At 40.7% G+C, this 62,734-nt stretch overlaps 4 protein-coding genes and 1 long non-coding RNA gene across 6 annotated transcripts; 1 reads left to right on the top strand and 4 right to left on the bottom strand.

The window, feature by feature from the left end:
- Positions 1–12,989: 12,989 nt before the first annotated feature.
- On the bottom strand, positions 12,990–15,375 carry LOC128885596 (uncharacterized). The gene is given in 3 exon segments (XM_054139693.1): positions 12,990–13,393; positions 15,026–15,246; positions 15,344–15,375. Coding segments are annotated over 3 exon segments (657 nt in total).
- Positions 15,376–19,025: 3,650 nt separating this feature from the next.
- Positions 19,026–56,450, bottom strand: LOC128885691 (uncharacterized). Of its 2 annotated transcripts, none has more exons than XM_054139876.1 (7): positions 56,059–56,450; positions 55,488–55,733; positions 22,611–22,673; positions 22,320–22,511; positions 22,142–22,195; positions 21,263–21,380; positions 19,026–19,130 (listed from the first exon to the last, which is right to left on the bottom strand). In XM_054139876.1, exons 3-6 carry the CDS (start codon positions 22,633–22,635, stop codon positions 21,298–21,300), a joined length of 354 nt encoding a protein of 117 aa, XP_053995851.1. In that variant the 5' UTR covers positions 22,636–22,673; positions 55,488–55,733; positions 56,059–56,450; the 3' UTR covers positions 19,026–19,130; positions 21,263–21,297. The 2 variants fall into 2 exon arrangements, with proteins under 2 accessions (XP_053995851.1, XP_053995849.1); XM_054139874.1 differs by lacking the exons at positions 55,488–55,733; positions 56,059–56,450 and adding exons at positions 22,748–22,993; positions 23,319–23,478.
- Positions 34,950–51,968, top strand: LOC128885696 (uncharacterized). The gene is made up of 2 exons (XR_008459644.1): positions 34,950–35,320; positions 50,761–51,968. It is a non-coding gene; the product is annotated as an uncharacterized LOC128885696 (long non-coding RNA).
- LOC128885665 (uncharacterized) lies at positions 36,658–39,789 on the bottom strand. The gene is made up of 2 exons (XM_054139831.1): positions 37,253–39,789; positions 36,658–36,895 (listed from the first exon to the last, which is right to left on the bottom strand). The coding sequence occupies exon 1, from the start codon at positions 38,981–38,983 to the stop codon at positions 37,265–37,267; it is 1,719 nt and encodes a 572-aa protein (XP_053995806.1). The 5' UTR covers positions 38,984–39,789; the 3' UTR covers positions 36,658–36,895; positions 37,253–37,264.
- On the bottom strand, positions 42,542–44,244 carry LOC128885682 (uncharacterized). Its single transcript, XM_054139867.1, has 2 exons — positions 43,732–44,244; positions 42,542–43,444 (listed from the first exon to the last, which is right to left on the bottom strand). The coding sequence occupies exons 1-2, from the start codon at positions 43,769–43,771 to the stop codon at positions 42,855–42,857; spliced, it is 630 nt and encodes a 209-aa protein (XP_053995842.1). The 5' UTR covers positions 43,772–44,244; the 3' UTR covers positions 42,542–42,854.
- Positions 56,451–62,734: the final 6,284 nt, after the last annotated feature.

The raw sequence follows: 62,734 nt of genomic DNA, 5'->3' as shown, positions 1-62,734 counted from the left end.
TGCAGTTACCCTTTATTGGGAGATACCGATTCCTGCTAGCTATCTGACTTCGCGCCAGAGTCGCTGCACTTTTTCCAACAACCTCACAGTTCGAACCTTACCCTACGGTTACCCCTTACTGGGAGATACCGATTCCTGCAGCTATCTGACTTAACGTCCGAGGCGTCTGCATTTGTCTCCAATAACCAACAACCAAACACCCTCACCTACGGTTACCCTTTACTGGGAGCTACCGATTCCTGCAACTATCTGACTTCGCGTCAGAGTCGTCTGCATTACCTATTCTATCCTCGAATCTTCGGCTCCATTGATACATACTAATTAATCGTATCGGTGCAATTCTCGAATCCACCTTACTCGTAGGGCTCACAGGCGTGTCGTTATCGCCCCGGCTCGTAACATTTTATACCAAACACGTCAAATTTCGATTCGTCGGTCCACAACACCTTTTACCAATTTTCAGCAGTGTAATCTTTATGTACTATTGCCTACTGCAGTCTTTTTTTTTTTTATTTTGAGTCCTTAATAGTGGTTTTTTAACTGCAACACATCCGCGAAGTCCTGCTTGCAAAAGACGTCGCTTAACTGTCGTCGTACCAATTGGATCCTCTTGATTTTTGTTGACTTCTGCCGCAATTTCTGGTGCTGTCATTCTCCTGTTTCGTTTGCTTAACGTTTGTATATAGCGGTCTTTATTTTCTGTTGTTTTTTTGGGTCGTCCAGTTCGTTTTTTATATTCAAAAGTATCAGTATTTATTAACTTTTTCACTGTATCATGCACTGTTGATTTCGGAATTTTAGTTTTGATTACAATTTCCCGCACAGAATAATCTTCTTTGGTAAGAGTCATAATACTCGAACGCTTTTGAACTGATAATTCTTTTCTAGAACTGCTCATACTTATCACATGCACTGCTGAACTTGAAATGAAGAAGAAACAGCGACTTCGCCTTCGCAGCTCCATGCTTATCTCTGTTTAGTCTAGAACTTCTCTTAGAGTGTTTATAGATCCTTTACAATGTTCCAAATATAGTCATCTGATGGTTTTGAACGTCCAACGCGAACAATATGTTCCAACATGTACTGAATGAAAATCTTATAAAATGAGTATTTATGCATGCAGTTCCCTTCTTAAACATTTATTTAAATAACTAGTATTCATTTGTATTGTTACATACCGAAATTATCGCAAAAAAACCTAAATATTACAAAATCAACAATAAAATCACGCTAGAGAGTTGTATCCCAGTCTTAATAATAATTTTGCTGAAAACGGATGTGTTCGGTGAATTATGGACGGGAGTATATATACACTGACGGACAAAATTAAAGGGACACTTTCTTAAAACGTCATATCTATGGGAGTTTTCAACCGATTTTGGAGAAACTTTACAAGGAGTAGTTTTGAAGTGTCCTCTAAATGTGCGCAAAGTTGCATTGGCGAGGGTTGACAGGAAGGGGTTAAGTCACCCCCGTAAAGAGGGGCACGTCGAAAAACGCCACTTCTGAAGAGGCCAGGGGTGACGGAAGGGGTTGAAAAAATAAAAAAAACCTTTGTGGCGACCCTCCTCGATATCCTCAACAAAATGCACCCCTCAAAATCCCTGTCGGGCAAAACCACAACACCTCACAACACCCTACCCCCTCCAAAATCCACAATTTTTGGACTTCAGTCCCGAATTTGGGCTCAATGCATTCCCTGGAATCTCCTGATCCAGGAAATGCCAACACCCACGCCGTACGCCCCATAGGCACCCTTTGGAAGGATGGAACAGTTCGCGACTTTTCAATACCCTTCGTAAGGGAGCACTTCCACACCTCGAAGGGCGGTGAAATTCACCATGTTTATTCTCGGTACGTTAAGGATCAATGTCATTTAAAGCTCGTTTCTAAAACTGCCCCTGGAGCTGAACAGGGTGGCCCAGAGTTAGGGGTGGTCCACCCACAGGTGTAGGGGTTGCAACTAAGTTTCGTTGCGTGGAACACATGTGATACGGTCCAAGGCATTGGAGTGACACAGTTTTGATGTCTTTTCCCCGCGTGGATAGCATTAAAATACGAAAATGACGTTTTTTTTTAGAAAACCCACTCGCGAGTTTTGGCCTGTGTACCAGGTGAATGAGTAACCCTACGTCAACGCTGTTCGTGGAATCGGACGTGCGAATGCTTTATTAACAGGTCCCCAAAAATTTAGATATTTTGAATCACGCGTTCATTGTCAAATCGGAGTAGATTTGAAAGAGTATTGAGTGGGCCGGACGGAGCCGGCATGCAGAAGTGGAGCAAGGGCCTGCAGCCGTACGTGGGCAGACCACGTTAAATTGGAATCCGGTCTGGTCTTGCTCCGAATCAGGAGCGCGCGCTCAGAGCATAGGCGTAAGCCAGGACGCTCGAGCCAGCGAACAAGCGGGCCGGTAAAACAGCACGCGTTAATACCAGTGTGAGGTTGTAGCACAAGAAATGTCCGATTTATAATGAAAACTTTAAGCAAATATAACTTTTTCTTTATATTAAACCTTACTGATCAAGGTAGGAGGTATCGAAATCTGTACATTTAATGAAGAAATTACACGTTTCCTACCTTCAAATACGTAATCGTTAAAAAATTTCAATGACAATTTATCATAATAAATTTGAATCTAACTTTAACATGAGAATCGTTAAAATGTACAACTTACATGTATAAGAAAATGGGTGAAAATATGTAAATGTTTGAAAATTAAAATGAAGGAGACTCTAAACTTTGCATTAATGCGTAAAAGATCTGAAGGATAGAAATATTTATCGAGAAAATATGGATAAAAAAATTTGCCAATACAAAATGAGGCATTTCATGTGTTACAACGTAATAATACCGGTAATAAAAATGCCTGAAATTAACCCTTAAATGCCCTAAGTTTCAAATGTGATACCGAACTTTTAAATCGATTTGTACACTTGCAATTGGTTTGTTTTTAATATTTTGGTGTATGTATGTTACCATTGCATAATGTTCTTTTGAGCAAAAGTTGAAAAAATAAACGTCAGCTGTCAAAATTGTTCAAATAATAAATACATTGATATTTTTTAAAATTTCATTTGGAAAATCAGGCTTCTAAGGGTTAACATGTGAAGGCAGAATTAAAATTAGACTCACACATTGATTTGCAAGTTGACCTGTTTTCGTGAATAAGGGCTGCGGCTAGTGGGTCTCATCGCACCGATCCTGCCCTGGTACCTGCTACGCGGCTCAGCTGATGGGACAGCCGGTCACTGAACTCACTGCACTTTACACAGGAGTTTCCACGGCCACTATCACGTTGCACTGAGTCCTTTAAATCCAAGTCCTTTGCACCGAAAGTGGCCGATTTGTGAATTCGGTTCATCTACGTTTCAAGAGCTCGACGTGACCGCCGTTTTCTCTGATACAAATGTTCGCCATTTGACTAATGGAGCCCCTGATGTTCCGGAGGACACTTTGGTCGAGGGTCAACAGCGCGGCGTGGATTCGCGCAACGACTTCCTCGGGCGTGGAAACCGGCTGCCGGTACACTTCATTCTGAAATACGAAATATGTATAAAACGTGAAATAAATTAACAGTTTTACTAAAATTAATTTAATTGTAGCAGTAAATGTACCTTCAGGTACCCCCAAAGGAAGAAATCCAAGGGGTTTCAATCCGGTGACCGCGGGGGCCACGGAACAGCACCATCGCGGCCGATCCACTTGTCTTGAAAGGCTGTATTTAAATAGGCCTTTACACTTGCGGCGTAAGGGAGGCTGCTCCATCGTGTTGGTAAAACATGTTCCTCCAGATCTCCAATGGAATTTCTTCCAGTTGGCCCGGAAAAACATGCTCTAGAAACACCTTGTATGGTGGGTCGTCTAATCTATCGGGTAGGATGTACGGTCCAACAATGAAGTCGCCGCAAATGCTGCCCCATAGATTGATCGACCAGCGGTATTGGGACGCCCGTGGTCAATCGCATACCCTCCTTAGTGAAGAGTGCTTCGTCTCTCCACAACACGGGGTTGCAGAACGCCGGATTCTCGTTGATTTTACCCAACAGCCACCGGGAATACGCCACCCTTTTTTCATAATCCACTGGGAGTAAATTCTGCAACCGTAATACCATTCTGTATTACGATTTCAATTTCGACAAAATGCGATAGGACACGGTTTTACAATGTTTAATTTGGTTCCCCCCCCCCCTCTCTTTTCCGCTTTACGACGATTTTTACAGTGGTGCTGATGAGAACGGCGAAGAATAATATTATCGGAAGAAAATTCAACTTACAATGGATGGCGTGGAGGCGTCCTTTACAATGAACCTGGTAGAGGTACAATCAGGTTGAAAGGCGCGTTCGTCCCCGCGTTTGCAGGCAGCACAGCAGTGGCGAATTTGGATGGAAAATAGTCTTTTTCGGAGTGGCTCGTGTTCGCAAACACACACGCACGCGCACGCAACAGAACACTCGCGGAGAACAGTTTTAAATGTAGCGACCGACAGAAGCTACCCGCGAAATCAATGTCTCATCACTGGAGTGAACATATATCATGAATTACGCGTAAGTCACATAACACATTAATGGAAACGTGAGGAGGGTAATCGTAAAGGTGAGGTGTAATCGGCGAAGGCGTAACGTCGGATAGTAAAATAAAAGACAACGATGTACAGGGGGGAGAAATACAAAGAAACTGTATATTCAAAAGGCGGTTGAATTTACGTTTACTGATTCTACTTGACAGAATACCGGCAGTAAAAACCCCAGTCCCAGTGGGGAAAAGCCTGGTATTCAACAACCCAAAAGTGCTTGTTTGAAACCAAAAAGGGGGAGGAAAACAAATTATAAACTGTTACATGAACAATTACAAATACAATCTCAACCGAAGTGTGTACAATTCCACACTCGAATCATTCGTGCACACTAAACGAATGATCATTCAACAACCCATCGCTCGTAATGCAACAAATCGCTTACCACCTTGCTCGCTGCAAGCAGTCAATCTCACACGCTGCACGCGGTAATCATAACGCTGGCTCGCACGCTGTATGCTGCAAACAGTACGCTGGCTCGCACGCTGTACGCTGCACGGATCCTTCTGCACGCGAATCACTCTTGGACGCACCGCAGAGGACATCTTTAAAGCGCGGAAGATTTTCCACGCACAATCGACTCTTAGACGCACCGCAGAGGACGCTTCCAAAGCGCGGAAGATTCTACGCACACAATCTCTTCTTGAACGCACCGCAGAGGAGGAATAGAAATGATTCTAATGAGAAACGCGATTGACGCGACAAGCACAAGGCGAATAGATCGCCAATCGACCACAAACACGAATTGAAAGATTCGAGGAAAACGCGCGAAAAGCACGAGGCGACCGATCGCCAGACAAGCCCGTTCACGAATGCCCGCGTAACCCACGCGGCTTCTTCGCTTCGGGAAGACGCACGTCAATTGTCAAAAGAGCGCGTCTAACAAAACACGGTTTTTACTCGCGCGGGATTCAAACCCCATATTGATGGGCAATCCCCATTAGAAAGCGCATTTGGCGCGAACAAGTTTGAAAGCCAATTATGCGGTGAGATAACAATTACTAATTATAAAGTAGGAAATTATATCTTAAACTACTCCTAATTATAAGAGGCGAAAGAAAAATATGAACAAAAAGAATTTATAACGCGGCGAACTGAGTCTTTTGGCGGTCAACGTTGCACATTGAAAGTACACTTCAACCGGGAACTCTGGCTAAAAATTATAAAGAAGATAGCTAAAGGTCGCTCACGGGCTTCCGTTACGCTTAACGTGACTTTACAACGAGAAGTGACTTCGACTTTGCTGCTTCGAGTACAGCTCGGTTCGAAGTTCATGAAAATGCTTGCGCTGCGTTCTGCGCTGCTGCGAATCGGAGTGCAGTACTAACGAAAATGAATTTTAATTGGTCAGGTTCCTTAGCTGATTAAGGTTTTCTTGCGCTCCGCCCAAATCCTCAAATCGCGACGCTTGTAGGTACAATCTAACTTATAAGTTTTCCTGCGTGGGTCCCGCACGGCCTGCCAACGGGAGAGAGAGAGATGGACGGTTGAAACGCTCCGCTGGGTTTCGCGGCAGACTGTATAGTGGTGTGAGGCGTTTTCTAGAAAATGCTTAGCTTAAAACATGATTTTTGGAAGTTCGCGCCGGAAGTTTGGTGTACAATTCAGACGGTAAGACGTAATAAGATCTTTATTTTTTGTATTCAGTTTTTAAATTTCGATATATTCCTACCAAACCATCTCGAACACATTCCGGCTGACAAAATCAAGATAAATAAAAAATTAAATTTTCGGCATGTAACAATACACAATTTCGACAACAAACACGAAAACGGTAAAAAGTTAAACTTACCCCGAGTTGCGGCTTACGTCGCGCACACTTTGTGTGGGATCCTCAGTAATCCGATCCAGGACGTGTTCCTCCGTATGAGCGGAACGTAGGCGAGGGCATCCCGAATCGGAATACTTCGGTTGGAGGATCCCATCCGAATAGAGCCGCGATGCCAATAGCCGAACGGTATTGGCAGTCGGCGGCCGCGATCGAGGATATCGGCGTCGAAAACACCGCGCTGCCTCGTTCGCATTGTGGCCACACTCCACGTAAATGCAAAACATTTCGAACCACTCCGGATTTGATCGAATCATTTTCTGCGAGTTGACGTTGCGGCGGTCACTTCAAAACTGAATTCTGTTGAAAAACAGCTCTCTTTCCAGAAAACACTCCCACCCTTGTTCATTACCTGACCCCCATCCCTTAGGAACGTTTCTTTCTTAACGAAATGCAACGTCGCGTTGTCTAAACACATGTTTCACCTGAGGGGATTGCGCAGGTGAGATTGATGAACCACTATGTGTTTTGGTAACAAAAACAATTTATTAACAAACAGTAGTCGGAGCGTGATTCGATGTCGACTCCGGTAGAGCCAAAAACAGACTGTGTGCTAAATAATGCTTGGCTGTCCTTTCCGTGGCGACCATGGGAAAAACCCTATGGAAAATTCCGAGTGGAAAGGGACAAGTGCTTCCTCCTGGCCGTGTCGAATGACCGTCGAGTCAGCGTACCAAAGTCAAGATTTATTTGTTTATGACTCTCTGACTCGACGGTGCGGACGGCCTAAGGTGTCGCCCAGACGCCTACTTTTCACTCGGAGTCCTCCTATGTCGCCACAAGTTAATCATAGGACAAACCCATTGCCGGTCGACTTGGAGGTAGCGGCCGTCGATGTTTGGTTACCTCGTTTTTACAACCACTTCCCCAAGGCATGGTAACTCCGCGACCTTGTCATAAATTTTGCGATAGCCATGCAGCGGCCGACTAACTGCTTTCGAGAACCCTACACGTGACGCACCGTTCTTTTCTATCAATAGGGAAGATATTCCAAGTTTCGGCAGAAAGTAAATGATTTTAATGTTGCTAAAAATCCAAAAATCACAAACTGCGGGCATATAGAGAACTGAAACAATGAAATTAATCTTTCCACCAATTTGTTCCCAAGTTCGTGATTTTTAAAAATCTGACTTTAAAATGCACTGAAACAAATGCGTTATATCCAAATGAAAATTATCATTCCACTCCTTGAAGTTTTCTCTACAATATAGCTAAGTTTCATTCTACTGTTCTTTGGATTAGCGTCGTAATAAAATATTACAGACAGCCGCCTCGAACCGCATCAGGTAGTCCGGCCGTACGGTTCGTTAATATTGTTTTGGCTGACCAGGCAGATATTACTCTACATCTATCAATAAATGAAGTCGACACCTATCAGTCTGTTACGTCCCAACTAGTTTGGGACTTTCTTTAGGGATTCTTGTCTTCGATTAAAGAGCTAAAGCTCACCTTATCTGTATTTAATTGGAAAAGAAAGAATTTTGGTATTCTATAATAATTGTCACTAAGTTTGAGTATTAACAAATATAATTATGAAACAAAACTGAGTTTGGGATTACTTACAAACAAGAATAAAAATTATACAATTGAAAATGGTTTAACAATACCAATCGTTGATCTTATGCTATCGGCGGCGTTGTCAGGTTGTCCCGGGCTCGGCTGTGGCGAGGATCTGGTCTGGTTGTACACTCGCGACACGGGACTCTAATAATTGGCGAATAATAAACGTCGGACTTTCGTAGGTAACTCCGCGATGACTCTATCTTTAGTGCGTATGTTCTCACTTACGCGAACTCTTTACTTTGCTGGAGATACGATACACGATACCTAAATGAGACTAACGCGAGAGATTAACCTGTCCGCGACTACAGAATACACAAAAGAAAAGCCGCCCGTGGTCGTGACCACGGGTTTATATACCCCCTAGATCCTTGCAAGGCACGATCGTAATTTCGAAATCTTAATTTCTACATTTCCGAATCTGGGACATGTCGCAAGTTCGATGGCCGATTCGTATGCAACGGCCTAACATCGCTGACGCCCGTTTGCTGACTCGCGGTTTGCATTATTTCGTTCCCGAGGAACGATTTTCGCATCGTTTACCGAGCGCATTCCTTAAAGTCTATTGATCTTAACTTATTCGCAATGCGAGGTCGATGAAAAGGGACACCGGCAGGGCCGGATGTAACAAGTCGACAAAATTATAAATTCAAATTCTGAATGTTGGAATCAAACACGTTTATTTACGTTTTATTTTAATTTTTTTCGAAAACAGGTCAACTTGTAAGTCAATGGGTGAGTCTAATTTTAATATCAATTTATTTATGATTTGAACAATTTTGACAGCTGTCGTTTATTTTTTCAACTTTTGTTCACAAGAACATCATGCAATGGTAACATACATACAGCCAACTATTAAAAATAAACCAATTAAAAATAATTTACTCCTAGCCAATTCTATGTAAAAGGGTTTAGAATATTTGTGGGTAAGGAACTACTCTAGTCCCATACAGGTCTCATCTATCAAAGTCCCTTTATTTAAGGGGGGAACCTGGTTTAGAACGCTGAAAATAAAGTGGTTTTTAAGAATTTTTTTCAAGAAAAAAGATAAAATAGAACTTCGGTAAACTTTAAGGGTGTATTATTACGTGTTCGAAGAATAAAAAAAATTTGTATTAGTAATTAGTGCTTTTTATTCCTGGCATTTACATAGTCTTTATAAGCTGTGACGGGGCAGAACATTTCTGCCCGTCAAGAAAGCACCCTTGACCCCGGAAGGTCCTCGCTCCCTCCTCGTCGAACACGTCGCGGAGGTGGTCCGCGACCTTATGGAGGGATGTGTGGCCCGCGGCCCAATAGGGACCCCCTTTTTGCACCCCCTCGCGCTCGCGATCAGCGCCGCACCCCCTCGCGCTCGCGATCAGCGCCGCACCCCCTCGCGCTCGCGATCAGCGCCGCGTCCCCTCGCGAGCGCGGCAAGTCGCCGGTCGTGGTGTCCTCCACCCAGGGACACTGGTGTGACCACCCCCCAGAGGTGGTCGCCGGTAAGATTGCGGGGGGGGGGGGGGGGGTTATGGGCCCAGCGTCCCCCCCCCCCCGGGGGGGGGGGGGGGGGGGGGGGGGGGGGGGGGGGGGAGTTCTGGTCCCAGTATCCCTCCGCCCTCTGAGCGGTGGTAGGTCGGGGTTGAGACTGGTGAGAAAGGTCACCATGCCGATCTGCCCACCTGATCACTGGAAAGTGGCTGGGAAGTTCGTGACCTTCGCCACGGTTCCTCTCGGCCGATCTTTCTACTGGAGGGAGGCCGAGGAACTCGCGACCTTGACCACGGTTCCATTCGGCCGCCCTTTCCGCGGAGGGTTGGGTTCGGGATGGATGATAAATCTCACCGTACCGTTCGCCCAACCTTTCCAGTGGGCGTTCCATGCGGCCGTCCTTTCTGCGGGAGGCTGAGTTCGGCACGGGGGCCAAGCGCCACCGTGCCGTTCGCCCAGCATGGTGGTTGGAGGATGACCGAGGAACTCGTGACCTTGGTCACGGTTCCACTCGACCGGCCCTTCCGCGGGGGGTTGGGTTCGGAACGGGGGACAAGTGCTCCCGTACCGTTCAGCCACCCATTGGGGAATATTTGCCTCCCCTCAGGAGAAGTGTGGGGAGGGGAGCTCGCCCTGAAGGGACCGAGACTCCAAAAGAAATTGTACCCGGGGCTCTTGGGCCCTTTCGAATTGCGGGTGGCCGTCGCTGCCCGGTGCTGGGGACAACCGGGGCTGTTGCGATGACCTTTCCTCCTTCTGCCGCCTACTTCTTCCCTCATCAAATGATGGGTGGTAGAAGACCTCGGGGCGAGGGGTAAGTTCCTCGCCACGATAAGGTGGGCGTGGCAGGGGAGGTCAAGCGTAAAGTTCGTACGCGCTTACGCGATCTCCCGTTCGTTGTTGCGTAGCGGCACGACTTACGCTCTCAAGCAAAGCGCTCTCGCTGACGTCATCTTCCGTCGTACAGCTGTGAGCACCGTAGACGGGAGACGTCAGTTCTCGCGAGAGTGGGGGAAACGGTTTGTCGCTTCGCGGCTGCGGAACTCCACTCTGCGCTATCCCTATCCCCGCTGGTCGCGTTCGATCGCCCGATAAAGATCTATTTTCGAGCCTCCTCGGCGGAGGTCCTAGCAACGGCGGAGGGGGGCGGGTAACCGATCCGCCGCGAGAGGAGCAAGATTCCCGAAGGGCGCGTCTCTGCTCGCTCTCGCCCCGAAATTTTCCGTCATTGGGGTTTCGCGGCGCGATTCGACGGCGGTCACCTGCGTTCGCGGAATCGCACCCCATTGACGGTCGGTTATTATTGGGGTGTTCGGGAAACTCATGGGATCCCGCCACCGGCCTGCCGATTGACCGGTGGGTAGCCACGCTGCCGCTTCCGCCAGTAGTCGCGAGGAGTCAGGTTGAGGAGTCCTAAACGAGACTCGTGGTATCTCCACCCTGTCGTGTGGTGATTCCGCGACCGTGTACGTAAACGTGGACACGGTCGTGGTCGGGGTCACCACTACTGTTACTCCCGCGACGGTTTCCACACGAGCAAACTTCTTACTTGTATAAGCATTTATTGACCCTTTGACTGCGTGACGACTTTTGCTCGAAATTCTAAGAGACCTAAGAGGTGTGAATTTAAAGTAAAATATCAGCTGATAGGAGATGATAAGACGGAACTCTTTTATATTTACAGTATATTCATACGACGATTAGTTTCAGAGATAAAAGTTGAAAACTTAGAAGATCTTTTTCTTGAAATTCAATTTTTCGCGGAACGGGGGGCCAATCCCTCGGGAGCCTTCTACCCAATAGAGCTTTATATTCTTCTATGAGGTTCGTATATTGGGGAGTCTCTCGTAATAGGGTTGGTATGGACGCGTGGGGTTCGGACACTTCGTCCTTTTTCGGGTCCCATGCCGCCGCGTGGAGCCCGAGTTTCTGGCTAAGATAATGCCGGACAAATCGGTCGAGCACTTCATCCCAGGCGCAGTCCGTAGTAATCCCCAGGACGTCTAAAATTACCATCAGGTCGCGGGACTTGTGTCGCTGGAAGAAACTTCGCGCCTCCCTACTCACGACCTTCTTTAATTCGCGCGCCTCGCTACGACGCGCTCTTTCCGATTCTTGGTCGGATGTATGCGACATGGTTAGTGTCACAATTTCTGGAGCGAATGTTTCTAGGACGCGAAGGAATTTATCCGCGACGAAGAAATTGTCGTTCGGAAACCTTGCTAGCGTTCGAAATAAACAGACGGTAAGGTGAGCGGTACGACCAAACAAAGCGGGTCGTCGCGTCTTCCTACCTGTTACGGCGGAATATCTAAACACCTGTAACTATGTCTGTTGACGAGGAGCAATAACAGTTCAAATCGACTGTCCTTGAAGCGACGAAGCCTAAACTAACGAGAATTCGTCGTTCGAAATGTAACGATCGTGTCCCTCGATCAGAGTTCTAAAAAGGCGGGCCCGACGTTGGGCGCCAATTTTGTGACGGAACCTGGTGTGGGCTACCGAGAAAGCCGCTATTCGACACGCTAGGTGGCACAAATCCCACAGACGAGATTTATTTATTCCTAAAGGAATCTGGGCGCCAGTGCAAAAGCACGCGTCCGTTATCTTCGCCCTTTCGACTGCTCAAACGGAGAGCGGGCTCAGAGGAGGTCAGGAAGACAAAGAATCCGCGATCTGCGCTCGCACACACACTCCACAAAAGGAAATCCCAACGTGTGGGCCCTATCTGGTTGGAGTGGACCTCGGGGTTCCAAAATCCTTGCGTCCTCTGGATTGACGGGATGGAAAACTCGCACCACACGCACAACAAAACACAGGAGAAAAGAGAAAAACAAAGGCGAAAAGGCGCTCGCTCGCACGGTTCTCCTTCGCGTCGCGTTTCCACCGTTAATCCCCCAAAACTCGCGCTCTTCTCGTCGCCGGTTCGTGGCACTCCCCACCCAGGAGCTTTAAGGGGCTCCTTACGGTGTGCCACCACCATGGCATCTCCAAACGTCGGTGTCGTTCTCTCGTGGCAGCTGCGGGGCGAGGGCAGAGGTTGACCGTCTGTCGGGGGTGAGAAGTCCTCTGGGTGGTGGTCACACCGGTGTCCCTGGGTAGAGGACACCACGACCGGCGACTTGCCGCGCTCGCGAGGGGACGCGGCGCTGATCGCGAGCGTGAGGGGGTGCAAAAAGGGGATCCCTATTGGGCCGCGGGCCACACATCCCTCCATACGGTCGCGGACCACCTCCGCGGCGTGTTCGGTGAGGAGGGAGCGAGGACCCTCCGGGGTCAGGGGTGCTTTCGTGACGGGCAGAAAAGTTCTACAAAATTTCGACTTATCTGTAGAAAAAAAGTTATTTATTTTGAATTTTGTTCAAAGTTCTTAGTTCATAGAGGACAATTATTCATTATCTAACTAAAAATCTATGAGAAAAGCCGATCGATCAACTAGATTTTTCTCTATCGTGTAGACAAACCCCCGAAACATGGTTTCGAAAAAAACGTGTTTGAAATTTTCGATACAGAAAAGTAATAGTTATTGAAAACTTACAGTAATCAGAGGTTAATGTGCTATACCAGGCCCATACACCAAGCCTTCCGCTTCCTCATAGAACTCGTTTTGTTGCATTTGAAGCAGTCTGCAAGCTGTTCGAGTCTCCTTCGTGCTGCTTGATCTGCGGCGCTCCTGCCTTGAGACTCGTTGCGCGTCGTGCAAATCGCCAAAAAATTTGCTCTGTTGTCCAACGTTTATTTATAGTGCGTTCATTATTCGTAGGATGGACGAGTACCCTTCATTAAAAATGCTGGCAGCAATGAAAGCGGCAATTTCGATCATTTTTATGCCTGAATTTAAATGTTACGGTGCTAGGCGCCAGACTGTAGAATTGAAGCTTTCGTTCGTATTTTGGGTATGGCCACCTAAACATCGAATTAGCAGGTCTTCCTTCAAAAGTTCTTTGTAAATTGGTTGTACACTGGATCAAAAAAGTTTCCATACACTTGATTGGAATTTCTTAACTCATTTATTAGTATACTAAAGTCTGTTTTTAAACATTTTCTTTTAACGGAGTATGACTTATAAGGACCGTAAAATAATTTCGGTTAATAAAATGTTAACTTTATTTTATAGTGTTAAAAATAAATAATGCAATTATGCAAAGTTAGGTAACCCAAAACAGTTTCCATACATAATAATATTAACTGAAGACCTTAATAATTAATTACAACTAATATAATATATGTAATTTTTAATAACTAGTATGGCTCCCCTTTGCCGCTATAATCTCCAATAATCTATTTTTCGTCCTCCAACTAGTTTTTTTGTTATTTCTGGACCAATCGAGTTCCACTGTGTTGTAATTGCGTTTTTTAGTTGTTCCTTATTTCTTATGCTGGATTTTCTTATTCTTCTTCCTAGTTCATCCCACAAGTGTTCAATCGGATTCATATCCGGTGGCTGAGGTGGCGTATTTAACTGTTTTGGTGCATTATAGAGCAACCACTCTTTAACACGTTTAGCAGTATGCTTCGGGTCTCTGTCTTGTTGAAAAATAAAGTTTGCAAGATTTAATTTTTCTGCACTGGATTTAAGGTTTTCCTGTAATATGTCCAAATAGATATGTTGATCCATTATAGTCTCGATAAATTTTAATCTTCCTACTACTGATGCACTCATGTATCCCCAAACTAAAACACCGCCTCCTCCATACTTAACTGTGGGACACATGTTTGCAGGCTTTAAATGTTCGTTCTTTTTCCGCCATACCATTATTCTCCCATCAGACTCATGAATATTAAATTTAGATTCGTCACTAAATAATACTGTCTCCCAAAAAGAATTCGGCTTATTAACATGAGCTCTCGCGAATTCCAAGCGTAAAGATTTATTTTTTTTCTAATGTAGGGTTTTCATTGAAGAACCCTACCATGATATCTTTCTCTTCTTAATACATTTCTGATAGTTTCAGATGCAACAGTTATACTATAGTCGTCCTCAATCTCATTGCTCAAAGTTGGTGCACTAATTTTTGGATTTTCGCGAACTGCCTTTAAAATTGCTCTCCGATGAATGGATTACAATTTTTTTGGTTGACCTAATTTGGGTCTATCTTCGAAAGTTTTCAATTCTTTGTATCTATCTACAATATACTGAACAGTTGCGTATGATTTTCCAACGGTTTTCGCTATCTTTCTAAGCGACTGATCTTCATTTCTTAATCGAATAATAAGTTCTCGAATTGCAACTGGTACTTTCATAATTGATAATTACTTTGTCAAATTTGTTAGTCAGACTACTTCGTACTAATCTTATATGATTTGTGAAGTGGGAAACCTATCGCGTTTCCGTGGAAACAGATAAATAAGGCTAAGGAAAGACAGTGTATGGAGACTTTTTTGTCGGTCAGATAGATGGCTTTAATGTCTTCCCTTCCAAATTTTACCAATAGTAGGTAACATGGCAATTGTTTCATTTTGGTAACTCTCTGCATTCGTTGTAAGTAATAATTAATCAAGAAAAGTGTTCCTGGATATATTCTATTACGATGATATATTCTAATTAAGAAATGTTAACCGAGTGTATGGAAACTTTTTTGATCCAGTGTATGTGTTTAGCGGCATCTACGTGAAGTGGAGGTGGATGGTTGAACAATTTTTCTTGACCTGCCGCCTGAGCCTTCCGCCACTCGCACCAGCTGTCGGCTCCGATCGGATAATTGTCATGAATCGGATTTTCATTTGTGGAACACAAATGGTGTAATGTTGCAATGTTGTTATGGCTTTTCTCATATCGGTCACGGAATCTACATTTCGTCTTATCGCTAGTCCATAATACGTGGTTAACTTGTTAACTAATTAAAATGTCTGTTAATTTTCCTTTTCCACCAAGCTTTTCTGGTCATGGCCTGGCCTACGTACACACAAACGCTGACAAATCTGGTTAGGGACATAAAGGTTTTGGAGAAAGTAGGGCTGTCGAGGCCGCTAAGGAAACTGCTATTGACCGCGCGCCCGTATACCTGCGCGATGAGTACCTCTTTCCCGAACTGTATTTACCGAAACACTTTGAATTTTGCTGTATAACTTCAGGAATATATTCTATATCAATACTATTACTAATTGATGCAAAAAAAAGAAAAATCGATAATTTTGAAATTCTAAACTAGGTTCCCCCCTTAAATACTATGAGGAGGCTAAGAACGGAATTGTATTGAAGAAAGGGAAAACAAGTGATAGAAAAATTCTGTTACTAAGATGTCAAAATGTGAATATATTATTATTATAATAGATAGTAATTGAATATACATTCTTAAGCACAAATTATTGACAATAAAAGGATATTCAATTTAGAACAGTTTTCAGTAACACTTCTGACCATACACACACATCCATACAACTCATCAGAACAATATATGAGAATGTCGCTTGAATTTTATGTTTAAAATTTCTAATAAGAGAACTCTCAGAGTCAATTTTATTGACTACTGGAAATTATTTGCCAATGGCATTAAATAACTGAAAGGGTAAAGGAATTGGCTTACTTACAAATTTATCCAATGATTAAACTGATTAGATGATCTCTGATATTGCTGTCGATTTTCTGCTGAAAAGAGAAACACACACACAATAATACCCCCTACGCCATTAATGTAGAACTTTGAATTTAATGAGCTAAGGTAATTAATATATGAAAATAAAATGAAAGAACTATAGCTACCAAGTAATAGAATTAATTAATTAATTAATTAATAATAATAATAATAATAATAAATACATGTATTAATGTCTTTTGCGAGTCTCTTTATTAAATTGTTACTAAAAACAAATTCTAACAAAGCTAGGCTCAACCACTTCGCGGACTTCCCGACACGCATCTCGCGATTATACGTCGAAGAGTGTCGCGACTTTTTAATCTCGAAGGAGACCATAGTGGGCCTAGTCCGAAATTGTTTACGTTGCATTACTATACGCCTGTTACGTCCCAGCTTATCTGTGACTCTTTCTTGGGATCTTCGTCTTCAATTAAAGAGCTAAAGCTCACCTTAACTGTATTCGCTAACGGGAAAGAGCAATTCGGGATTGCAATGATTGTTTTCAAGGTTTAGCATTTAAATATATAAATAAATATGTATTGTTACAAAATAACGAGTTTATATTACAATATCGGTTTTGGGAAATCAAGTATACAATTATGTAGGTACGTTACCGCTTGTCGGTCTTACAGTTTGGTTGTACCAGCTATCTGTTGTGGTCCCAGGGCTGTGCTGTTGCAAGGATCTGTTTGTCGGCAACTATCACTCGCGACACGGGTCTTTACTAATTAACAACGGACTTTCCTCGGTAATGACGCGGCGCGCGTACGATTACTCTATCCGTGACTACAATAATGTAGTATTTGACTACCAAAGTGCGACGCTGAGTGCGTGTTCGATTGACGATAAAGGTTCGATGTGATCTTAACCGATTATACGTCGGACTTTCGTAGGTAATGACAACGCGTGAAGTTAACCTGTCCGCGATTACAAGATTTCGGTAATCACCAAGATGAGAACGTACTGACAGCGGAATAAAAAAAGAGCGCCGTGGGGCGTGTCCACGGGTTTATATATTAGCTGATCCTCGCATGGCACGAGCCGCGTTCGAGAACCTTCGCTTCGGCATCCGTTGAAATCGGGAGGGGTCCCAAGTTCAGCGGATGTACTGGCGTTGAGTGCTTACGCCTATTTCGCTGATTCGCAGGTCGCACGATTCGGTTCCCGAGAAACGGTTTCCGAATCGTATGTCAAGCGCATTCCTAAAAGTATCTGATCTTAACTATTCGCAATGCGAGGTCGATGAAAAGGGGCACCGGCAGGGCCGGATGTAACACGCCTAACGAATTAGGCTGCGAGGTTGATGCGTAATGAACCGTGATTCGTTAACCCTTTGTGCAGTAGGCGTATGTGTGTTTCTCTCCTTGTCTTAATCTATCTTTCTCTCTCTCTGAGCCAAGTACATTCCTTAACTCTTCAGTTACATTTATAATAATGATATTTTACGATAGATTAATAACTATTGCGAAATTATTAAGTCATTAACAATAATGAAACATATTTGGATATTAACTCTAAAATATGGCAATAAAATAAGCAAAAGGTCGCGTATTGAATTTAGCATATCGTTTAGGACTGACTGACATAAAGAAATATTAGAATTTTGAAATACATAAAATCAGAAAATAAAGTCAATAGTAGTCAAACTGAAATTAGGAATATTCCAGAATGCTCGATAGTCGGCATTATCAGACCACACGCGAAAAGACTTCAAGTTACAATCTGAATGTTCTCGGAAGTAAAACTGATCTATATACATCCGAAGTTTGATCGTAGGACCACGTTGATTTCAAAAAAGGAATTTGTTATACTAATAATCTGAGTCGTGTCGCCAAGAAATTAAGTAACTTATAACATCAAAGAGCTTCGGTATACTCGATTAGGGAGTTCCCAGAATGCAAATACATTATCGAAATACATCCGGTCGATGTGGACAAAATGACAAGAGATAAAATTTTGAAATTCGATACGAAACGTAACACAAGTGTACAAATCGATTTAAAAGTTCGGTATCAAATTTGAAACTTAGGGCATTTAAGGGTAATTTCAGGCATTTTTATTACCGGTATTATTACGTTGTAACACATGAAATCCTTCATTTTGTATTGGCAAATTTTTTTATCCACTTTCTCGATAAATATTTTTATCCTTCTGATCTTTTACGCATTAATGCAAAGTTTAGAGTCTCCTTAATTTTAATTTGCAAACATTTAAATATTTTCACTCATTTTCTTATGCATGTAAGTTGTACATTTTAACGATTCTCATGTTAAAGTTAGATTCAAATTTATTATGATAAATTGTCATTGAAATTTTTTAACGATTACGTATTTGAAGGTAGGAAACGTGTAATTTCTTCATTAAATGTACAGATTTCAATACCTCCTATTTTGATCAGTAACGTTTAATATAAAGGAAAAGTTATATTTGTTTAAAGTTTTCATTTAAATCGGACGTTTCATGTGCTACAACCTCGCACTGGTATTAAGGGGGTAGACACGGCACGTAACCTCTCCGATTTGGCTGGTCGGTATTACAGCAGATTTTTCTGCATATAAATGGTAATAGCCATAGGGACATGGCTGGCCGATGAAAATGAGGTGGCGCTTTCTGCTGTTTCTGAACGAAGCGAGAAACATAACTCGCTCTTAGCGAGCGAAAATGAGATACATATAGTCTCTCCGATTTGTTTCGACCTCTCTTTCCCTCCTCTACTGGGTGTCCCTTTTTATGTTGGCGCTCGGCGTGTAAAGAGAATCGACACCCCGGTTGGGTATATTTAGAGACGCGGTAGCGTCATTCATACATACGATTGCATTACAATCCACACACTCATACATATTCGTACATATAAAATATATAAAAATACAAACGCAACAATAATATAAAAATGCATATAAAGGGTGTCCCAGAACTCCTGTAAGAACCGGAAATAGGGGTAGCTGACACGATTCTGAACAACAATTTCCTTTGCAAAAATGTTGTTGGAGGCTTCATTTTTGAATTATTAACGAAAAATGAAGCCCCAACAGCCATTTTTGCAAAAGAAATTGTTGTTCAAAATCGTGTCAGCTACCCTCCATTTCCGGTTCTTACAGGAGTTCTGGGACACCCTGTATATTCACATAATAAAGTGTAAACATTAAGTATAAGCTTCATACAGGACTGGATTCATTATTAAGGAAACAAAATATAATTAAAAGAAAGCAAATGTAAAATATTAAAAATTGCAACATAATTCCATTAAAACATACATCCAGTCCTGCGTGCATAATTTTGTACACTCACATTAATAGGTCGCGTTAGAAGTGGATCCGAGTCCATTCTCTCTTCGAATCCACTTATAACGCGATTTACTCTACGTATATATTTTTCGACACTTATATGATACAATTATATATGATATATGTTGTCAAATTATTGCCATGTTCTGAGAATATGAAATCTAATTTTATATGCTCCGAAATTTGGTATTTAAGAATCGTAACAAGGATTATGTGCCATGTTCGAAACATTACCATAGCAAACAGATACGACCTTAGAAATTAAAGATATGCATCGACGTATATTCTCCGACATCGTTAGTGTTATAATATAAATGTAAACAAATTCTACAAAAAATTTTCTTACGAACAATTCGCGATACATATAGAATGGCAGCCTGAATAGGTAATTCAGGTGCACTCGAAACATTAAAATTTAATGTAATGGAAATAGTTTCATCCGTCGATGCACGTCATCATTGCTATCCCCACGTACAAATTGCGAATATGAATTTAGGAGTAGTGTGCGGTAATAGCAATGGAAAGTTCTGCATGTTGGATTCGTATTTCGAACACCATGCTGTCTAATTTGACCGAAAAAGTTCTCAAGGGCATCTTGGTTAAAATTACGCGGAATAAATGAATGAAATCCAAGACTCTGCAGGTGTGATTTTAAAAATTTTAAATTTCGAAGGGTCGTCACCCAATTCTGCAGAACCTTCGGACGCTCCTTATCCGCAGGCTTTCTTTTAATAAACTTCATGCTGCGAAAAACTGAAATTGCTTTATCCCAAACCTTAGTTAGGGTCGTATCTTTTCTGTGTGTCCGATTCGCGACTCTACTATTGACACTGTCGAACGTACTATTCACAAAATGAATAAGTTCAGCAATGTCAATCCCTTGATCCGACATTTCCCCCGTACCACACATACTTTTGGCCTTGTTACGATTCGAAAATGTCATAATGGATCCAACTGATCGACTAAAAACTTGGGCGCAATATTTAATTTTCATTTTCGGAATTTTTGAATAAATAACATGTTTTGCAGTAAGTTTCTCCAGGAGTTGGTTCTTAGAAGAAACATTACTGCTATCAATAAAATATAAATCTTCCACGTGTGACCATTTAGCCACCCGTGAAATATCATGTAAATTAAAGCTCAAGTTTTTCGTCAATAAATTGTTCCGGACACATTTTAATAAGTGGGGTGGATCAAACAGCGGTACGATTATGTTACTGTCGATTGCAATTACATCATGCCGCAGTATATTTGATCTCTGTAAGGCATTTCTTCGCGATGAATCTAATAAGCTTTGGATAGCTTTGCAATTTGTGCTTCCTTGGTCACAAACTGTTGTTACAACTACTATACCGGCCTGACTTGCACGGCGAACTATTTTTTTAAACATACGGACAAGGTTCTCAGCTGAGCTGGAACCTTTACGAAATAAATACGCAACAGGTTGTTTCCAAGGTCGCACACCATGTATGCCTTTCAGCACCGACACTGTGGCATGATCCGCGATATCTAAGTTACGCGAAAACCCGGAATCTACAAATCCATTAATAACATCTATTGTAGGATTATACTGCAACGACAGTGCTAAATTAATTTCATCAAAAAGCAGACATGCGTATCTGCTTTTTGGGTCAGTAAAAAACTCGCACTGCTGTTTGAGTTCCTCAAAAACATTATCGCAAATTCCAACTTTTAATGGAATTTGCGATATTAGTTTCCAAGGAGTTTCGATGCTTGGCAAAAGAAATAATTTTATATATCGATACGCTTTGGAACTTTGCTTATAAATAGATAAAGCTAATAGCTTCTCATCTTCGGTGGAAGCATCGCGCCGATTTTTGTTAATCCGCGTTGCGTATTTGGGCCAAGAGCATCTCGTGCAGGGTTATTGGCAGGCTTTCTAAAACCTGATGAACACCGGTCTGCACGAGATGCTCAATCTTCCCGATGCGTTGTCTTACTGAAGATCTCCGACGCCACAATTGCCTCGCAGATTTCAAAATCCTAGCCACAGTCTTGTAGATCTTGAGCTTCTGGGTTTGGTCAAGTTGCTCGACCTAATCATTTTCAGGATGTCATCTGTGGAAAGAAAATATATATAAGTAATGCATTTATGAATCACATTGAAATTAAAGGGGGGCGTTGAATTAGTATAATCTGCTTCAAATATAATCGCAAATATCGTGCCTAATTTGTTTCAGATGGCGCTCTCATATAATATCGCAACCTATTCTAGTACTAGCCATGTTGAGATAAAAATGGCAACAGTGCGAGAGTCCGGCTACCCTATCACTGATAGGCTATCAGCTTCGACCAGCCTCCCGGTCTCTCGCTACAATTGGCCACATATTGGAAAATAGGACTCCCGATCTGGTTTTTTGCGGTGTTGCCACGTTTCTCAGCACGGCTGGTACTAGAGTCGGCTGTGATAATATATAGGCGAGTAAAAGAATATCCTCCTTTTTCGGTTTTTCCCCGGATGGAACGTATTATTAAGAAAGTCTACCTCCGAAACTATCATAGCCCATACGGCACCTTTCGTTGCAAATATATGGAAATATATTCCTTGTAAGTCTACCGGAGAGTTCTGTCAGTTTCTATCACAACTCTAGTCACGTAAGCACATATCACTTCACACAAGACTAACGTGAATCAACTTTATTTTACTTATTTTGCTATGTCAGTATGTATGAAATAATATAATAAAAATAGAGAGGCACACATGCACCAAATAAACATGTGCTTACGTGTCGAGACTTGTTGTGATGGAAACGGGCAAAGCTTTCCGGTAGATATAATATTTAACTATTACATCTAGTATTTTTTAAAATATTTAATACCTTTAAGGCCTTTCCTGATAGCTGGTTGAACTTGATTCCTTTTGACAGTGCAACCTGTAATTGTAACAAAGAATTAATAGAAGCACTTTTTAAATGACACGCATAATACTAAATACCTATCATAACTAAAAAAAGGAATGCAATAGAAGATAATATTATTGTAAGGTAATACACTCACCTCTGGATGATCCAGGGAGCACATTATAGCCAAGTGCGTCGGAGTCTCTGCTGGTCCCAGGTCCCACGTTGTCCATTGGTCCCACGTTGTCCATTGGTTCCACGTTGTCCTTAGGTACCACGCTGACCTTGGGTCCCACGTTGTCCTTGGGTCCCACGTTGTCCTGGTATCCAACGGTGAGCACTGGTTGATCTATATTAACAAAATTATATAACATTATATATACACTTAATGTTGGAGGTCTTCTCATTTATATGTGGCGTATTAAGTGTATTAAGATCAAAAATTTACGTTCTTCTTCTTCTTCAATTTCCATTACAAGTTCCTCCTGTTGTTCGATAGATGTGGTAGGTGCTAATAAAATTTAATAAATATTATCATTAATAATTTGTTAAATATAGATTAAAAAGTGTATAGTCAATTATTACCTGGTAAGTTACAGCTTGGTACTGCATGACTTGTAAGCTTTGATTCAACGCGATAATGAATTTCGAAGTGATCCCCACAAACCACTCGATTTCTCAACCGGTTGCGAGGGAGTTGGAATAGATCTTCCGTTCCACAAGCTTCAAGCCATGTTAAACATCTATCACTGTCCTTTTGGCAGACAGGGGAAGCTGAACATCGGCTGCCTGGTGTTTGTGCACCCCAGTACAGCACATTTTTTGTGGGACCTATAAATATATATTTACATAAAGAAGAAATTAATAATTAAAAATTAATAACTAAAAATTTCGAAATTTTTTCTAGGTATCATTTCAATAAATAATGTACAGTGAGCCGAAAAAGTATTCGGACACTTCAAATGCTTTTAAAATGCAATTGAAATGAATTGAAAGGAAAGGACAAAGCAGGACAATGGAAAGCATGGGGAAACCCCATCTAGCCCCGCCCTGCCCCACCCTGTCCCTCCCGTTCGTATTATAACAAAGGAAAAATACGGCTTTTATATATTTTGAGTAATTCTTTAGTATTTTTATAAAAATAATAATTATTTACCTCTTATTATTATCCATAATCGGTATGAACTAAAAACACTATCGCAGAACCGACAGCACACAGCAGCACACAGCACTTACTTGCACCATGCACTTACATGCACTCGCTATCACGTTATGACCATATGGAGTTGAAATTTTGCCGAGCGCGTTCACCATAGAATAAACGTACACAGATTATGAACTCAATGGCGCGAAAGGAGTGACAGTAGCGCCATCATCCCCTACGCGCGCGAGTTAAAGTTAAGTTCGTTACAACAAGACTTACTGCCATGCGTTCTTTGTGCTTTTGAAAACTTAAGGGACTGAATCTAGTATTGTAATATAATAAATTGTGGGTTATTCATATGACATTAATTTCATTTATAAACACATACAACTTATAACTTATAAATAACACATACAAACTTTATTTTACTTGCAAATTAATGTAGAGCTTAAAATAAAAATACATTTGTCTTTTATTGTAGTAAGTGTAGAGTCTACAATATACATAATGTGTCTGAAGCCAGATATAGTAAAGAGACCAGCTTCAGTTCTTTAAGTTTCCAAAAGTACACACAATGCATAGCAGAAAGTTTTGTTGCAAAAAATTTAAATAATGAGAAAATGAACTAATCCACTATTTGTAACACATAATTTATTGTATTACAATAATATAGAAAAAGAGAGGTCAGACTTAGTCCTTTAATTTCTCAAATTAATTTCACACATGACAGAAAGTCTTGTTGCATTTAAATATTATTGATAAAGCGATTACATTTTTTCTTTAATAAATTTCTTGCAATTAAACTTCCTGCAATGCGTTCCGCGTACTTTTGAAACCTTAAAGGATTCAAACTGATCTCCCACTTTCTATTATTTGAAGTCATTCGCTATAGAAATTATCTTTATAAAAAAAAGTGAGATCCCCATAAAAAAATTTAAAAAAGTAAAAAAATTACGCCAAGTACATGAAAAAGTGGAGGACTTAAAGAGTAATCATAGAAAAATAGAAGATGCCCCTAAAAAAATTCAAGAAAGTAGAAAAATATATGAAATCGAAATGAACTAACAGTACATGAAGGTGCTTTCCAGCAAAGTGCAAAGGCGACACTGTATAACACAATGAAAAATTCTGTGCTCTCCAACTATGCGCAGCTAAAATGCTGTGTTCAGCAGTGCAGACGTTTAAACCCTAATGACAACTCATGTAAACTGACTGCTCCGCACTTTGGCGATGAAATGAAGAAGCTAAATAGTGTATCAAATGCTTGGCGTGCCCAGGCAAGGTCGTGTCGATGAATAAGAATTATTTTAAAACGCTAAATAATGAAAGTGTACTCATATTGTCAGAGTTTTGAACTGACAAATTATCTGAAAGTCTGTGAGAGTGAAAGTATGGGTATTGATGATATAAGAATGCCTTGCAGAAATCTAGGCAAATTTCTAAACAGTCTCAGTTTGTGGCAGGTACGCTATTTAGCTTCTTTATTTTACTGCCAAAGTGCGGAGCAGTCACTTCGCATGAGTTGTCATTAAGGTCTGAACGTCAGCACTGTTGAACATAGCATTTTAGCTGCGCATAGTTGGAAAGCATCGAATTTTTCATTGTGTTACACAGTGTCGTCTTTGCACTTTGCTGGAAAGGACTTTAATGTACTGGCAGCTCATTTCGATTTCACATATTTTTCTACTTTCTTGAATTTTTTTAGGGGGATCTTTTATTTTTCTATGATTATTCTTTAAGTCCTCCACTTTTTCATGTACTTGGCGTAATTTTTTTACTTTTTTGAAGTTTTTTATGGGGTACATTGTAAGTACGTATAACCAAATATTCAAGTCCGACCAGCTTCAAATCCATCTAGAGTTTCGAAGCGTCGAAGAAGTAAAAAAGCCAGTTTGATGAAGAAGAAAGAGAGACTGATAAGGAATGTTTTGTAGGTGTCTGCCTCCGATTGTTTTGATTTTTGGATATGTTTTGAAGGGCCGAAAAATAAGATATACCTACTTTTTATTTTGTCCCGTTTTCATATTTAGGGGGTGATTCGATATAAAGTTTCAGCTGCAATAGGCTATCTCCGAAACTATCATAGATAGAAGAAATCTTTTTAAGAAAAAGTTTCTTGGTTTTCTATCTGCATATAATATCTAACCCAAAATTTTGTAAAAAAAATAATTTCTTTGTAATAAAGAATTTGTTTCTAACATTATTTTAAAAGTAATCGCAGTTTATAGAATAACAAAAACGAATCTATTTTTTTTTCTGAATCTATTGATGTATAACATGTACCTGATTATATATGTGTGTTGTTTACGAAAAACAATAGCTATAACCTATAACAAATTTGACATGATCGCGACCCGGTGCGGCGTATCTGCGCGATGCATACAATACACTCCCGCTCAGAAGTATGTGGACACTAAATATCTCATAATAGTTGCAAATCTATTAATGTCAATTGTATTATTTATCTTTTGATATGTTTATGTTATATTAGCGAATATATTTTATTAATAGTCCTTTTTAATATCACATGAGTAATGATAAAAACCTTTAGAGATAACTAGATAATATTATCATTTCTTTTTACCAAACTTGGATACTATTAATTTTTCATTGTATCCGAAGTAATATTATCTCATTTATTTTGTAATATTTCGCCATAATTGTGTTTGATATACTGAACATTCTTTCTGAACTTTTCTATCTAAACGATCCCATAGTTCCACTCAAAAATTAAATATAGCAGTCGAAATATTTAATATAATAAAATGTTGTTAAATAGATCCAATATAGAATTTAGCAGCAAAAGTTGTATAGTAATAATTTACGATGTACATTAATTATTCATTGTGTTGTGCCCTGACACCCGATTATTGCATCATATGATCGACCATCGCTAATCGAGTAACGACCCGATTATGCCCGGTCAAGAATGTTCGAAATCAGCGACATACTTTGACGCGAGGACTGCAGCTTGCAGCACTCGCGCTTGGCAACATGACCATATATGGTCATGCCCGATTGCCAATAAAGACTATAAAAACAATAACACCTTGTAAAAGACAGTTTTGAGCGCATTTTGAATAAAGTCATTGTTGAGAGTACATCGCTGGAGTTACGATCCTTCGACTCATCATCGAACACCGGTGAATTCCAATTCTTTAAACGCTCCGAAACCCACGATATCCCAAAACCCTTTAAAAAACGCCTGAGGGCACAACAATTTGGTAGCAGTGGTGGGATATCGTCAAATCTAACGGTTCGTGAAATACAACTTCATTAAAGATCGTCGAGCCAAGAGTCAACACTGACAAAATACCGGTTCATTGCTGGCAACGCCAAACACAAAAAAACTACCGTTTTGCTACTGAGGTGGCATCAAGGAGCTGACTCTGGACGTGCTCTGAGGAGACATACATCAGCCCAAAACGGCAAGCCGGGACCAGTCGCTGGTGAGGACAACACGACCAAACGACGCCAAAGGACTGATCTGAGGATCATCGACATTGAAGGAGGAATTTTGTAAACGGTCATCCGAGGATATTCAATTCCGGACCATCTTTCAAAGTCGGACATCAGGAGCTAACGGGCGTTCAAGGAAAAGCAGTCAATACCAGTCCGAGGACCAATTGACAGCGAGAGCGAAGCATCTTACAGCGAGCAGCCGAGTGCAGACCGAGGACCACCGGAACGCAGAACAACGACATCCACAAAATGCAGATAACTCTACTGCTGTAAGTCCTAACTCGCATGTATCATAACAAATTGCAAACCAGAATCTTGTATGTCGGAACAAGGTAACGATATAGATCGTTTTCGATTACCATATACTAGAGTCATTTCGAGAACGTTTGAATCAATATTTGACAACTATTTGAATTATAGCCGTCACGTAGCTACGACTTCACCTTTTTCCGGCTCAGCGATAACATTTCGTAGACGCATACGCGCACTATCCATACACTTTGATTTCGATTCATTAAGCGGCAGTGAAAACTTTGAACACGTAATTAGGGAAAGAGGATTCCTTATAGAAAAACACGATTTTAGTTTATTGCAAACAGAAAATATGGCATCTAACGTACTAAACAGCCTTGCACTAGTAAAAGAATTGAGGGAAACGTCTCCCACAGAAGTGTTAGCGTTCATCGATTCGTGTATGCTAGCATCAGAGTTAACGACACCAGACAATCGACCACTTCTATTGCGAGCTATTTTGATTACAAAACTAACTGGCAAAGTGGCAATGGAATTAAGATACCGCGAGATAAACAACCTAGAGACACTCAAAACAATATTACTTTCTTTATATACGACAAAACGATCATTAGGTGCAGTACAGACCCAATTTTGTAATTGTAGACAGCGAGATTACGAAGCCGTAAGAGAATTTGCTACCAGACTAGAAAAACTGACAGTAAAATTAACAGAACTCATAATTAATCCAACAAATAGTAATGTAACAAATCAAGCCCTGTCGAGATACATTCAAGACCAAGCACTCAACATATTCAGCGCCGGTCTCAAGGAAAAACTTAGAGTAATAGTTAGAGTGCGCCGATTCGAAACACTGCAAGAATCAATTGCATTCGCACTAGAGGAAGAACAAGTCCTGGGACGAGGTACGCCTCGAACTTTCGGATATCCTAGCGGTTCCGGAAGTTCCAGGGGAGGTACGGCTCCCAGAACCTCTAATCCACGGTGTGAAAGGTGCCACCGACAAGGGCATTTAGCAAAAGATTGTTACGCCCGATTAAGCGCGTCTCGATCAGCAATTACCGCACCACATCCTCCGACGAATCGCCAGAGTTTAGGAATAAAACGCGAGTCAAATTATTTTGGAATTACATGCAACTATTGCAAACGACCAGGCTATGTTCAACGCGATTGTCGAACTTTATTTAGAGACAATGGAGGCGCAGGCCCCAGTAACAGACGACACGAAACCGCCAACAGACAGAACCAAAATCAGAATCGACTATCAAACGTAAGGAACGACAGACAAAACTCACAACAAACGGACGAAAGAACTATAAACACATACCTACTGAATTATGTAGACGAGCCAAACCAACGTCGTACAATGGTAGAAATAGAAGCAACCGAGTTGAAAAACGCGAAATGTCGAATGCTGGTAGATACGGGAGCAGAAATAACGCTTTTAAAAATTGGTAAAATCATCGGTGAGGTAACCACTACCAGCGAAGTGGTATCCTTGAGGGGAATAGGTAATACCGACATCCCGACCGTTTGCAAAATTAATCTAAATATTAAAGTCAGCAACAGGTTCGTTACACACCTTTGCCGAGTAGTTAGAGATAACTTTCCGATTCCAACAGACGGGATTTTAGGAAACGATTTCGTTACCGAGTTCGAAGCAACCGGGAAGAAATATAGAAATTCTAGGAGAAAAATGGCCATTACTAAGCGAAGAAAAATTCAATATGCAGCCGCATTCAGAAACGCAATACGCGCAGTAACAGATAAATACGGTCAAGGAATTATAGAAAAGCAAATGCTAAAACCGGGAGTTTTCATAGGAAATTGTTTAACAGAGGCAAACAACGGTACTTGCGTCGTACCAGTAGTAAATCTGACAGAAAAAATAATTCGAATACCAGGACCTAAAGTGCATATGGACACTTGCAACACTGACCTACTTAACGAAACGGATGATCACCGCGGCAATCAGCAGATATTCAACACCAGGATTATGACCGGCAGAGATAGAATGCAAGCATTACGAGATAGTGTGATTACCGAACACTTAAATAATGAAGGAAAGACAATATATTAGAACTCTGCGAGAAATATAACGACATATTTTTCCTAAAAGGAGACAAATTAGGATTTACTGACAAAATAAAGCATAAAATACGTCTAATGACTAATGCGAAACCGGTAAACGTAAAACCGTATCGATTACCTCAAATACACAAAGAAGTAGTAGACAAGCAAGTAAGCGAAATGTTAAAACAGGGAATAGTAGGGCCCAGTACTAGCGAGTGGAATGCTCCGCTATTAGTTGTTCCTAAAAAACCAGACGAAGCAGGAAATAAAAAGTATAGAGTAGTTGTTGATTTTCGAAAACTAAACGATGTGACGGTGGGTGACTCATTTCCACTACCAAACATAACAGAAATTCTAGATCAGCTCGGTGGAGCAAAATACTTCTCCACCCTCGATCTCGCCTCAGGATTTCACCAAATTGATATGGATCCTGAGGATCGAGAAAAGACGGCCTTCTCAACTCCATATAGTCATTTCGAATTTAAGCTAATGCCCTTCGGGCTTAAGGGTACACCTCCCTCCTTCCAGAGAGCCATGGAAGCGATATTGGGAGGACTGCGTGGCTTAAAATGCTTTGTTTACATAGACGACATAGTAGTACACGGATGTTCATTACAAGAACACCAAGAAAGACTGACGCAAATTTTCGACAGATTAAGAGATAGTGGTCTATAGCTACAACTAACGAAATGCCAATTTTTACGAAAGGAAACCATTTATCTAGGTCATATAATAACAGACCGCGAACAGTAGGACCGCCCCGGGAAACGAATAACCGAAACAAATACATATTAACGTTTCAAGGCACATTAACGAAATTTAGCAAAGCAATTCCACTTCCTGACCAAGAAGCTAACACGATAGCTAAGGAATTTGTAACTAAGATAATATGCGAACATGGAATACCGAAAACAATTCTCACAGATCAAGGAACTAATTTCCTGAGTCAAATTTTCAAGGATACTTGCAAGCTTCTCAAAATCAACAAAATACAAACTACAGCTTATCATCCCGAATCTAACGGAGCGTTAGAAAGAAGTCATTGGACACTAGCTGAATATTTAAAAACCTTTATTAACGAAGATCAAGCTAACTGGGACGATTGGTTACCATACGCAATGTTTACGTACAACACCACTCTGCATACAGAGACAGGTTTTACGCCCTACGAATTAATACACGGAAGACAAGCAGAACTACTGACGTCACTTACACTACCACCCGAACCTAACTATACTTATGACAGATACGCACACGAACTAAAACAAAGACTTAGATCTACCAATGCAATAGCCAGAGACACCTTACGAAATAATAAACAACGCTGAAAACAACACTATGACAGAAAGACTTGTGACGTACCTCACGTGGGCGGCCGGGAAAGCCGCTACTCGACACGCTCGGTCACACAATTCCCACGGACGAATTTATTTAAAAGAATTGGGCGCCAGTGCCAAGTGCACGTGTCCGTTACTTTCGTCCTTCCGGCTGCTCTACGGAGAGCGAAATTCAGGGGAGGTTGAAAGGGGGGAAATAAACTTTGATCCGCGTACGTTTAATCGGATTTCTTTATTTAATTGAAACCGACGCGGGGGGAATTCCGCGGTACACACACCGTTGGGGAAAGGGTGTGGCGACTACGCGCCGAAAGGGATACGCGACGCGGAATTCCCGATACAAAAAGAAAGTATCCGACGGAAAGAAAACGAATACTTAACAGATGCGACTTAACTCTATAGGGGGCCACGCAAACAAATAGTCCGCCCTAGAATTAAATACAATCAAAAAAAGATTACGCCGGGAATTAACGGTTTCGCGTTTCGAAGGGGCCCTCTCCTTTGAAACGCGGCGCGTTCTCAAACCGCGCAAGGTCATGGGGGAGATTCGCGAAACGGACGGAGGGAAGTCTAACGGAGTTCCCTCCGGTGGTGGTCCTGTCGCGGACGAAAGGGGTACTCCGGAGCACGCTCGTGGACACACACACACGATCCGCACTTTCGCACCCACGCACGTCACAAAAGGAAACCCAACCAGTGGGCCCTACCTGAATCTCCCCGGTCTCTGGATTCCAGATCCCTTGGCGGTCCTCTCCTGGGGATGGTGGCGGTGCTCCCACACACACGCACGCACGCACGCACGCACGCGCGGAATTATCGAAAGAACTTTGGCTTTACGTAACAGGGGCGGCTCGCTCAGGTGTCGCGTGTTCCGTCCTCGCTCGCGGTTAACCGTTAATCTTCTCTCCCAAATCGATCGCTCATCGATCGCATTCTTCTCGCCGTCGGCTCGCGGCTCTCCCCACCCAGAGCTGTAGGGGCTCCTCCCGGTGTGCCACCACCATGGCATCTGCAGGTTTCCCCTCGTGGCAGCGTCGAGGGGCGATGGCACTGGTTTCCTTCGCGAGGGTGGTCAAATCCTCTTGGTGGTGGTCACACCGCGGTCCTGGGGTGGAGGACACCGCGACCGAGGACTGGCCGCGCTCACGTGAAGACACGGCTCTATCGCGGAGGGGTGAGGGGGCGCGAAAAAAAGGGGGGGCTCTAGTGCCCGCGGACTCATCACTCCACTCTCGCGGACCACCTCCGGCCTGGGGTGTCTGGCGAGGGGGGAGCGAGGCCCTTGCGGGGGTCAAGGTGCCTTCGTGACGGGCAGAAAAAGTCTGCCCCGTCACAGACTAGACACAACAAATTTAAATTAGGCGACAAAGTACTGCTACACGACGAAACAATCAGATGAGGAAGAACAAAAAAACTGTCACCGTTCTGGATAGGACCCTATACAATTATTCAAGTCTACGATAAAGAAAACTACACAATTAAAAAGGGCCATCGATCACTACGTGTGCATACTAACAGACTAAAACATTTCGCGGAATAAAACAATAAAATATATAAACAGCTTGGGAACAAGGAAAACTAGGAATAAATAAATAAGAAACATATCATAAGTAAATTTTACAATTTAATGGGAGACAAAAATTAAGGTAATTATTACATGAACTATTCTAACTCATTAATAGTCCAAAAAAAAAAAAAAAAACATAAAGTTAGTAAAGCAAAATTAGTGTACAAATCTCGCTCAAATCGTTAATACTAACCCTGTAGGGTTCGTCCCCGAATAAGCGTCTCAGCTGAAAGATGTCATCATCTTCCCAACTTTCCTTTCACATGGAGGACCACCAGCCCCAGGCCGCCTCTCGGGCCCAGCGAATAAACAACATTTTGGAAACTATGATAACCTCTATAAAACAAAAATAAAAATGGAAAAACACACGTAAGAATTACACTTCTACACTCTAACAGCGAGTTAACAATAACGACACAACTTACTTCCATGACAACTACATTCCAGACGACACTCCATGATTGAACAAAATTGACAGAATGATGAAAAAAGCAAAGCCCCAAGTCTATATATATCCTAATAACCACCCCGACCTTGCAGGTCAGCATTTTTTTTGGTTACTAGTGTTCGCAGCCGACGCAACGGATACCAAACCTTACCAAATCACGGCATTCCCAAGCCAACCAGGTGTCTATTTCGAAAACATAGGAAACCTGCAGACGTATAAGGATACATGGAAACTGGTATTCCACATCGACACAAGTTCACTAAGTCTCCGATATACTAAAATCAAGTCAGCACTAAAAGGCGCCACGAGCCACTACACAAATAATCCATACCACAATATGAAAGATTTCTGTGATAAATTTTCCCTCATCTAAAACAATTTATTAAACCAAACTAAAATTAACTTAAACACGGCATATCAAATTCTTGATCCGTCTATACACGTTCGCCGCGGTTTAATCGACGGAATAGGACATTTAGGAAGAGCATTATTCGGCACAATGGACGCAAAAGACGGAGAATCGATTAAAAGACAGTTACAAATGTTGAAACAAGAAGGAATTGCCCAAAGGACGTCCTTACTAGACCAAGTACAAGTAGTAAACGCGAACATTAAATTATTTAACGAACACACGTTACTAAACGCAACAAATACCCTGAGACAACTATTAGAGACAGAAACTGACAGTCGAAATTACCAAGCTATGATAGACAAGAACTCAATTCTAATCGAAAATATAATCAGAAACCTCGCAGGTAACGTACGCAACCTATTAAATTTCGCAGTAGATATTAAAAAAGGAATTCTCAATCCGCTAGTTATACCACCGACAGAAATTATCCGAGTTGCTGAGTCAACACTACCTCTACTACCAAAAGGTTTAAGACCACCATTACCACTCAATACCGTAAACATATACTCACTCACTAATATAGCAGCATATGCCGAAAAACATACGATTAACACAATAATTGAAATACCCTTGCTAAGCGCAAAAACGTACAAACTAGTTGTACTAGGGCAAACCCCTAGGCTTCGAATAAATCTAAAGTTGGCCGATATTTTTGTCTCGTTTCCTCTTTTGAACATTTTCCAGAGAAAGAAACGAGACAAACACATCGGCAAACTTCAGATTTATTCGAAGCCTAGGGTTTTGCGCATCTCTGCCGTTGTGAACTCACTGTTTGCGAATTTGCCCGCGAATTGCGAATCTGTTTGAAGCTGCCAGCGCCACGCCGATCCCTTCATCGATAGACAGCGGGCGCTCGTGTAGCTGACGAGTTTTCAACTGTTTTCCAGGGCTGCCAAGCTACCGTATTTCACGTTGAAGCCCGATTTAATTCGAGCCCTCGCATCTTGGCGGCGCCAGTGTCGTTACTACCACATACAACATAATCAGTGAGCCACATACACAACAGCATGGTCCTATATATATGTATTTATACCTGCTTTAAAATGAAACTGAATAAAAAGTAAAGGAAGGAAAAAAAGGTCCTACTTTATGAAATTAAATTTATTACACATAAATGTAATAAAAATATACAGTACAATATACAATAAAAAATATATATAATAAAAATACGGTAAAATGTACAATAAAAATATATAATAAAAAAATGCAATAAAATATACAATAAAAATATATAATAAAAAAATACAATATACAATAAAAATACGGAAAAACGTACAATAACGTACAACGTACAATAACGTACAATAAAAAATGCAATAAAATATATAATAAATGACACACATAATACTGAATACCTATCATAACTAAAAAAAGGAATGCAATAGAAGATAATATTATTGTAAGGTGATACACTAACCTCTGAATGAACCAGGAAGCACATTATAGGCGCCGGAGTCTCTACTGGTATCAGGATCAATGAAGCCCTTCAGTCCCACGCTGTCCTGAAGTTCCACATTGTCCTGGCATCCAACGATGACCACGGGTTGATCTATATTAACCAAATTATATAACATTGTATATACATTAAATGTTGGAGATCTTCTCATTTACATGTAGTGTATAAATGTTATGTTTATATATTATTTTATCATATGTATATGTATAGAGATCAAAAACTTACATTCTTCTTCTTCTTCAATTTCCATCCCAGTTTCTTCCTGTGGCTTGACAGATGCAGCAGGTGCTAATTGATATTAATAGAATTCATTAAATATTTTCATTAAAAATTTTATAATATACTTTAAAAATTATTTACCGTTTTTTATCGTCCATGTCTTTAGTAAAATCGTTGAATTCCATCCAATCATTCCAATCGTTGAATTATCGATCGCGTTCGATCGTGCGGTTAGCTTCGAAACAATTGAAAACGTTCGTATGTTTCAGTGACCAAATATGGATATATGGAGTGAGGTGTAGTTCAAATTTTGCCGGGTGCATACACCATAGAATAAAATTACACAGAATATGAACTTAATAGTACGTAAAAGAGTGACACTGGCGCCGCCAAGATGCAGGGGCCCGAATTAAATCGGGCTTCATGGTCACAAGAGTAGAGCTTGGGGGCCCTGCTGTTTTCGGAACGCGCACCAGCGGCACGCTCGCGAACACGTGCGCGGAGCCGCCATTCTGGTTTCAACAAGCCAACGTAAAAGGTTTTCTTTTCGATACAACGCGATTCTTTGTTTGTCGTTTCACCAAATCAGCGCGAGTTTAGGAGTGCACAAGTGACCTGCGACTCTAGCCAGCGCGAAAGAAATCGAAATGCGAAAGAAGTGAAGACCGTCGCACCCGATTCTGCTCAACAGGTTGGCTGAATATAGTATTTACAGCGTCAGATTCCTCAACGAGCCAGCGCACCGTACCAGATAACTCTACATCTAGTAAACAATAAATCATCGACAGGTACTGTACAACCATCATCTTGTATTTCTACTTTGGTTTTTTCGATGAAATTCGATGAAAAACTTCACAAAAGTAAAAAATTTACGCCAAGTACATGAAAAAGTCGAGGACTCAAGGAGTTATCATTGAAAAATAGAAGATCCCCATAAAAAACTACAAGAAAGTAGAAAAATATGTGAAATCGAAATGAGCTGCCGATACATTAAAGTCCTTTCCAATAAAGTGCAAACACTGTGTAACACAATCTAAAATTCGGTGCTTTCCAACTATATGCAGCTAAAATGCTGTGTTCAACAGTGCTGACGTTCAGACCTTAATGACAACTCATGCGAAGTGACTGCTCCGCACTTTGGCAACAAAATAAAGAAGCTAAATAGCGTACCTGCCACAAACTGAGACTGTTTAGAAATTTGCCTAGATTTCTGCAAGGCATTCTTATATCATCGATACCCATACTTTCACTCTCACAGACTTTCAGATAATTTGTCAGTTCAAAACTCTGACAATATGAGTACACTTTCATTATTTAGCGTTTTAAAATAATTCTTATTCATCGACACGACCTTGCCTGGGCACGCCAAGCATTTGACTTCCAGGCTATGGAAATCTAGGCAAATTTTTAAACAGTCTCAGTTTGTGGCAGATACGCTATTTAGCTTATTCATTTTGCAGTCAAAGTGTGGAGTGGTTACTTTGCACGAGTTGTCATTAAAGTCTGAACGTCAGCACTGTTAAACACAGCATTTTAACTGCGTATAGTTGGAAAGCACCGAATTTTACATTGTGTTACACAATGTTGCCATTGCATTGTGCTGGAAAGCACCTCTATGTACTGGCAGCTCATTTCGCTTTCACATATTTTTCTACTTTCTTGTAGTTTTTTTATGGGGATGTTCTATTTTCCAATGATAACTACTTGAGTCTTTCATTTTTTCTTGTACACTTGAGTTAACCAGAGTGAAATAAATGAACTCGTGTTTAACTCTTTGCACTTGAGTGACGCCTGTAGGACAAGATATGTAATCTAAATGTAATTTTTTGAACGTACAACTTTATTGTTTAATTAACGGACCAATTTTATTATTTAATTTTAATTATTAAATGAAATAATAACACATTGAGTCATGAATGTTCGTATTTTTTACAAATAACGATTTCAGTTTTACAGAAATTTATTATAAAAATGGACTGGATTTGATTATGTTGAAAAATGCTCCGAGCTCAAAGGGTTACTGTATATACAATAATGTTTGCGCATACAGATATACGCAATATACACAGTGTTTAATATTTAGATAATATTTAATATCTACACAATATTTTATTATCTACTTAAGGGGGGAACCTGGTTTAGAACGCTGAAAATAAAGTGGTTTTTAAGAATTTTTTTCAGGAACAAAGATAAAATAGAACTTCGCTAAACTTTAAGGGCGTGTTATTACGTGTTCGAAGAATAAAATAAAAATTTTGTATTAGGAATTAGTACTTTTTATTCCTGGTATTTACATAATCTTCATAAGCACTTCACCACGAAGAGTAACAGATTGTGTACAATGTAGCATATCCAATTCTTATCTGAAACAAAGTAAATTGATTTTTTCTTCAATGTTATGTAATTTTGTCCTATATGAGCTAAAAAAAGAATGCAAAAGTATAAAATTGTACAAATTATAGGACGTTTAAGAAAAAATTTGATATTCACGACAAAATTTCGACTTATTTGTAGAAAAAAAAGTTACTTAATTTGATCTTTTTTCAAAGTTCTTAGTTCATAGAGGACAATTATTCATTATCTAACTAAAAATCCTTGGGAAAAGCCGATCGGTCAACTAGATTTTTGTCTATCGTGTACACAAACCCCCGAAACATGGTTTCGAGAAAAACGTGTTTGAAGTTTTCGATACAGAAAAGTAATAGTTATTGAAAACATACTGTAATCAGAGGTTAGTCTGCTATACCAGGCCCATACAGCAAGCCTTCCGCTTCCTCATGAAATTCGTTTTGTTGCATTTGAACCAGTCTGCAAGCTGTTCGAGCCTCCTTCGTGCTGCTTGATCTGCGGCGCTCCTGCCTCGAGATTCGTTGCGCGTCGTGCGTATCGGCAAAAAATTTGCTTTGTTGTCCTACATTTATTTGTAGTGCGTTCATTATTCGAAGGATGGACGAGTACCCTTCATTAAAAATGCTGGCAGCAATGAAAGCGGCAATTTCGATCATTTTTAGGCCTGAATTTAAATGTTTCGGTGCTAGGCGCCAGACTGTAGAATTGAAACTTTCGTTCGAATTCTGGGTATGGCCACCTAAACATCGAATTAGCAGATCTTCCTTCGAAAGTTCTTCGTAAATAGGTCGTATGTGTTTAGCGACATCTGGGTGAAGTGGAGGTGGATGGTTGAACAATTTTTCTTGACCTGCCGCCTGAGCCTTCCGCCACTCGCACCAGCTGTCGGCTCCGATTGGACAATTGTCATGATTTGGATTTTCATTTGTGGAACACAGATGGTGTAATGTTGCCATTATGGCTTTTCTCATATCGGTCACGGAATCTACATTTCGTCTTATCGCTAGTCCATAATATGTGGTTAACTTTTTAATTAAAATGTCTGTTAATTTTCCTTTTCCACCAAGCTTTTCTGTTTTTTTTAAATTTCTGAGCCGTGTGCTCATCCGTTTTTCCACGTGTCCTACGCACTCACTTTTTGTTACAGGGTAATCATCGCCATATGGATTGCAATCTAAAATACCTTTGTACGTTTTGGAATCACCGTCTCCAATATAATTCCGATATTTGACTCCAAATTTCTCCTCCGACCTTAAAAACATTTCCTGTATACTATCGACCTCCATTTTACCCGATGAACCATAGTGGTTTGCGAAACACTCTTCCTCGTGTTGTTCATACCACTCAATGTATTCGTCGGTATCTCTCTTATTACTCCAAAACGTACAAGCCTGACAGTAGCCACTCTTTACGACGAAATCCATTACTTTGCCAGTGTAGTATCCAATAATTGTTGTAACACCGTATAATGACGTAAACCCACGTTTCTTCCATGATCCATCGCCAGATACTTTAAATTCTGTAGAAGGTCTTCCATGTTTTATGTTTTCTCTTTTTTCTTCTTCAGCGGCTTTCTTGGATAAAGCATTAAACACTGAACTTGTGGCTGCGTGTATATGTCGCACAATCAGATCGTATGTACTTATGCTTAGACCTTGACCCATATCCATAAGTCCACTGAATATGTTTATGCCTTCTCGGCTGATGCCTAACAACCTCATAACGAAGACAATTCTCCGATTTATTTCATATCCGGTATTAATTAACGGTCCCGAATTAATTTCTTTGCGGCCACAGTGGCATACAACATTTAGTTTAAAACCGAAACCGCGATTACCGGATTCTTCAAATTTAACTTTTTGTTTGCACTGAGCACAAATAAGCATTTCTGCAAGCGCGCCAAATACAGTTATAAAGTCCACGATTCTGTAATAATGCAGTGGGTTGCAAATTATATCACTGCTACTCCCACTACTTAGTTTCTTAGCACTTGCACTTTGCTCCTTTTTATTTTCTTTATCGGAAAATCTATTCCCGTGAAATTGTCTCTTTCGCGGTCTTGATGATCGTTGGGACTCTCCACTCTTTGATTTTGGATACATTTTATCGCTTGGACGTCTTCTCAAATCGAAACTCAGAGCTCGACTGGCCTTTACTGATGTAGGAGTGGGAATGTGTGCGTGTGCGTGAGAGAGAAAGAGAGAGAGCGTTAGTTATAGGATAGGTATAAGGATATTGTAACGTAGCTTTAGTTTAGTTTAATTTATGACCTGGCCATTTGGGCTGATGTTGTCCAGGCGCGCCTCGGCGAGGCCGCCTAGAACAACGTTCCCCTGCCTGGGAAAAACCCTGGGTAGTGCTTAACTTTAAGGGGAGGTAGAGAAAGAAGCGTCGAGGTCAGATTTAGTTGAGCAGTCGAAGGGTAAAGACGGCGCGAATAGACGTAGAGCGGATCGTTGAGCGGACTCTATTCATTTTAGTTTCGTTAATAGTTAAGTCAGCATTTTATAAATATAGTAACATATAATAAATCCTACACTGATAACCGCCTCGAAACTTTCTCCGAAAACTTCTTTGTCATTTGAAACAGCTGACTCAACTAGGTACACTTATTTATAGGAAAAATGACTTGACCTACGTGCACACAAACGCTGATAAATCTGTGTTAGGGACATAAAGGTTTTGGAAAAAGTAGGGGTGTTCGAGACCGCTAAGGAAACTGCTACTGACCACGCGCCCGTATACTTGCGCGATGTGTACCTCTTTCTCGAACTGTATTTACCGAAACACTTTGAATTTTGCTGTATAACTTCAGGAATATATTCTATATGAATACTATTACTGATTTATGAAAAAAAAAAAAAAAAAAAAAAAAACGATAATTTTGAAATTCTAAACCAGGTTCCCCCCTTAAACCTTACCAATACTCATTTTTTCTTTTTTTTTTACTTGGAGAAATGTATTTACGCACCCCTCGCGCTGGCGTGCAATGAGCGAGGGATTGTGTGACTCGCCTGAATCTTCAGGAATACCCACTAAAACCCCAAGGCCACTGAGAAATTACTCTGACTCGGTTTCGGAGTTTGACGACGTGGCCGGTGGTTTCACCCGTTCAGCCCCATCGTCTAATATAGAATCGGTGATGTTATCCAATTCCTGGAGTCTATTTTCCTCCCCTGTTACGTGACGAATAAAATTCTGCCACATCACTGGAGATACATTCTCGATGGCTTCGTATATTAGTTGCCGTACGTCTGGCAACTTGTACGTGACAACGTGAAAATCTAGTATTTTGTAGCTCCAGCAATTCAATTTGTAAATTTGCGGGAGCTGAACTTGCTTTGAATTGAAAGGGCGATGTGATAATTTGCAGTTACAAATCTAACTGTAATAAATCTTGAAACCGCGATAAAAATTCTCGTAAAAGTGACTGTAAAACGGTTACATAAATACTGAAATCTTTATCACCGGCCACGGACTCTAATTTCTTAAAATGAGTTGTGTCTCAATCATTTAACTGACCAATTCAAGCTTGGCTCTAAAAAGCTGAATCGAATCAAATAATTGGACGACTGTATGTTCTCTACCTTGTAATACTAGATTTAAGGCATTTAAGTGGTCGGTGATATCGGATAAGAAAGCGAGACCCCTTATCCACATATCATCTTCCAACTGTGGAACTGCGTGACCTACCTTATCCATAAACAGAGAAAGTTCTTGACGAATATGAAAAAAGCTGCGGCGTAGACAATCCTCTGTCTGCTCCGTCCCTTGGGCAGGTAACTGTTCTATCTACCGATATTTTTCTTCGACAGTCCCCGGCGTTAACCCAGATTTCGTCCAGGTAATAAATTTTCCGTCCGACATTTCTCTATTTCCAACAAATATTTTTGTCGCCACGTCACGACATAATCTTGTTCTATTAACCACATCACTGGACATACATTCTCGATGGCTTCATATATGTATAAGTTGCCGCACGTCTGGCACGTTACGTGCTCTTACGTATTCTTTAATATATGTCCATGCTAATTCGATGGGGTTTAATTTACAGTGGTACAGGAGAAGTCGCAACACTTCGTGGCCATGTTGCTTGGCGTATTTATCAATAATAAATTATATAATTTATAAAAATTGAAAATTCATAAAAAATTTATGAAAATAAATTATAAATTAAATGTAAATTGGCAGGTTTTGCCGCCACCTCGGCCGCGGCCTCTCCAGCTGCCACGCCGGGAATATAGTTCCCGGGCGCGGCGACTCGCCCCCGCTGAAGTTCCTAACATCATTCTGTCGTTTCTTATGCTTTTTAACTAACTCTAATAATTGCGCCTTCACGCAATATGGTTCCACTTTTTCCCCTCTTACTGACAAGCCACGTAATCATATCATTCTTTCTCTACGTCATATTAGGGTATACCATGTCATATTTTCCATTTTAATGCTATGATACGGGGCATTGTCCATCACTATGACAGCCCTTTGGGGAAGGTTACGGGTAGATTTCGACTCAGTATATAAAAGTGATATTTATTCGGCAGTCGCGTATCCCGCAATCTGCCCTCGCTGAGATTCTCTACAGAACTAACTTACGAACTAGTCATTCGTTCTTCCACGCCTAAAACCTTTCTCACTTCAATTCACGCATCTCTTTCACTCTGTTTAGACAAATGCATTCACCCTTAATAATATTCGAACCAACCGAAGAAACATTCTTACGACATTCGAACCTATTGTTACGAGCCAGGGCGATAGCGACGCCCGTGTGAGCCCAGCGAGTGGGATAGATTTGGGAATCGAACCAATACGATTATTTATTGTGTATCAATGGTGCCGAAGGCTGAGGATAGATTAGACAATGCAGACGACTCTGACGCGAAGTCAGATAGCTGCAGGAATCGGTATCTCCCAGTGAAGGGTAACCGCAGGTTAAGGTGTTTGGTTGCCTTGGTTATTGGAGACAAACGCAGACGACTCTGACGTGAAGTCAGATAGCTGCTAGGAATCGGTATCTCCCAGTGAAGGGTAACCGTAGGATAGGTTAAGTTTAGGAGTTCGGGTTGAGTACACAATGACTAAAACGTATCGGTAATGAATACTACGCGTCGTTAATAAAGCCTCGCAACTTGTTAATTTAATAGAATAATAACTCGAGCGGTAAAGTTATTATGTTGTGGGATCGTTACACTGGCTAGGATTGGTGATTTCAAAATAAAGGTTTGATGATTGATCTTACAGACTTTTAAGTTTACACAAAGAGTATATATTCAAAATAACTATACTAATTACAAGTGTCCAATGTCGTGTCGTCGCGGTTAGTGTATGAAGTTAAAATTACCTAAGTGTTGCTCGGTGTTGACGCACTGGCGATGCGGGGGTCAAGAGTACTTTTATGGCCGTAATAGATGAAACCCGTCTTCGCGGATCTATAAGGTTAACTATGATTGAAAGGAACTGAAGCCCGATCTCACTAGAGTACTACTCTACAGACGATCAATGTGTCTCTAACGAGTAACTCTTTCGTACTAGCCCCCGAGCAACGAAAATCATGGGTTTATATACCCCTAAATGTTGGTGGGGAACCGTCAGTGATTTCCATATTAAGAAATTTGACGGTTAAAATTTTCGTTGCTCTGAGGTCGGCAGCTGGCCCTGGGAAAAGGGTAGATTAGAAACTATCCCACGAACCGCGAGTCAAAGATGATATTAAGAGAATGCAGCTGCAGGATGCACTCCCGTGAGACCGAGCTCCAAATTCCAGAAGGGTAGATAAAATAAGATTAATAAACGCGAGCTTCTAAAAACGGAGAGTTTCTGTATACGTAACATCTCCCAAGATGAAACATCGCGGTTCGCGTGATGCTTTCACCTTAGAAGCGAGCTGTTACGCATATGTGATAGTGTCGGGTGTAGTGTAGTGTTGTTTGTGTACTTATCTCTATTGGATGTTGATGTTCGATGGGTGTGATGTCGTCAGAGTCCGGTTGGTGTGATGTCTGCCACCGGGTAGTTAGTGGCAAGCCAATGTTTTGCCATGTCGACGGGTGGTTGTCCTGGTTGACGGTCCAACAAGAGGTCTGCCACGAGACCATCCCTGGCTGCACCGATATTGGTGATTTTTCCCCTCCTGTTGTCCATCACCGCCGCCGCTACGGCTTTTGATGTTGTTGGTTGTGGTTCGATGCCTCGGATGCGTATTTTTATGGCCTGCCACGGCAGGTCACAGAAACGCGGCGGGAGGCTCCATACCTTGGTGACGGCTTTCTCTTCGCCATAGTCCCCCAGGAATACCTTGTAACAGGTGCCCGCTACCTCCTGGAGGACTGCGCGTTGCCATCTGCTGCCGATCTTGACCGCCACGAGTCTTCCTGGTTTTAGACTCGCGGTGGTAGGTAGAAGTGTATGTTTCCTCGACTCCATGTGGTGGTTGTAACGTATGAGGAAGTTTGTCCACGCCTCACGGCTTGTCTCCTCAACCACCCACACTTCATGGAAGTCGACCGCTTTCAGGGTGATGCAGCGGCAGTCCTGCAGTGGTAGATGTGTGTTTATCTTCTGCATTTCTTCGGTGTCTTTCCGAATCCTTCGCCTGGAGTGAAGTATTTAACGTTTTTATCCGTTAAATCTGCGATATGCCACCAGGGTGCTGATGGTCTCTTTTTTGCTAGTGGTTCTTCTGTCTGCGTTCCTGATATTGTTTGTTTTGTTTTCTTGGTTTGTGTGCATCGGCACTTCAGGGTTGGGCCTCCAGTGGCTGGGTTGTACTGTCTGGGGTAGAGGATGGTCTCCTTTTCGAGATTTGGTTCCCAGGTCCTGTGGTATCCTGTCTGGATTGCGATGGTGCGCGTGCCTTCGGTTGGGACGGTTTGAACTTCGACTGATTTTTTCATTTGGCTTTTGACTGATCTTGGAGTCCAAGGCTCCTCCTTATATAGGTCGAGCGCCCTAGTTACACCCACTCTTGACGCGGAGTAGTTCGGTGGGTGTGCTGCGGGGGTGCGTCTTAGAAGATTGTTGCACAAGGTCTAGGGAATTTCGGTTCAGCATAAAGTTCTGATGTACTGGGCATATTTATTTTTATTTTATTTGTTTCTTCTGGGTTTTCTTATTTTGACCGGGTTTTGTACTTAATAAAAATTATTACACCTGAAGTGATTGTTATGAGCATGACAATTCCTATTGATGAGAAGTGCGTGATTTGGATGTTTCGTATGGATTTTTGATGTTTCGATAGGTCCGATGCTTGTTGTTCCAAATCGGCGAGTGTCAATGCTGCTGGTAGCTCGTCCCAATGAGCTGGGTTTGATTCCCCTTTTACTGGGTTTGTTTCCAAAATGTCTAGGTGCTGTGCTGTAATTTCCGGTATTATTATGGATAAATTATAGGGTTTTGACGGATGATATATCATTTCCTCTGAAGTTCCAATGGTCTCTAGCGCTTGAAATTGAACTGAGTTTATTATTGCTCGGCATCCTGGTTTTAGTCTGAAGATACCGCTGTTTGAAATATCTTTTATTTCCGGTTTCCAACCTTGGCAGCGCAAAAGGTAACGATTGGCAACATGTTCACAGACGATGGATGTACAATTGACGATGTTCGAAGTCAAATTCAAAAGACACTGAACAAGTCTTTTCGTGGATACCCGAAATCGCGATAATAGTGAAGTCTATATGTAATTCTATGTACATATGTACCTATAATGAGACTTCCCTTACAAAATACAACACAGAGCTGATAACTACTAATAATACTAAGTATAATAAAATATATTCAACACCTTCGCGTCTGGATATACTAACAATTTGATTTGCTACACATAATTTTATGAAATTCCTGTAATTTCTTATATACTAATTCTAATTACATTCAAATATACTACATGTATGCAGGTTGACGGCTCATAAACTCATTCACTACAACAGGAGTTCACATGATTCCGAAGATTCCGTCTCGCTTCGAATCGTTAATATCAAAATCCGTCCCGGTCGACGGAACGGAGACCCACGAACTGCCATCCGGCCTGAAGTGTGAGACCTTTTACGCTTACTAACGTACCACTGGTATCGGTGAGATCGTCCACGAACTTTTCCCTCTCTATTTCGTCACGATCTCGTTCAGAAAAACCAGGGCTTTACGTATTTCGTTGGCAAATAAAAGCGCATCAAATGCATTTTAATGCACGATTACACTCTACACTTTAAATGATTGACTATGTAAAAAAACAATATCGGTAAAAAAAATATCGGTTATCGGAAAATAAACAATATCGTTTATAAGAAGACAAAATACACAATGTAGAATTTACCTTTCAATATTTAATAAAAGACAGATTGAGAAAATGATTATTAATGATTGATGAAATGATTATTAATTACTGAAACAGTAATTAATAACTTGCTGACTTACATATCGATGACTCCAATGTCGCACGTTCACGAAGTTACAGGTATCCTATGTTTACACGTATTACACATCAATCACTTCACGATGCACAAAAACACACACTAATATCAAGGATAATAAATATAAAAAATTATTACTGACATTAAATACCGCAGTACCATCAGGGAGGGAAGCGCCGAGCGCACTCGTACCCGACAGCTACCACCTAAAACCCCACACCCGCCTAAGCTACATAGGAAGTGCCTGGGTTACGCGAGTCCTCAACAGGACACTTCCCAGTATACATACATGAATCCCGGGGGCAGAGGGTTAGCCTCCACTACTACCTACTCTATAAGACCCCGGGCAGAGGGACCCGCCCGGTGTCTCCATCCTTCGCCATCGGAATGGGCTACCGGAGCCCCCGCTCGGTCCACCCACGGCCCTTGGAATATCACAGTATCACTGATATATTAACACTGAAACAAATAACGATAACTATCACTATCAATATCACTAAATAATATCACCATCACTATCACTATCATTAAATAATATCACCATCATTATCACTGTCACTACTACAGCTTATCTTCTTCTAATCCATAAAACGGCGCCATTCTGGTTGATGCTCCTTAACAGTCTGGCCTGCTTGTTGACTTCGATGTGTCCACCGTTGTTAGTAAGGCAGTCTTCTAAACGATTGTTCATATTTGTTCCGCGACGGTTTCGCAATTATGTCTAACGATGTCGTATGATGGCTAACATGCTAATGCCAACTCTCCGACTTCGCCGCTTTATAATATCCATCCCCTCCCGAGTCTCCTACCAAACTCCATCGAACCTTCGAGAATTTGGCACGTGCCTTGGGCACGTGTCCTCCTTCGGGTTATTGTCACGCGATTTCTTCTTTTTGCGCCCGACTCGCGGCTCCACGTCCAGACACAAAGTCTGGTCGCCGATGATCACTCGGCATTCGCCGTCAAACGGGCGCGGTCTGCACTTTGACGGTGTCGTTTGATATTTCTTCCTTAAATGCGAGCTATCGGAACTTAAGCACAAAAGGCCCCGCGAGGGACTTTTCGGCTTTATTTTCTTGACTGATATCCACACGCGAACAGTTCACCGACTCATCGCGGCAATTAGTAAACCCATCTAACAATAAAATTCGACAAAGATCAAACGATGCGTTGCATTCGGGCGCTTATGATCTCGCAGACAGCCTTCCGGTCGCGGTACGAGTTGCCCTGTCCACGCCCGGTTCTTACCTCTCCCGAGCAGCATGGGCTCTCGATGCTATGGTAAGGAGTTACCACTCCCGGTCAGTTGTAAGCTGCCGTTGTTACGGCGACATTTGCCACTTCCGAGCAGTTTTGTACTTTCGGTGCTACGGCAAATTACGGCCACGGGTTCCCCCGTTCAAGTATGACAGTAAATAAATAGAACCAATAACATTGTTTCCTATTATTCCTGCCTATAAGTTGACAGTGAAACCTCCTTGGCTGAATCGTTGTGTCACAGCGTGCGGATTTCTGTATGCCCATATTCTCGTATTTTGCGCATTCTGCATACCTGTGCTTGAGAAAGCATTCTCATCGGTAAAAAGGACGTTTCTGAGGAAATCCCCGTTCCTTCTCAATTTATTTATCATCCATCGATAATATCCTCGTCGTGCAGCACGATCACCAGGTTTCAGTGCCTGCACCTTTTGAATTTTGTAAGGGCGCAGACTTTCGTCCCGAATTATTCGTCGCATCGTTGTATGCGATATACCCACTCGACGAGCAATCCCACGAAAACCCGTTAGGGGAAAAGATCGCGCAAGTGCAATAACTTGTTCTTCTGTTCTCCATTTTGTCCGTGGTCTACCAGCATTCCGATGACTCGATACATTTCCGATTTCACTTAATAGCACTTCACTAAAACGATGGTCCAGTCTTTGGAATGGTCGCCTGTCAGGAACGTCTCTTGAACGACACTGTCTTCTACTGCTTTGTAAATATTCGCGATAAATGTTACGCGCTAGAACATAGTTTCTGTTCGCCGCGTCAATAGCACGAAGCATTTCACGCACATTCACGAAATTACGTCCACGGTTTCTTCGATGGTCCTCCATAATATTGTATATAAATACACGTAAACTAATAATAAAAGAGAATAAAAACAATTAGTTAATAATAATAAATATGGAAAAGTTCGGTAAAAACCAAACTAGAAATTTGGATAATTAGGAAATCTCTAGGCTCTGTTCTCTACCGTCGTCAAGACGATTCTAACTTTCTGGAACTGTTGCACTCCCCTCTGCAGATACTTGTGGCAACCTGTGTATGTTTATTAGATACATATAATGTTCATCGTGTGCGACTGAATCGAGGCTTGGCAGGAAAATTCGATCAAAGTGACGGTTGGAAGAACCTTGGGTTAGACGAAGGAGTAATGGTCTGGGCTACCAAATAAGGTAATTGTAGCCGGAGGCTAACAGTTCTAGAGTTTGTAGAGAATCAGTGAGAGAATGCTAATACAACGATAAAACTCATCGCCATACAGTAATGTCTTCATAAATACACAGAAAACAGCACCACAACTGGAGGTATACCTCTTGAGGAATGAAGGAGTTTGCTCGCCGAGCAATGTAACATGATCCGGGACGGGGCCGGGACGGGCCACTTGAGGGGCCCAGATATTCGCTCGCCGAGTAGTGTAAACATAATTTGGAATCGGATTTAATGCAATGGTGAAACTTCTTTATTATTAACTTTTTTGTTCTAAAGCCTTTAGCATCACATTTCTGACATGTTTCCGATTCAAATAAGATTAAACACGATATAAATCGGATCATATTTACCATGCATCTTTTTTTAGTCAATGTTCTGCAATATAGTTACAAGTTAATATGTTGTGAATTACGTCATGTTTGGTCTCCTTTTAAAATGTAGAGTGTAATCGTGCATTTAATGCATTAAATGCATTTGATGCGCTTTTATTTGCCAAGGAAGTACGTAACACGGTTTCATTCTGTTCCGCGCTACGTATTACGTTTATGTGGTGCGGTCATACTTCACTATTGAGCGTGCATATACGAATAGGAGCTAGGGTGGGGGGCCCTCGGCGCCGGTAGCGCCCAGTTGAGTTGCTCCGCGCTATCGAGAATTTGGAAAACGTTAACAATTTTTTACGCGAAAACGATTCGTCTCTGGCATGTGGCTCCGTTGAAGCTTTTTACCTACTCCTCGAGTAGAATTTTTTAAAATTATAAAAAACTGACCCTAAATTTCGAGGTCATAATGGATTTTGCGGATGCTTTTTTTGCAAATGTCCACCGATCCAGATGTGTACAATAATCCCTGAAAGTGGTGATCAATAATATTTTTACACCCTGTACGATGAAGACTGATCTCGGCTCACGCTTTGCTTAACCACGTAAACTCTATCGAACGTTCTAGAAGGTTTGAAGACAAAGGATCCAGAAGTTCGTAATGGAAGGTTTGTTGATATAAAAACTATCAACATTGCTCGGCGACTTGGCACGCGCGAGAATCTTGTATTGACGAATGGTACCATCCCTTCGAGTCTCGCGCCACCGAACTGCTCAATTCGTCCGCGCGACAACGTTACGCGAGTGCGAAACATAAGGCTGCTTCTAGGTATACCTCAGCTTCCAGAGCGTTCGCAATGAAAAAATGTCAAAAGAAATGTTTAACTCGATTACGTGGTATTTATACATCTCTCCTTCAAACGATGTCTGTAGCCGTCGTATTAAATATTTAGCAAAACGAGTAATATTTGAATTTAGCAATGATACGTTGTGTGCTTATCCTTTACCACGACGCTTGAATATTTATATCGCATATATAACAATTAACGCATAATTTTCGCGAAACGCAACACGTACATACTATTATATTTACATATTAACATATTACCATATTTACATATTTATACATTTTTCTGCGGTGCGGCGCTGCCAGTAGGGTGAAAGTGGCGTGACGACGTTGATTTCAAGGAGGGAATGTGTATCTTTGTTCAAAAATGAATTTAATAAACTACCGTCGAAGGCTAGGTTTGTGTTCGATTAGAACGAATTCAGGATGGTAAACCATCTCGAACACATACCTATCGACGAAATCAAGAAAAATAAAAATGAAAATGTCGGAACGTAACAATTATAAATAAATTCTTGAAAAAGAGCAAAATTTGCCGACCGTTTGGCGCTACTATTAATATAAACCATTAAATTGTGAATCAATTTTTCAATATCACTTGGGTTTTCTGAACAAGCTTTACTACATACTAACGCCGCGGAATGACAAATACAATTGACTGTTATCAATGAAGGACACCTCGTTTTAAGTTTCGAACAAAATGATGAAAAGCACCCGATCATCACTGATGCATTGTCACATGTGAGTCCAATTACATTCTGCATAGAAATTTGCCTTTTGTGTAATGCTTTCTCAAATGCTGAAAATAAACCTTCTGCAGAGCAATCTATGGCATCTCTTTTTAATAATTCTAATAATTCTGTAAAAGCTGCAGAGGTTTCCGAATTTACGTATTTAATTAAAAATGTGAGTCATTTTACTGGCGACTCCCCTGAAGCGTATAGTTTGAAAACTAATAAAAATCGGGTAAATACAGTAAAGCTTAATGAATTCGTCATGAAGAGTGTTATCGCATGGTATACAAAAAAAATATATACTACCATTTGAAAAACGAAACTTGACCATCACATCTCGTTAAATACAAAGTTAACAAAAATTCCTTCTCGCTGAAACATGAGTCACATTTTACTATGCATCTTTAAGAAATTACTTGTCATCCATTACTGCATAATTAAGAAATTATCTGTAGAATAGTGTGAAACTTTTTTATTAATGTGACGTCGATTCCAGTTATTTCAGCAGAAATTTCTGCGTTAGTAAAAAATCGGAGCGCAGTATTGCTACCATTTGACGAACCCCACACTTGTTTAACGTAATCTACATACAATCCCATTTTTTTCTTTGAATTCCTTTTGTACTCGCTCTTTCTTTTCTTTTCTCATTTCCTTCATATCCGACGTATTTCCAATCCATTTCATAAATCGTAAATTGTATGAAATGTGCAATAAGCATTCAAACCACCGTATCCACGCGTGCAAAGAAGACAAGCCGAATGAATAATTTGAAGTGTCACAGATTTTGAAATTTATTAGTTCGAAATTGTTCATTTCGGTAGGCTTTGCTTGACAGATGTAGCATCGCATTGCAGAAGAGGTACTTGTAATAGAATTGCATAGTATATTGTCTATCGTAGTAAGTGAGAGAACGTATTCTATTTTAGTATTGTTAGTATTAAAAGTTTGTAAATTATTTATTTCATTAGTAATACTACTTATTTCCTCAGTTATAAGTTCTTTGCTTTCTTTAACGAACTGGAATTTGATTGGTCGACAAAACCAAGCCGATGACGGCCATGGATTTGTCCATATAATTTCCGAATTAATTTTATTTTTCAGTGTTAAGGGTACTAGGCTTGAAATAAAAACAGTACTGTCATGTACACAGTCTGTTCCATTTCCGATGAGACTGGTCAAAAATAAAAAAGAAGACGCTTCGAGTCAATACAGCGTTTAAACCGATCATGAAACTTGTCGAAGCATGTCTGGTACTCGGGAACCGGAATATCGTTCAGGATGTCGGTCGAAACCTTCTGGATGGTAGAAATCGTACTGTAAGTGTTCCCCTTCAACGCTAATTCGAGATCAGGAAATAGCCAGAAGTCGCACGGCGCTAGATCTGGCGAGTACGGTGGGTGTTCGAGCGCTACGATGCTTTTTTTGGCCAAAAACTCGCGTACAATTAGGGCTTTGTGTGACGGCGCATTATCATGCAACAAAAACCAACTGCGAACTTCCTTGTACTCCGGTCGAACACATTGAATTCTGTTCCACAATCTCTGCAGGACACCGAAATAATATTGAGCATTCACAGTCTGACCTTGTGGAACGAATTCCTTATGGATAATGCCCTTGGAATCGAAGAAAATAGTAAGCATCGCTTTGATTGGACTCTTCTGCATCCGCACTTTTTTCTCTTTCTGCTCATATGGTGACTTCCATGTCGCGCTCTGCCTTTTGGTGAGTGGTTCGTATTGAAAGCACCACGTTTCATCGCCAGTTACGATAGATGACATGAATACAAGGTCCTTTTTTTTTTGGCAGATTTCATGTCTTTGTCATGACTCACTCTTGTGTCTTTTTGCTCCTCCGTGAGAGAATGTGGAACAAATCGCGCGCAGAACTTTCTCTTAAAGTTTTTAAAAACTGATTAATGCAAATTCTCGCTCTCTCCTTTTCTGCATTCTTACCGTCGTTCTTGATATTTCTCCACGACTTTCTTTTTATTTTATTCTGAATTTCACTATCTATATTTTCACTTTTATGCTTTCCTATGACTCTTCTTTCGCTTTCAATGGCTTTTTCTGAACTGGCGTGCTGCGCAATGCCTCCCCTTCTTCCACTTTCGAATCCTTTGTTCACTCTCCTACTTGGAGGGTTCCTTTCCGCTTCAGCCGGAGGGATGTTATTTCTGTTTCCGTATTCTGTTTCCTGGGATATCATTAGCTTCCTCTGCTTCCTTTCTAAATTCCCTGGAATTTACTAGGTTGGGGGTTTTTCCCCCCTATGAACCCCTTCTCAGTTTCTTTTCCCGTGACCATCATTTTTTAACCTCTTTTTTTTTCACTAGATTACACTCTAACCTCACTTTCGTTTATCAAACCTTTTAATCGAGCTATTTTTTATTTGCACTTGAGCTATGTTCCACCTTCACTTCCACAGTTTCCCTCAGTGGGGTTCTAACTACTCGTCACTTTATTTCACTTTTAAGATCTTATTAACTTTCAATTTCACTCAGATTAATCACTACTTATACTCTCACATTTCACTCCCGAGTCGAGCGTTTCCGAGTCCCGCTGCAATCGGCTGTTAATTTCGACCAGTCTCATCGGAAATGGGACGTGCTAGTGGATTTTCGTTGTCCTACACATGCCTATTGTGGGGATTACAACATCCTTTTTTAGTGAAGAGAGCTTCATCCGTTCACAATATGCACTTGCTGAACGACGGATTCCTTCCCACTTCTCCCAAGAACCTCCGTGAATACTGTAGCCGCTGGCCATAATCCGCAGGGCGCAACTGTTACACCCGTACATATTTGTACAGATTCACAGTATCGCGAGTATCCCCTTATGCCGGGATTTGTTCATGCCCCACTTCCTCCGGTGCGGGGACTAGCCGCATCTGGAGGATGTTGCCTGGCATGCGGCGTAGGTGTAGATTTACACCGTGGGCCGTCCGGATGGTGATAGCGTGGCGGCGGGACATGGCCGGGATGTCCACCAGGTGCTCTTCTATACCGGTCTCTAGGTGGATGGGCTGACAGTGCTCGGCAAAGCGGGGGTTTGTATCCGTTTGCACGGCTGCGGAGGCGGTGGCCGGCTGTTCCGTCTGGGAGCCTGCCTTATATGCCATACATATAATCCGTGAGACAGACACACAACGGTATGGTCTCACATATGTGTATTTATTCTTGCTTTAAAATTAATCTAAATAAAAAAATAATTATAGGGAAAAAACACAACTTATACAAAATTAAATTTATTATCACCGGAAAACATTGAAAAACCAATAAAGAATCTAAAATTCAATTGTATAAAATATATATACAAAAAACATATTTATTTACATAATAAAGTATCAACATTCATACATATACGTTCATATAAAATGTATAAAAATACAAACGGAACAATAATATAAAAATGCATATATATTCACACAACAAAATGTAAACATTTAAAATCAGTGAGAATCGTGGCTTTGCGCCTAAGAACATCACTCGTGATCTTAGTCGAAGAACCGTGACTCTTGCTGGTTTCAAATGTTTACGTATATATATATGTATGCATTCATACATACGATTGCATTACAATTCACACACTCATACATATTCGTACATATAAAATATATAAAAATACAAACGCAACAATAATATAAAAATACATATACAGGGTGTCCCAGAACTCCTGTAAGAACCGGAAATGGGGGTAGCTGACACGATTCTGAACAACAATTTCCTTTGCAAAAATTTTGTTGGAGGCTTCATTTTTGAATTATTAACGAAAAATGAAGCCCCCACCGACATTTTTGCAAAGGAAATTGTTGTTCAGAATCGTGTCAGCTACCCTCTATTTCCGGTTCTTACAGGAGTTCTGGGAGACCCTGTATATTCACATAATAAAGTGTAAACATTAAGTATAAGCTTCATACAGGACTGGATTCATTATTAAGGAAACAAAATATAATTAAAAGAAAGCAAATGTAAAATATTAAAAATTGCAACATAATTCCATTAAAACATACATCCAGTCCTGCGTGCATAATTTTGTACACTCACATTAATAGGTCGCGTTAGAAGTGGATCCGAGTCCATTCTCTCTTCGAATCCACTTATAACGCGATTTACTCTACGTATATATTTTTCGACACTTATATGATACAATTATATATGATATATGTTGTCAAATTATTGCCATGTTCTGAGAATATGAAATCTAATTTTATATGCTCCGAAATTTGGTATTTAAGAATCGTAACAAGTTCGGGAATATGTGCCATGTTCGAAACATTACCATAGCAAACAGATACGACCTTAGAAATTAAAGATATGCATCCACTATGCATCGACGTATATTCTCCGACATCGTTAGTGTTATAATATAAATGTAAACAAATTCTACAACAAATTTTCTTACGAACAATTCGCGATACATACAGGGTGTAGCAGGACGGGTGGTACAACCCAACAGGGGGTGATACTAAATGTAAAAATAAGTCGAAAAAAAGGAATAACATTTTTTCGTTTGACGCTTCGTTTTCGAGAAAATCGAGTTTGAAAATTCTACGCAGTACGCGTGGCACTGGACCGCCTGTAGGCTTAGATATGTATTATAAATAAGAAATGTTAATGTTTATTAGTTTTATTGTCATTACTAACGATAATTACATAACATTATTGAATAAACTGTTCAAAGTGCTGTCCTTGTTGACGCGTACATATCATTGTTCGCCTTATTAGTGAGTCATGAACTTGTAGCGAACAATGGCTTGGGGAGACAGTCCAGTGCCACGCGTACTGCATAGAATTTTCAAACTCGATTTTCTCGAAAACGAAGCGTCAAACGAAAAAATGTTATTCCCTTTTTTCGACTTATTTTTATATGTAGTATCACCCCCTGTTGGGTTGTACCACCCGTCCTGCTACACCCTCTATAGAATGGCAGCCTGAATAGATCATTCAGGTGCACTCGAAACATTAAAATTTAATGCAATGGAAATAGTTTCATCCGTCGATGCACGTGGAGCAACTGACAACAATCTTTTTAAGTTGACTAAAAAGCCTCCGGATTCTTCATATTCGCAATTGGTATCCCCACGTACTTATTTTGCTATGTCAGTATGTATGAAATAATATAATAAAAAAAGAGAGGCACACATGCACCAAATAAACATGTGCTTACGTGTCGAGACTTGTTGTGATGGAAACGGACAGAGCTTTCCGGTAGATATAATATTTAACTATTACATCTAGTATTTTTTAAAATATTTAATACCTTTAAGGCCTTTCCTGATAACTGGTTGAACTTGATTCCTTTGGACAGTGCAACCTGTAATTGTAACGAAGAATTAATAGAAGCATTTTTTAAATGACACGCATAATACTAAATACCTATCATAACTAAAAAAAAGGAATGCAATAGAAGATAATATTATTGTAAGGTGATACACTCACTTCTGGATGATCCAGGAAGCACATTATAAGCAAGTGCGTCGGAGTCTCTGCTGGTCCCAGGTCCCACGTAGCCTTAGGTCCCACGTTGTCCTTGGGTCCCACGTTGTCCTTGGGTCCCATGTTGTCCTGGTATCGAACGGTGAGCACAGATTGATCTATATTAACAAAATTATACAACATTATATGTACACTTAATGTTGGAGGCCTTCTCATTTATATGTGGCGTATTAAGTGTATTAAGATAAAAAACTTACGTTCTTCTTCTTCTTCAATTTCCATTACAAGTTCCTTCTGTTGCTCGATAGATGTGGCAGGTGCTAATAGAATTTAATAAATATTTTCATTAATAATTTGTTAAATATAGTTTAAAAAGTGTATAGTCAATTATTACCTGGTAAGTTGCAGCTTGGTACTGCATGACTTGTAAGCTTTGATCCAACGCGGTAATGAATTTCGAAGTGGTCCCCACAAACCACTCGATTTCTCAACCGGCTGGGAGAGAGTTGGAATAGATCTTCCGTTTCACAAGCTTCAAGCCATTTTAAACATCTATCACTGTCCTTTTGGCAGACAGGGGAAGCTGAACATCGGCTGCCTGGTGTTTGTACACCCCAGTACAGCACATTTTTTGTGGGACCTATAAATATATATTTACATAAAGAAAAAATTAATAATTAAAAATTAATAACTAAAAATTTCGAAATTTTTTCTAGGTATCATTTCAATAAATAATGTACAGTGAGCCGAAAAAGTATTCGGACACTTCAAATGCTTTTAAAATGCAATTGAAATGAATTGAAAGGAAAGGACAAAGCAGGACAATGGAAAGCATGGGGAAACCCCATCTAGCCCCGCCCTGCCCCACCCTGTCCCTCCCGTTCGTATTATAACAAAGGAAAAATACGGCTTTTATATATTTTGAGTAATTCTTTAGTATTTTTATAAAAATAATAATTATTTACCTCTTATTATTATCCATAATCGGTGTGAACTAAAAACACTATCGCAGAACCGACAGCACACAGCAGCACACAGCACTTACTTGCACCATGCACTTACATGCACTCGCTATCACGTTATGACCATATGGAGTTGAAATTTTGCCGAGCGCGTTCACCATAGAATAAACGTACACAGATTATGAACTCAATGGCGCGAAAGGAGTGACAGTAGCGCCATCACCCCGACGGGCGCGAGTTAAAATCGTGCTTCAAGTTCACAAGAGTAGAGCTTGTAGGCCCTGGATGTGGCCAACGTCACCACACCCGACTATTCTGCCGGCAACCAGGGAAGCTATTCTACAGCTACTGCGGCACCAATGGACGACGCACCAGTGACTGTCCCTACCATCTCCAAGAGGGCTAGCCCCACCAACAGCGCCTCTAACCAACCAGTAGACGCTGACGGACGAATTTACATGGAGTTCGCAGTTCGAAGCCACCGCTGTTCCGCGCTGGTCGACACCGGAGCTACTCGCTCCTATATCCGTCAGGACCTCGCCCACTACTGTATGCAACTAGGCGCACATTGGGGCCCGACCCCACAACTGAAAACTATATTATATATTCTATTTAATGGAAAAGACCGCCCTTCTCTAACTGCTTTGATAACTTCATAGTGAATTTTCTAAATGTAGGAGTTATTTCTGCCCCACCCTGTACTTGTACGGATGTAGCATGTGGTCCTTGTCCCCACTCTAGCTGCGGCTCAGCTACGCGCGATATCACCGCAGCGCGACAGGCAGTTAGGACACGGCGTACGTCGGCGGTCAACCGTCACTCGGGTCAATCTCCCAAACATGCGACACCAAACAAAATAAATAAATCAATCAATCAATCAATCAAGTTACGTAATTTGTACAATATTGGAACAAGTATTCTGGTTTTAAGGGCGTGCCAATTTTTCTAGTTGCCATTGTAACATACGTTTGTTAACAGCTTCTCGTATTTGTAAGAAGAGCTATTGAAAATTATGAAACAACTTAAGATCACTTCGTTTCGAGATCAGAGATATCAAAATATCTCTTACAATATCGTTACAAATAACAGCATTATAAAATATAATGCTTTATCGTAGTCGTTTCTTTACTTTCCCACTAATAATGTTGTGTAATCATGTTCCTATTGTGGCACTGAAAGGCGTGACAGTCTCCGATCTCTCTGTATGCAATCAGTAATATCGTTTGCTGGTGGAAAGCGTGAGTTCTCTACTTCATTTTTGAATCTAGTGAATAATGCAGTTTGTTCTTCTCTTGTTCAGTGTGTTCGTTTCGTGGCGCAAAATGGAGATGCTATGAAAAGGAACAAAAATGTATAATTGTCAGGAAGAGGAAAAACGACATTTCTTTGTGATTTTTTTTTAATTATTAAATAATAATTTGCATAAGTAACAATTAAGTACACTATATAGCATGTTTTAAAGAACTAAAAAACATGTTTTGTTTTAAAAAACGTTAATTTATATCGTCATAACAGCCGACGACGTAGACGATGATTTAAAAACATAGGTTTGCAGTGAGCAAGATTTCTCTACACTGCTTTATCTGAAAACAAAAATAAAGGTAGATTTCGAAAATAGATTAGTCTAGCGGGTCCCTGATCGAAGGATTTTGGAAAAAATTAATTTGAAACAAAATGGCGTCCATTTGAAGTTGATTTTCAATTTTTTTACTAAAATTAAGCGATTCAATACAGGATAAAAAAAAAGTATACAAGAAAATAAAAAATACTTCGATCAGAGACCCGTTAGTCTAATATATTCTCTAAATCTACCTTTAGTTTTTTTTTCAGGTGCATCACTTTGTAGAAATCTTGCTCACCGCAAACCAAGTGGCCACCCACGCCATCGCCTGTTATGACGAAATGAATTAGCCTTTTTTTAAAACAAAAATTCTTTTATAGTTCTTTAAAACATACTTTGTAATATATTTAAAATTTCATTAATAAAAATTATTATTTAATACCTTAAAAGAAACACACAAGAAACTGTCCGTTTCCATTTTCCTGACTGTGACTAACCCCTTAATAATTAACGTTTATTCAATAATAAATACAAAGTAAACAACTAGGGAATATAACTCTGAATATAATTCGTTATGTCTGCACTCTATGGCGTCTCACAAACGAATCTAGTTGACAGGCGATCGATGAGATCGCTTTTTTGTCGCTTCTGCTGTTCTTGTTGCGAGCACCAGTAGACACTGGATTCTATCCAAGGGGTGCTCACAACAATGTTATGCGTCGTGACACAGACTAACAAGAGGTTCACCGAAACATCGCTTCAATTTCCCTCCATTTTCCATTTTCCCACACCCCATGAGGTACCACTCATCAATACATAATACATTGAAACGTATCTCACACTTAAAAAAATCTATCGTAGTAATTGATCATGACGATAAACGCACGTTCTTCGGCAACATTTCTCGTACGCGACTAGTGATGCGCACGAGACGAGACGAGACTAGATTTCGAAGAATCTCGACCAACATGCATGTCGTTGGTACACAGCAGTCTGCGGTACACTTAATTCTCAAATACGCAACGTTCAAAAAGGCCTACCTCCTATACTACCTTAACCTTTCTTAAAAGATTTGAAAGTTACAACGTCTCTACTGTCGACAAAAAATTAGTTACAAAAGTTATCGTCAATTATTTGCTTATATTCTAAAGTTGATAATAATTCTACTGGATGCCTTATAGCTCTCCTATGTTACAAGAAACAGTCTGTATATATTTGCATATTTGCATTTTGTAATTCGATTTTATAAATTTAACTTATAAAGTAATACGGACGATAAGTTTTAAATTAGCAATTTTACATTAAAATTCTAGATAAAGGTCATGTAGTGAGTAAGAGTACAAAAGTAAATAAATCTTTTCACAATTTGTTACAATAATGCGTGTAAGTTTGACACGTACCACGAATTCAGACACATAAATGACCTTGCGCCCGAGCAATGTACCACGGCCGGCTTGGACGCAATATGTTTTTAGCTGCCCATGGTGTCGACCATAGGTAGCTCACACTCCAGGGGTAGCCCTGGGTGGCTCCATCTTCGGTCCGGGCCGAGGATGAGGATCTGTTTCCACCTACCACCCAGGGCGTTTCCCTCCCCCTCGCCGAGGAGAGAGGATGAGGGTCTCCGCGGCCCCCCACGGGAGACCCCCTCCCGGTTGATGTTGACCGGGAGGTCGGAGTGAGAAGGGTGAAGGGACCGCCTCGTATAGCGGTTCAATGGAAGCTTCCCCAAGGGCCCGAGCCTAAGCGAAGGACATGGTGGGCGGACGACTCCTGCGAGCCTGTGTAGGCACTACTACCCCTATGCTCGCGGGGGAGTACCAGCTGCGTTTTAGGGGATGGAGTGCCTCCCCCTCCGGCTGTTTCCAGGAGGGAGGCTGACGAGGTAGTTGTTCGCCGGGGTGAGTATTACTATCGCGATAGTTCCGCCCCGGAGAGCTGTGGTGAAGAGGTTTTAGTGGGTAAAAATCCCACACTACCCTCCAACAACATCTGGGGGGTGTCTTTGGAGAACTTCCCCTCCACCACTGTAATAAAAAAAAAAAATACAATAAAAGGCACATTAACGACCTAGCAGATTCAGTAATTAGTTTCGGTTACGGTGTTTGCGTATAATTAATCCAGCCTTCGAGAATAAACGTTCCGCTGGAACAGACATGACCGGCGTTCCTAGGAAGTCCCGTGCAGTTTTCGATAAACAGGGATACTCCTCTGAATGAGTTGACCACCATGACAGTATGTTAACATCCTTATCCGTTCTTCATATATTATAACATTTTGTTAATGCATTTGTCCAATCTGAATCGCTGACAGATTTCTCATATGCATGTATGTCTTTATTAATGTTTCCCCTAAGAGCTACATGGCCTTCCTTCCCCATACAATCTCCTTAGCCTACCTTAACCTTAACTTTAACCTATTCTTAAACCTAGTCCTTACACCTATATCTTTCTTAACACTACCTTATACCTATCCTTAACCTTATCTTATTTTACGTACCGCCAGCGCACGCGCACACCGAATCGAGAGAGCGAGAGAGAGCTCGCCCCCGTTTCCGGGGAATTCCCTCCTTACCTTTCATCTTTCTCTCTCACTCATCCTTCCTTCCTTCATTCCTTCTCTCATCCATCCATCCATCCATCCATCCATCCATCCATCCATCCATTCATCCATTCGTTTACCCTCCCTTCACTTTCGTTCCCTTTCACTCTCTTCTCGCATCCATCCTCATCCTTTCCCAGATTTCTCGTATACTGCATTCATATCAATGACATTTCGTGGATCTCAAATGTTACCCATCTCGAAATCGAGACGGGATCGTGACGAGATCGAGATTTGTCTCGTCTCGTGCGCATCACTAGACGCGGCATCTTTGAAACGGCTTCGAACTTGGACTTATCTTTACGTATTCCGTCTTTATCTATTACGTAGTCGCAGTATTTGATTTCCGACTGGAAAAATTCGCCTTTAGCTGTATTAATTTTAATGTTACGTTCGTGTAATACTTTGAACACGGCTTCTATCCTATATATTAACTCTTGTAAATCTCTCGCGGCTATTCTAATATCGTCTAGACTAGGCATGCACAAAACCCCGGTCGGCGGGCGCGTGCTCGTCTGGTGGCGCGAGTCGAACTCGCGTGTTCGTTCAAGGTCAGAATGCCTTCAGCAGCAGAGTGGGAAAAAGGTGAAAGTAGCGGGCAGCAAGATAGACGTAGTGGGAAGCAAGTTAAAGGAGTGGACACACGGTGCGTTGTGTGTGTAATACACAGATACAAGGAGTCACAGCGAGGAATAGCGACGGCAAGCGCTGTTTTTTTCTATGAGCAGTAAATTCTATCTTGTATTTTCGAACTGGTATGCATTAGTCACAGAAAGCTTTAACTACATATATATATATGTCAAAGGGCAGATTTCAGGACACCAAATTTTCCTTTGTTATAATTACTTAGATTTGTAGTACAGATGTTGCTGAAACCGAAAATCGTTGAAATTTTGAAAAAGAGATACTATTTTGTGAGATACAATTGATTATATATAGAAGGGCAGTTATCAGGACAGTTCAATTATTGCATGCAGACGACATAATAAATGGTTTCCGGGAGTTGAATTACTTAGAAATATGATATTTTAATAATTTCACAGTTTATTCGATATTTATACAATCACAATTACCTGGAAATAAGCAGATTTCGGTTGAGTCCTGAAAACTGCCTTTTGATCATATAAAGTTTTAGTCAATGGGCAGTTATCAGGACATACTATTTTTAGCGAAAATATCAATTAATTTCTTTTTGCCGCACAAGTTCAGAGTGATAAATGAAGGTAGAATATCTATGAAGACATAATATGTCGTGAAACCTGGTAGAATGTATTTAAATGCAGCAATTATATGTGCGAAATGTATGTTCTGAAAACTGCCCTTCTATTAAAAAACGTAAGTGATCTAAATAGGTCGGGAAGCATCTTACAGTAAATTCCCTAAATCTTGCTTTTCTACTAGTAAAATCTCCTGCTTCCGCATTAACATTTTTCTTTTTTCAAAAAATGCATTTCTTATTAATAATGTTTCTCTTAACATATTTCATAATAATTTCTGATTGTACATTTCATTTTTTGTTTAAAGAATAACATTGTTACCCTTGTTTAAAAATATAGGTACCAAATAAAAATAAAATTCCTTAGACAGATATAGATTAGAGTGAAGAATAAATGTATGTTAATTATTAAGATATTGGAAGAAAATTCCACCAAATATTGCAAGAAATAATGTACAAGACACAGTAATGTTGCCTAATAATTACGAGTGTGCACACATTACAACTTTAACAGTTTTTACCAGTAACACATGAAGTGTACTTTGATTTAATTATTTATTATATTATTTTTGCTCACAATTTTTATCTTTTGTTTGTCATGAAATCTATCATTCCATATGCACTTGAAATCCGATTAATTGGAATATATAATCGAAAAAAAATGACACCCCAGGAGAGTGGATTTGAACCCGTGCCTTCTACCAACGCGTTAGGTACGTTACCATTTCGCTAAATCGCTGCATTTCCCCGTATAATGAAACCAACTACAAATATTTAAAAAATTATTGAGTATCTACTCCTATAATGGTGTATATACGTAAACAGGAGTCCGAGATCTACAAGTGTACTCGATCGATGTACTAAAACTGTACTAAAAGTTCAACTAAATCGGTGATTACAAGTGCTTGCCTTCTACTTGTTACATTTCGCTGTTCATTTTCAATGTGTATTTTGTATCATATGTGTTGTATTTACAAATTTTAAATTCATTTCATTGAAGTTCAACAATACAATAAAAATATTCTATTGTTGGGAAAAATAAGAAACACTATATGTTTGTTATTAATCAAAGTGCAATTTTGTAGGTATTGTCGCTGTGAATTCTAGTGTGTTGTCTGTTTTAACATTGTCTAATTCATCTTTTCATTGCAACAGGGATAACGGAATAAGGAATTGCTTATTTCATGCCTGAATATTGTATACAGTCAACCCTCCTATAACGCGGTGAGTGCGTACCGCGCTATAAGAAACTCGGATTTAACCGTACAAACCAGGCTAATTCGTACCGCGTTCTATGGAAA

This window comes from Hylaeus anthracinus, unplaced genomic scaffold, assembly GCF_026225885.1.
Source record: "Hylaeus anthracinus isolate JK02 unplaced genomic scaffold, UHH_iyHylAnth1.0_haploid 11981, whole genome shotgun sequence".
Classification (NCBI taxonomy): domain Eukaryota; kingdom Metazoa; phylum Arthropoda; class Insecta; order Hymenoptera; family Colletidae; genus Hylaeus; species Hylaeus anthracinus.
This window is presented reverse-complemented; position numbering and strand designations above follow the sequence as displayed.

What these genes read in the sequence shown, in the direction of transcription:
- LOC128885691 (XM_054139876.1), bottom strand. Translation starts at nt 22,635, where the DNA reads ATGGAAATTGAAGAAGAAGAAGAAC. An exon ending in AATTGAAGAAGAAGAAGAAC is followed by an intron (nt 22,512 to 22,610) that starts GTAAATTTTTGA and finishes TTGTTAATATAG; the next exon opens with ATCAACCAGTGCTCACCGTT. An exon ending in TATCAGGAAAGGCCTTAAAG is followed by an intron (nt 21,381 to 22,141) that starts GTATTAAATATT and finishes TTCTTTCCACAG; the next exon opens with ATGACATCCTGAAAATGATT.
- LOC128885665 (XM_054139831.1), bottom strand. Translation starts at nt 38,983, where the DNA reads ATGTATCCAAAATCAAAGAGTGGAGAGTCCCAACGATCATCAAGACCG.
- LOC128885682 (XM_054139867.1), bottom strand. Translation starts at nt 43,771, where the DNA reads ATGAAAAAATCAGTCGAAGTTCAAACCGTCCCAACCGAAG. An exon ending in TCAAACCGTCCCAACCGAAG is followed by an intron (nt 43,445 to 43,731) that starts GCACGCGCACCA and finishes AAGACACCGAAG; the next exon opens with AAATGCAGAAGATAAACACA.